The sequence below is a fragment of the Pinus tabuliformis genome, chromosome 7 (genome assembly GCF_031772625.1).
Source record: "Pinus tabuliformis cultivar Carrire ecotype Pingquan chromosome 7, CPIR1, whole genome shotgun sequence".
Classification (NCBI taxonomy): domain Eukaryota; kingdom Viridiplantae; phylum Streptophyta; class Pinopsida; order Pinales; family Pinaceae; genus Pinus; species Pinus tabuliformis.
This window is the reverse complement of record NC_142293.1, coordinates 1,268,358,549-1,268,430,637: the sequence shown is the minus strand read 5'-3', so window position 1 is coordinate 1,268,430,637 and position 72,089 is coordinate 1,268,358,549. Positions and strand designations below refer to the sequence as shown.

Genomic DNA, 72,089 nt, shown 5'->3' with positions numbered 1-72,089 from the left:
ATGCAAATTTAATATAAACTGACACTGATTTTAAAATTTTCCAGAGCCATACGTTGACCCACTGTTCTGGAATAGCAATAATGAAATGGTAATAATCTGCATTAACGGAAAATACATATCGTATAATAGAGTGCATCTATCATAGTGGATAAGTAATCCCCGCTGTTTCTTTGTAGCACAAACCTATGGAGATGGGATTGTAGTAACCGCAAGTGTTGCTATTGAGACGCCCTCAATATTTGGCCATATTTTGTCTTTGCCTTGAGGCCTAGCCTATTCCCCTGTTGTATTCTGTCATTTCTAAGATTACATGGGGTCGGTTGGATTCCTTTCCGAATGACCTACGGATAAGTGTGAGCTATTTGTGCTAAAAGTTTGCTATTTGTGCTAAAAGTTTGCTGTTAATTAGCTTTTTAGAGAAGTTGAGGCATTGGGCTCCTCACTATGTCACTTTCAATTTCATTTAGCTCACTAAGACATGGTATCAATTAATGCAGCGCTTATATATTAATTGATGCAGCGCTTATAGCCATTATCAATTTAAATGGTACCACTTAGGGCAACTTATAACCTACTAATTTAATTGAAGGCTTTAATAGTTTCTTCTATGTACTACTTTATAATTCTCATATGAGGTATCTCCATGATGTCCTCTTTTAACAATCCCGCAACCTTGATATCTACTCATTGTTAACATCATTATTAATAGGGACATGTATCTCAGTTTCAAGACAAACTCATTTACTCTCTGACTTATGCTAAAATCAAGGGAATTTCACCCTACTCACATCTATTATTAAGTCATACCTTCATTATGCAAAATCCTCTTAATGGTCGGTGGTGGCATTAAAAGATGTCAAGGTGGTTTCTCTAACAAGCTTTTTTGGGGGAGCTTTTATTTTTTCTTCGTCTTTTCTATTTTATTGGCCTTGTCCTTTGTTATTTCTATATGCAATTAGTCTTTTCCTTTTCCATGCAACTATAATTCCTTATTGGGTGAGGCTTCTCCCTTTAGCTTTCCCCTAGTTTTTTCCTTCTTTTGTCAAGCCTTATGAACCTTCTTTTGGTCTTGTCTTCCTTCTCTTCACTTGCAGCCTTCCCTTGTTGTTTCCAAGTGCTTTATGTTCATTATCTGCTCCTTCCTACACCTTAGTTTCCTTTCGCCTAGTTCCTCTTTCCTCCAAGTCATAATTCTAAGGTTTGGATCCTCCTCCTGTCATTGAGGATGATAGGGAAGGAGAGAGCTAGCACACTCTACAACAAAGTCAAATGTGAAAAGGTTTGAAGCATCCTTTTGGGAGAATACCTTCCAAGCCATTTGACATGAAATTCACATTCTTCAATAGGAAGCTTAAGTTGAACATCATTTCATCTTAAAAACAGATGTGAAATGTGAAATTCAACATTAGATTCCAGAGATTGGTAACACTAGCACTATGTGCACTTGGTACCTCCAAACTATTGCCATATATTGGCAAATCAAAATAATAATGGGAAAGGTTTAAGTGGATGGGTGTGAAGAACAATAAAAGATTCTCCCACACTTAAATGAATCACAACTCTAGCTTATGAAAATTTACATTCAATTATCTCTAACAGTGAATAAAATGATTTATTTGGAGTTCTCCAGTTTTGGGGAAGCCACTTTCTACACTAATCCTATCTAGGTGGACTCCCACATTTGAAGGTTCATGATTTTATTTTCCATTTTTTGCTTTTAGATCAATAGTCGACATGGACCACATGACAGTCGTAGGCCTATTAACCTTAGCATTTCATTATTCTCTATCCCAATTTTTAATTAGTATAACTATGTTTTCAAATTTGGACTTATTATCTAGTCCAAAGCCACATTCCTATGATAATTGTTTGGTTTCAAGTGACACACTTGTAGGCATAAGTAAGACTCATCCTATGTCTTTTAAATTTACCCTAACTTACATAAAATTTAACCTAGCTTATAGAAGAAACAAAATAAAATCTCAAATTAGATATCCTTTGTTGGCCCTACAAAGTTAGATATATATATATATATTCTTTTCTATAGCATTTTAAATAATTTTATAAAAACCACTCAAACAAAGTCTTTTGGGTGGCTATAAAGTTTTATGTAATTTTGTTGCATCTTAAGGATGCAAATTTTGTTCATATAATATCTCTAGCTTCCATAAAAATAAATAGATGTTCCAAAAATATATATTATATAAAAGAAATGGTAGAATATTTCTAGTTATATGTAATTATTTAATAAATTGGGCTAAACCATTAAGAAATAAAGGAGAAGATCATTATGCAAATTAAATGTGATATTAAAAATAATATTATTTTGCCAATGGTTCTTAGCTAAAGTGGTTGGGATTGTGGCTTGTCATCCCATCCACCTAGGTTGAACTCTGAGGCATGCTTTAGCCTATATTGATTAGGCTCAAGTAAGATTCATAGTGAAGTTGGGATTTAGTCAATTCATAAAATATAATGGAATAAAAGAGTGTGACTTTTGCTACACTAAAAGGATGGAAGATGAAAAAATCTTTCTGTCAAATTGTTTGTCTTATATATTATATAACATGGCCATAGAAATCCAATATTAAATAATTAAGTGTAATTTCATTCCTTTTTAAAATCAAATAAACCATATAATTCTTAATGGATACTAATCATCATCAACATATTTCTTAGTGCTTAGATATATTAAATGTCTACTTCCATGTTATTTATTTTTCAACATCATATCAAAATAGCATCATTTAAATATAAATTTTAAAAAGTATATTAATATTAATTTTATTTTAAACTAAATAAATAGTTAAATAAACATATTTTTTTATTTTTTACCAAGCTTAACATATTAACAATCATCCCACAAGGGAGGAGGCCACAAAACCTTAGGGTAGGGGGATTAGGGTGTGGAATGACTTGGAATCATAATAGGTTGAGTAGGATTCTAGTCGGAACGGTTGAGTAAGATATTAGCACTGAATGACAACAATTAATTACGAAAATATTAAAAAAATAGATTTAATAAAATTGGATTAGAATAGAATGTAGTTATTTAATGTGGTCATAGTTAATATATATAATAAAAATTCTATAAAGTATTGGTGGATAATTTTATATTTAGAAATTTAATTAATTTACATTTATAAATAGTAATCGATAATAATAATCTCATTGTTAATTTAACAATTAAATTATAATAAATTTTCTTTCTTTGGACGTCTGATCATCCACTCGATCAACACGGCGAGAAAATATACGAAATATCCAATCTACCAGCTGCCAAGCAAGTATTATACCTTAGTTAATGTATGAGGTCATGAGTGGAAGCGACTAACAATGTGTTTATGATCTGGGATATAACCATGGTATAATATCTGGGATATAACCATGGTATAATATCTCCTTTTTAATTTAGATAACGCATTGTTTAAATTCTACGTGGTGAATTAAAAATGGTATATGGTATTTAATAGGTAAATTTTTTGCGTGGAATTTTATGTAAAGTTAATTAAATCAATTAACTAATATTAAAAATAAATAATCACTCGGAAAAATTCAGACTATTTAAAAGTGAAAAAGTTATAGACCATTTAGAATTGCTTCAATGTAATATTCTATTTTGAAAGATTATAAAATTATATATATATATATTTTTCTTAGTTTAGATAATTAATTCATCCAAATTATAATGTAGTATTATTGAAACTTTTTAATATAGAGAATAATTTTGTACTTTATGCTTTAAATATTTTAAAGCATTATATCTATTAGAATATATCAACTAAGATTGGCATATTCTAATAAACATAGTGCAATAAAATATTGAAATCATAAAGTACAAAATTACTCTCTATATTAAAAAGTTTCAATAGTGCTACATTATAATTTGGATGAGTTAATTATTTATGCTAAAAGTGATTCTAGCAATTTTATAATTTCATAATTTTCAAAATGGAATATTACATTGAAACAATTTTAAATTGTCTCGAACTTTTTTTGCTTTTAAATAAAAGAATATTTCAATTATCGTCTCAAACACTTCAACTTAATTTTTCTCTCTTTATACATAAAGCATTTGAATATTATTATAAAAAAAGTTGATACAATTAACACACAACATTTAACAAGTGTAATATGCAGCTTTGTTGCTTAGTACCTACCTATTCAACATAATTGATAGAAAAACTTATTGTAACTATGATAATAATAATACTACTACTATGCAAAAAAATGTCTATATTTATAGTGATATTTTAACCTACTTTTTAAAAGTATCTAACATAACGTACTAACTGACATTTTTAAATGACACTGACTGCCATGGTTGATCATGGTTTGTGATATACTTGAGACACAAATTTAAGATATCTTTTTTGGTGATCACAACGACACAGTCTAAATCCTATGTTATAGGACAACTAACATACTATAGTAATTAGGAGTTGTAATGTCACTAACTTCCATGAGGAAGCATGTTTTATGATATGTTTGAGATACAAATCGAAGTTAGTGTAAGAAAATAGTAATATAATTAAAAAGAAGTAGGTTAAAAAATCACTATAAATATAGACATTATTTTGCATAGTAGTAGTATTATTTTTTTCCTAGTTACAATAAGCTTTTCTATCAATTACACATAATAGGAAAGTACTAAGAAACAACGCTACATATTACACTTGTTAAATGTTGTGTGTTAATTGTATCAAATTTTTTCACAATAATATTCAAATTCTTTACATAGAAAGAGAGAAAAATTAAGTTGAAGTATTTGGGATGTGTTGACGATGTTGGACCCACCAACATTCAGGGGATCTTCCTAGTATGAAGTCCCAAATAGACCTCACACTGTTTGGTGTAGAAGTCTCTTCTAGTATGATGGCTCGATTGCCATTATCTTAAAGATATCCCTTAGCTTCTTCTTGTCATCACGTGAGAGTGGTCTGCTTCGTCTTCAAATGCCGAGGTTCGCGTGCTTGTTGAGTGCTTAGTGTTACTTGTGTCAAGGTTCTTTCGCCACAAAGGGAGGGGGTGGATGTGAGTCTCCAGTTGGAAGGGAAGAGTCCCAACTCTGTCACAGACACACAACACAACAGGAGATGCACAGCTTCCGGAGGAGTAGTCCACACTGATGCAACAATCACAACATATAAGAGGAGATAACATGTACAACACTCAACAAAGTAGTTTGTGTGAGTGCGATGGTCGTTATAACAATTTTATGGGAAAGGTTTTGTCTAATGTTTGGTGAGGCATCCCACGCGGGCAAGACAATGTTAACAACTTATACAACACATTTTCATAAACATATGTATTAAAACAACCGAAATAATTCAATCGTTTTAACATAGGTTAAAGCAACATGCATTACAAGTGTTCTAAGATCAGTTTTACAAACAATTACAATACATGTGTGAAAACGTGCTGGCATGTTATCAGGCTTCTGAATTAAGCGAAAGTTCTAGGACACATTGATACACCATACATCACTAACCCCATGAGAGGGGCGTTGAAGCCACTACTCACTCCTCAAAGAAAAGATTACAGACTCTTAGGGCTATGGGGGAGGATCCAAGGTGAAAAATTCCATTGCATGTACAAATGAGGGGGTATTTATAAACAAGGGTATAACTAGCCCTTGTGACTATTTGACTTCCCCCATGACTGTTTGACTTATTTGACTCTTTCGCTTTACATGACTCTTCATATGATATGTGGTTCTCTTGGACTTCCATGTTACATTACATTGATTTACAACAATATGGCCCACAGTAGTGATGTGGTCAAGATTACTTATGACACGACTCGACATGACAGTGCTGGTATGTTCATGTTTTTGGTGGTGTCCATGTTGAGCTGCAATGCTGCTAAGTGATGAATGTGCTCTTGGTGTATCATAGATTTACCTCTATATGGCAAGGTGTGCGGAGTCTTTGACGGTCTTGGTGTTTACTTGATGTTGCATGTGCAAGTCGCTCCTTCACTTGTACTTTCACATGCTTCATGTGTTTGTTTGTTTGCGAAAATATCTCCTTGCATGCATTGTCAGTTCACAAAAAAATATCCTCGCATGCATCGTCCATTCACAAGAAAATATCCTTGCATGCATCGTTCATTCAGCTGTTCGCGAAAAAATCTCCTTGCATGTGCTCTCCTTGTTCATCCCATCCGTCTTGTCCATGTACCTGTATCTGCAATCACTCCTGACGAGACAACATCAAATCCATAAACCTCCTAGTCTACCATGATGCATTGTCATTTTATTACATATACGAGGGACTAAAAGAAAAGAAAAGGCCAAGAAATTGTGCAAGGCAGATTTCAAGCTGGGATGTGGTCTCTAGGTACTGCCGTTGAAAATTATGCAGAAGTCATTGGGAGATTGAGATGGACAATTCCGATCAGCAGTGACTGTCCGCAGGATCTGGCTCAGTTGGTGGGAAAATATAAGCAATTTTTTTGTGGGAAGCAATGTAGGAAGTAGAGGGGCTTGGCAAAAAATTATGTGCAATTCCTCTGGGGTGGTGGCAGCGGGTTGCAGGACGCTTGCCGGGAAAAAACCGCATTTTTCTTAGGGAGCTGGCAGCGGGCTACAAGGGTGCTGCTAGTGGCAAATGCACAATTTCTAGGAGGCTGGCCTGTTGGACATCCCATCATAGTTTTTGAGCTGAGTGGGATGCTCGACATATTGGTGACTGCTCATGAAAACTGTGCAATTTTTTGGGTGAGAAGCGTGCCAACTGTCTGGGTGTTCGGCTGGAAAAACTATGCAATTTTTTGAGGGAGACATGGATGGACACAAAGTGTATATCTGGCATGTCAACGCAATTTCTTCAGTTAGTAGAGCAGGCAAGGTCTGCAGCTTTTGCGCAATTTTTTGGGCGAGTGAGTCCCGAGGTCACTACCCGATCAAACTCTTTGGTTAACCAGCTAGAGGGATGGTTGACTCACTTGTGAGAAACATAGATTGAGATGGCTTACTAAGAATTTTTTGTGCTATTCTGGGTCACAGTCAGTTCGGTCAATTCCAGGATTGCACAGTGTAGGCTGCCTGCAAGACAACCTCAATATATGCACAATTCTAGGGAGAAATACATGTTCACTGAGGGCTAAAATTGTGCAATGCATCTCAGTGAGGGTCCAGTTGTCGGAGGGTGATCCATATGCATTAATCTTTGTACAAATGTGCCGCCATGTCCCACACTTCTTCAATCAAGTGGGACAATAGGAATATGCACCCCCTCCCGAATGAGTGCAAATGCACCACAACCAAATCAAAATCAGATTTCTATGCTCTGTAGGCAGGTAATTTCCAAGTCAAACGAAAGAATGTTGTGCATGGAAGACACCATGAAGGAGGCCTTGTTAACACACTCTACCACAGGAATTTCAAGATTGAGAAATGTGTGATAGATCCACCACCTTCGTGGTTCTTTATTCTACTTAACCATATGATATCCCATTAATGATATGGTCATGTAGACCATCAATATGCATTAAACTTTATGAGTACGTGTTGCCCCATCTTAGTTCTTCAAACAAGTAGAAGAGTAAAAATTTGTACTACCCATATCTATCTCAAAAGTCAAGCTTTCTAAAACATCATTATATTTATTTAATTTAGTTATATATATATATATATATATATATATATATATATATATATAATAATAATAATAAAATATTATTAAAAAAAATTTGGGACCTACGAGATTAACTTATACTCTAAGAAGAAGTCACTAAGTGATATTTAAACTATCCATCATAAGAAATGAAACCCTCAATTTTTTTTATACGTAAGCTATAAAATGATTTCATATAATCTCTTTAAATATAATAATGCTTTCATACCATCTCTTTAAATATAAGCATATAGTTCATCACTACTTTAAGGTGTCTTTACCTAAGTATTAAAAAGTCAAATCTTTCCACCATTATAGATTTAATGTTATCACATTTTTAACCATGGGCACTGCTAGGGCGATGCCATTATCTACACTAATTGTTGATTATTAATTGAATGAATGCATAAATTTTTAAAAGTCGATTTCACTGTGAAAAACATCATTGTGATTTTGATTTTGATTGGATTCGAAAATTTATAAACCAAAAATTGACAATATGGAAAGTAATTAGAATCTTTAGAAATCAAAAGATAGATCTTAACACTAAAAAATTTCTTAAATTCGTCTTCTTCTTAACAGATAAACTATATGATAGTTACATACAGTCAACATTCAACGGAATGTATATGATCTTCGCAAATCACATGATAAGGAGGATGAGGTGTGATCTAAATCACCACTAAAATCCCAAGAAAGATGATCAATTCAACTAAGAGATGTTATATTCAACATATCTTATACACCTGAAAGAAACTGTATTATCAAAACATAAACAGTCATGTCTATATGCCACATTCCCTCAATGTGCAGCAGAAAAACAAGATAATATACATATACAACAAAATTTACAAAAAAGAGTGTGAACAGGAAAGCTAGTGATTTAACCCAGAAATGGGAAGTCACCCATATCAAGAATGTATTCTTCCCAAGTGATCTCCAAGTACCATTTGCCAATCGACCCCAGTAAGCCTTTCTTGGATAATTTATCTGCTTCTTTGTTTAGGTTCCTTCCAATATGCTGGATTGTGGAGCAGCCATGGAGTTGCCATAGAATTTCAATCCTTTCCAGCCATCCTTGTAGCATGGGGTTATTGATGGAGGCCCTCACCATGACTTGATCAATAATAATCTTCAAATCTCCATAAATATGAAAAATGGGGTTTCTAAGGAAACTATTGAACCATAGGACCCCCCAGAGAGCTAATGCTTTTTCTTTCTTATTGGTACCACAATCACCATTCCAGTAGATCTCGTATGACAAATCAACAGTCATAGCTATCCAAAAGCCACATGCACAGGAGTTCCTTTGAGTTGCCCCATTGAAAAACCCCAATGGGTACATGAATTGTGTATTTATATGCTTATGTGGACCGATATTAGTGCATGGGGATTGAGCAAAATATATTGAAAGATTAGTGGTGATTCTCTCAATAATAATAAAAAAAAATCTTCCAAAGAGTTCTGGAAGATGTACCTGTTTCTTCAATTCTAGATGGCCAAGAAGAGGAAAAGGGGAATGGCTCTCTAGGAAGATTTTTGTGCACACCACCATTTTAATATGAGTCCCTGATGCAGTTATGGTGAATGTACGGGAAGCCAATGAGGGAAGCTATCTTTTTCCATACCTGAATAGTATATTGGCAATGCAAAAAGATGTGGTCGTTATCCTCAACATCATTTTTGGAAATAGTGCATATCCCAGGACCATGCCAATTCCTTTTTTGTAAATTGTCCCATACAAGATTTCTATTATGATAGACAAGCCATGTGAAGAGTATAACTTTAATTGGATCTTTAGTTTCCCAAAAGGCATATAAAATTTGGTGCTCCCCTTGTCTGGCGACCATGCTAGAAAGAGTAGAGTATGTGTCAACAACTATGATGTTATTAGTTCCCATCTTTCCTGACCATATGCTTTTGTCCTGTGATCATGTGTGGCAAATGCCAAGATGCATCATTGTAGATATAGTCTGATTCCACTCTCGTTCCTTTTAACCAAAAAACCCCAATTCTTAGGCTTTTTTCCAAATAGGGAGTGGTCCTTGCCAACCATTTATGACTTGACCCCAGAGGAATATGACACGTCCATTAAGATGTTGGATAATCCTCTTAGATATGGTGAAATATGTTCCAACACTGAAGATTGGGTCAATTCCGATGAGAATACGGTTACCCGATTGAAACTTCCAAGCAAAATGGTGGATAAATATCTTTTCAACTTTTAGGAAGCTTAGCCAGATAGCTAATCCCTATTTGATGCCAATGGTGCCATTCCTGTACCAAAAACTGAAATATTTATCCTTAAGATACTTATGTTGAATGATCTTGCTCCCTGTTCCAACTCCAAATAAGCCTCTCCAAAGGGATTTTATCAGTAGTGCTCCACCGAAACGACGAAAGTCCATGATTCCCCATCCACCCATACACTTAGGAAAAGTGATGTTGGATAATTTGGTCAAATGGTATTTTTTCCCATATCGACTTCTCCCCCCAGATGAAGTTTGCCATTAGGCGGTTTAGATTGTTAATGATGGATGAAAGAATATGGAAGAGTTGAGCCCAATAGACCCCCATTTATGACAAAATGACTTGGGTGAGGATAATCCGCCCTCCTAAATACATGCATCTAAACTCCCACCCATAGATCTTTTTGAAGAATCAATCACCAAGCCATTGCCAATCAGCAATTCTGTAGCAAGAGAGTTTGATACAATAACCAAGATATTTCAAACAATTTTGAATTAGCATTGCCTCAATACCAAATAAACCTTTGATATATGAAACAATATCCAAGTCAGACTGTCCATGATATAGAACAAATTTATTAGCATTCATGTGTAAACCAGATGCATTAGAAAATCTACTGAAAATGTGAAAGAGACATAACCAAGAAAAATGATAGAGCATACCCATGACAAGAATTTCGTCAACAAAGAGGTTATGTGACATGTACCAAGGCAATGGCTTGTACCAGAAAAAGCTTAGCGGATTGTGCAGGGAAAATATTAAGAACCACCCTAAATTTATATGTATAATAAATGGGTTAATCCCCATGATACATAGGAAAAATGGGAGGCGATTTTATCAATAATATAATATGTATATATAATTTTTTTGGTGAATGTCTCACCAGATTATATTATCTTGTACAGTGATGGAAAATCTTTCACTAAATTATAAAATCTTGTAAGATCTTGACAAATCTTTGATTGAATAATAAAACATTGTGAAGTCTTGGTGAATGTTTTGTTAAGGTATGAAACCATATATGATAATAAGAAAACATATTCATTAAACTGTAATATACTAACATACATGTTTGGAAAAAAGAAACATAATTTTCTCTTCCTACAAACTATGTTCCAAGTTTCAGTGGCCGTGTTTGTCAAGGTTCTTACAATACACTCTTTCATATGCTTCTATTAGTTTTGATAATATTCCACAACAAAGTTGTTGTAGGTGTTGACATTGACAACATACATGTTGGGAAAAAAGAAACATAATTTTCTCCTCCTACAAACAATGTTCCAAGTTTCAGTGGTCGTGTTTGTCAAGGTTCTTACAATACACTCTTTCATATGCTTCTATTAGTTTTGATAATATTCTACAATAAAGTTCTTGTAGGTGTTGATATTGACAACGAGTTCTATCAAGGTAGGAGAGATTAATCTTTTCTCTACAACTTTTGTCAAGCTACCACTTTTTTCAAGTTAACAAATTTCTTTCTTATTCCATAGACTCCAATTGTGAGATAAAAAAAAACACATCAAGTTTGTTTAACCCAACATGCCAACAAGTAGCAAGCCCCAAATATATTATATAAGAAAGTATTAGGTATCCCAAAGGCTTGAAGGGTATTTAATTGAAAGAAGTGACCATTGTGAGAAACCTTCCAATCAATATATGAATATATAAATGTAGATTTATTATTATTTTAATTGGAAATCTTCAATTAAATAATAAAATTTAATTATGTCTCTCCCAATCTAACTTGCTTATTAGCATAATTCACTACCCTCATAGGTCTCACATACCCTCATAGCTCTTGCATTTTTTAACAGCGTTGTGAACAATCTCCACCTTTTAGGAAAATATGGTGCAGTGGCTCCAACCTCGACCCCTACAGATCATTAGGACAAACTAAGAATAGCATAGAAGATGAAAGGTTGTACAAACCAGCTTATTTTTCAAACAAATAATCCAACATCAGTACCTAAACTTTTTCATGAAGATATCATATTGAGAATGTTTGAAAAATGGTGAGAAATCTTCCGCGAGGGTGATGCGGAAAGAGTGATAAGGTTTCATTGTTTTGAATTCTTTTGTTAAATTAGAAAAAGTTAAAAACCAATATTAATGGAAATATTGGTATTTTTTACTAAATTTTGTGAAGTGACTAAATGTAGCTTTAACCACTCACCTTAAGATGTTTTTACAATATAATTTCCTAAGTCTATTTAATATCTTCATTATCATAAAAACCAACCTATATCCATCTTAACTCCACATCTACCACTCTCAGGGGATGAACTCTATTTATCCCTCTGAGCACTTGGCAGACCCAGAATTAAGATGGATCTAAAATGATAGAATTTCCCCGTTAAATAGTCTATGCTCACATGAATAACATGGTATTACCATGGGTTATCATAAACGTGGAGCTTAAAAATTACTATTAGTAATTTATAAAAATTAATAAAATTAATAATTGATTTTTTTTTTTTTAAACCAAGTTAAAATTTTTAACATACATTAAATTACAACATCCATTTTTACTCTTGATCCACCATGCCCCAAGAGGGATCAAATATTTTTTCACTCTATGCTAGTTTGCATATCAAGATATTTGATCCCTCTCGAGGATTACTAGATCCAGAGTAAAGATGGATCTATGCTGGTTTAATTCCCCCATTTAAATAGGCTACATTCCATGTGAATACCATGTGTCAATATTGTTTGCCATTTTTATTTTTATTAATACTAATATTAAGGTTAATAATGTTTTTTTGCATGGTATTAATAATAATCTAGCCCATGGTATTTGGCCCATAGGTTTCACCTAAATATAACTCATTTTTGAGTGTTTGTAAATATAAGGTGACTTATGGAGTAAATATAAAAAATATTTTATTTGTTTACCATACCTCTCGTTTATTTATATTTTTATTAATTTACCATACCTTTTTTACAAATATGGTATTTGGCCCATAGGATTCACTTAAATAAAACCCATAGGATTCACTTAAATAAAACCTCTTTTTTGAGCCTTCATAAATAGAAAGAGGGTTATGGACTAAATATAAAAAGAGGATTTATTTATTTACCATACGTCTAGTTTATTTTTATTTTTATTTATTTACCATACCTTTTGAGTAAGTATAAAAAGAGGTTTTATTTATTTACCATACCTCCACTTTATTTATATTTTTATTTGTTTACGCCCTTGCATGTATATAAGGTGACTTATGGAGTAAATATAAAAAATGTTTTATTTATTTACCATACCTCTCATTTATTTATATTTTTATTAATTTACCATACCTCTTTTATAAATATGGTATTTGGCCCATAGGATTCACTTAAATAAAACCTATTCTTGAAAATTAGGGCGAATGGAAGGTTGTAACTCCTAATTTCAAGGGCTAAATTTAACTTTTCTACCCTCTCCCTTAAAATAAGGTGGGCTACTTGAGGCGATTTGTAAAAATGTACTATGATACAAAATATTTGCCCACTAAAAATTTAAAACCCCTTAATTTCGCCTAAGGGCGAACATTCGCCCCTAAAATTTTCCATGGGATTGTGGTTGTCAGGGCCCTATCCTAACGATAGTCTTTCAACCACACATAGGTAGGCGCAACACCGCTACCTAGTTTCTTTTCACCAATACTCTCAAGTACGGACTACACCTAACATTCAACACTTAGATTATTTTTCAACTTTGACTAAGCATTCATCTTTTTAACATAGTGGAAATACATTCATTATCATCATCATTTATAAACTTATGCACAGTGGATACAATCTTATTTTAATGGAGAGGGAAACTCCCTGATTAGAGTTTGTCCAAATAATAATAATAATACACTTTTACAAGTATTTTTATACAATCAAAACCTTTGCTAGGAAACCCCAAGTCACCTCTACACCTCTGTTAATTTTTAGTTTCACGCTATCGTTCAAGGTCACCCCACCGTGAGTCACCCTTCGTTTAGCCTTGCCCCTTAGTCCGTTTAGGGTGGCCCTCATTCAGCCTAACCCCTCCATCATTCAGGGTCACCCTCGTTGTTTAGTAGCACCCCTCTATGTAGTGATGCCCTCAGTGGCTCGCTCGCCGGGTAAATGTGCCCCATTGTACAATGACGCTCTCAACAGTTCACCCGTCGGGCAGACATGCCCCTCTGTAACTCGTCAGGGCAAGCGCAACCCTCTGCAGCTCGTCCGCGGGTAGACACAACCCCCTGTAGCGCGTCCAGGTAGGGTTTCCTCACTGTAGCTCATCCGGGCAGGGTCACCCTTCTGCAACTCATCCGGGGAGGGTCACCCCTCTGCAACTCATCGGTTCAGTTTTCTGTTTTTGGTCAATTGCTGCGTTCCTCGGTCCACCTACACTTTCAGCCCTCTTATTTGTTCATCCTTCTTGCTTGTCCATGTCTAGAGCACGCCTTGAACTTGCTTTTGAAGCTTTGACTTATACATTATCTCTTTCACACATTCACCATTATATATGAACTCTCCAAGTGATAAGGTGGGTCAGCTTGCCCAGGCTGACCACTCAATTTAACCATCATACCAAATCTTTACGTCGGCTCACCCCCATACGCTGGCTCATTGAGTCCACATACCCAACCATGCACCTTATAACCTTGTCATCGCAATTTTAAATACTTAGCCATTTTTTCGACTCTTCAGTTTTTCAACTCTTGAGTTGGTTTGTCACAACATACCTCGACCTTGGTAACTTGGCACAACATATCTTCGGCCGTGGTAACTTGGCACAACATACCTCACCGAGGGTTTAGTGGCAAAGGTCCTCAGGGTCATCTGCATGCCCAAGACTAAGTTCAAGATACGACAACCATTTTTCACTCTTCCACCCCTCGAGAAATCCAAGAGAAAATTCAACAACGTGAAACTGTGATCACTAATGACCACCATGCTACTATTTAGACTCTGAGATTCAAGTTGAAACAATCAATTAGGTTCCTAACCCTAAACATACCAAGGAAAGACTGACCAAATATTTGAACTCCATTACCTTCCACAAGTAGATGAAAAGCACATGAAGACGAAAATGATATAATACCTTTTCTAAATGAAATCCAACACATTCAACATCATTGATGCTCTTGCCTTGCTAGTTTGGATGCTCAACTTTCTCACATAAAAGACCACTCCAATGTGTTCTTCTTTCTCACATCAAAGACCATCTCCATTGTGTTCTCAAACCTCCAACACCAACAAAAACCAATATTGAAGATCCGACATCTTACTTCATCTGATCCTTGATGTTGTGTTGGCCACCCATGTTTTTTACTCTAAGTAGCTTAATGTATTTAAATGGCCATGGACTTAACAATACTAAATGTTAACATTTTGATAAATCTAAACGTTCTATTATCAACAATTTTGGTCTCCTTTGAACCAAAGTGTGACTAAACTTAGCATAAACAATATTACAAATTTTTATATAAAACCATTTTAAAGCCCTACACTTTCAAATTAAAAAAAAAACAGGTGGAAAAAATTATCTTCTACTTGCAAACTTATTTATATAACATTTTCTTAAAATTTAAATTTAAATAATTCATTTTTAAATTTAATTAAATCGGTACAAGAAACAAATTAATGAAATATGCAATTTTGTATTATTTAATTTGTATTATATATTAATTCATTCTTATTAAACGATTAAACGTCTACATCATTGGACAAGAATGCCCTCTGTTTTTTCGCAGCACAAACCTAACAATAATGTACAAGAGTCTGCTCATTTTGTTCGCAGGTTAAAGTTATTACGTTGTGGAGACTGATGACTTCATTTTTTACGTATCAACATCTGAACAAAATCTGGAATTGTGCCCGATCGACAATTACTCTGGAATTCGTTGTCAATCTTTCGTGAACCCACCACGATGCGTGATGGCATCCATTTTCTAAAATGTACTCTCCGATTTAATTTTTCAAAATCTTGTATACGTTAGCGTACAAAATTTTTACAATTATATATATATATATATGTGAATATATAGGATAATTATTTAATTATATATATTTATTTAATATATTTTTATTAAAATGATACTAATAAAATTATATACAAATAAATATGTTTAATAATTTTCATAAAATTTTATTATTAAATTATTTTATGTATTCGAATTTAATATTTTGTAATCCATATCTTGAAAAAACAGAAAATTTTTAGTGGAAATCACTTCAAAATATCAAGATCTTATAATCTGTATCTTGAATAATGAGAAATCTTTCGGTAAAAATCACATCAAAATATCAAGATCTGATACTCTGGATGTTCAAACAAGTCGACAGAATATTTTTGATGTGATTTCTACAGATTTTTTTTTCATTATTTTATTTATATTTAATACAGTTCATTAGTTTGCAGTTCCAAATAAATAAATAAATAAATAATTTCTATGTAATGTTGTTGTTATTTTATTTTGTACATTTTCAAATTAAAGTTTAAAATAATTTATGAGCAATTTCTATGTAATTTTGTTTTTAGTTTATTTTGTATGTTTTTCAACTATGAGATATTATGAATATTGTGGGTAGAAAATAATTTTCATTTGTATAGAAAATTAAATTTAATATAATATATATAAATGATTAGGAAATAAGTTATAATTTATGGGTGCAATTTAATTGGCAATCATTGTGTTATGAATTATTGTGTAAATCATGAGATTAAATGTTGAAATTCCTCATGGGTGAAGGCAACAAAAATAATTAAATTAGGAAATAAGTTATATAATTGAATTCCCATATGCAATGACAATCAAGGCAAGGGGACGTCTTGACATCTTCCCACTTGGCCAAAAGATTAGGGGACCTTAATTAATTTATCCTTATACAAAGTCTATGCCAAATTAAAGTATATTATTTTTACATGCCATATATCATTTGGTATGCAAGGATGAAGAATTAGATAGATATACATATATATTTCTTAATTTTCAATTATTCAATGACATATGAAGTGGTGACTAAGGAAATATATATTTCTTTATTCTCAATTATTTTACAAGTACTTTATCTTTATACAAAGTCTATGCCAAATTAAAGTATACTATTTTTACATGAATAAGTCTGCTTATAATGACTTCATCTTGTGCATCTCTTTCTCAACATCATTGAGATTTACCTCATCCTTTTGCAGGGCATTCTCCTATTTCATGTGCCTCTTGAGTCCTACTAGGCATTTTCAAAATGGTCTACTATGAAAGATTGTAGGAAGGCAATGCCTTTGAATCCCGAAAGTAAGTGGATCCCATTGAGTGCATCTTGAATAACATGTCTAAAGGAAAAATAGAAGCCCAACTTCTTGAATTTAGTTTCTTGACACTTGTGAAAACCCACTACCTCATATTTCATAATGTAGACACCTAATCTTAGAAACAATTGGCAAGAGAATATAATCATTACATCAATATTTGGTAGCACAGTCACCCACTCTAGGTCTAAAACATCGAAATGAAGCTTGATTTCTCCTTGAGGGACACCCTTAATCTCTGCCTCTATGTTTCTTTACTAGATATGGTGTCCAAAGTACCATCAATGTAAGTTATATGATGCAAATTATCAGTGCACATTTACATTAGCTTCATCTTTATATATGGTTTTAGGATGTTCTACATGCACAAATTGAATACATGTTCAATTGGACATCAAAGTGAAGAAAACCATATCAATATAAAGACAATAATCTTCCTGTTTTGTAATGGGTTGTTTTGATGTTCAAACATACATGAGAAAGCATACACAATAGTGATTATATTTGATTATGATTTTCCTCTTCTTAGTTTATGCAAGAATTATGATGGAGTCCCTAAAAATCAAAAGAAACATAGACAAAAATTGTGAGATATTTAATAATCACTTCCACAACCATAGATGTGATCAACTCTATTACTGGATTCACCACACTAGGGTGGAAAAACCATTTCTGATACAAACCAACAACATGGAATTACCAAATGGCACAAGAAACCACACTAGAAATGCATCATTTCCCCCAAAACTACAATTCATAAAATAAGTAGAAATATACTTCACAATTGAAAGCCAAACAATAAGTAGAATAGACCCCATAGACGACAAGCCTTCAAACTAAGGGTTCAGGGAGAACTTGTAAACTTTCACTATTATGTTTATTTCAAGAAAATTGTAAGTATCAACTTTTGGACTTTTCTTAGCCTCGAAATCTTTACTTAAAGATTTTAAAATTCATGGCATATCTCATGTAAATTGAATGATACTAGTCACATGGAAAATTGAAGACAAATTTGAATTGACTAAGATGATGACAGGGTAGTGACACTCTCTAAAGGGAACATTTAAGGGGAATCACCACATTGAGCCATGTCATGATTAAGAGACATATTCATGTCCTCACAATCACATGGTTGTTCTAGTCAATTTCTAATAGTTACATGATTAGCATGGATTTCAACCTTTTTCTTTGGTGTTCATATTGCATTAACAAGATTATCTGTAGGCCCTACATGGTCATGGTTAAAACGCATAATAGAAGATTTTTGGGGTACTGCACTCCCAATCCTTAAATTTGGGACAATTGCTACACTTTCATGCATAATTGACATATTTTTTTGATAATTCATTCATGATATTGTATGCATAACCACAAGACAAACTTGCTACTTCAAGCACAATGACAAAAGACAAATCTTCCCAAATCTGGGCCATATGATCAATAAACCTAGAGATGTAGTGAGAGAGAGGTCATATTGATGAGAAAACAGAGATAGAGTTAATGTTTTGAAGTTTAGTGAAAGAGTTAGCATGTGATGATAGCCGTAGTGGTGTGATAACACCAGTGGTGTGTGAACACCCTAAGGTTTTTGATCAAAGGTAGGTGTATTTTTCTAGGAAGTTGTAAGACCTATTGTTGAGTCATACATGTTATGTATGAGCACGAATTGTTGTAAGGCCTTAATAATTTGATCAAGCATACATTCACTGTAATGGTGCATGGTCATAAAGTTGTGGAATGGACCACTTGTATAGGTAATAGGGTGGTAGGTGTACTGGTATCCTAGCTTGAGGAGGCTAATGTAAGATCTCATGTGAGGTGGTTAATGAATGATTGAGACCAAGTTAATCTCCTTGAGTCAATTTTAAGGTGGATATTCCAAGGTAGTTTAGGTAAACTTGACTCAGTCAAGTTACCAAAGGCTTTCAAGCTCTAGGTTTATGAGAACCCATGGTTTTCCCCATGGTATTCATCTCTAATGTAACCTATTTCATCCTTGATTTATAATTATTGAGAGGGATCGAATCTCTTGAGTTGTAAAATCTTTTTTCAAGCTTCTCGCTCTAAAAATAGTTAATGGGTCAAGAGGACTAGAAAAAATAAATATTAATTGGATGATAATGTTAAGAACCTCATACCTTGCACTAACCAAAAATTGTAAGAGACTATTAATATGGGCATGTGTCAACTTGATATTTTAGAGTTTTTAATTAAAACTAATGAAATATGTATATTATTTTTTTTAATTATAAGAGACATTATTTCATTATTTAGAGAATATGTTATTTTTATCTTAATATGAACAATAACTACAAGTTGAGCACAATATGACTTTCACACCTCTCTCTAGAATATGCATCTCTACATAATAACAAAAAAAGTTCTATTTCTAGATTTTTGCAAAAGAATCAAGATAAATTCTATTGCTTTATTCAAAATGTTTGATATTGATGTCGATTAATTTGGTTGTTAAATTTTCTTTTTAGTCTAATTTCTTATCTATCTATCTATGTGACAAGTTTTATACATATCTTTCTCATAGTGAGTTTAGAAAATGTCTTTAAAACATGTTTAATAATTAGATTGTGTCTTATTAAGCCAGTTTCAAACTCTCATGCTACAAGGGCCACATCCCCACCATGACACCTATGACACGCAACCAAAGTAGCCACAAGTAAACAACTTGGATTTGATCATTAAACCTTCACTAAACTTCATAAAAACTAATATATTTTTAATAAATAAATATATTCTTAATAATTAATATCTAATTTAATTTAATAATTAATCATTTTATTTGAAAATCTATTAATTTGATACTTTTGACTTGACTCTTTTATTGACAAATTTGCTGTTAAATCTCTTAACTATTAATAGTGTATTAATAATCAATATAATTACATAATTATAAGTTATTAATAAAAAATTATTTGAAAATAAGTTACTTTCCTACTTTTTGGCTTACTCTTTTCCAAACATATTTTATAAGTATAATTATAAACTATTAATAAAAAATATTTAAAATTTTGTTACATTTAGCTTATTCTTTTCCACACATATTTTCTGTTCAGCCTTGAAAATTTAAATCCCTTAATAGAAATAGATCTTTAATTCTTAAAACGAGTAATTCTATATAAATCAGTGAAAGCAAGCAAGTATTCATAACTTTGAGAGTTGAAAATTTTGTCTAGCACAATAGTAAATTATATTATAAAAAGCATTCACATATAGCTTTTCGAAGGAAAGAGCTTTCAACATTGAATGCAAATATTACATCGAAACAAAATAACAGAATAACTATGAGGCCAGTTTCTTGACCAGCCTACATGCCGTAGCAGCGACAATTTCTTGACAAGGATCCTTCTTCGTTGCATGCTTCCCATGATGCATATGAATAACAACAACAATTTATCAAATTTGATTACTCTATTAACACCATAATCACCTGACATATTATTGAAAATAAAAAGAGAGATGATGTAAAGATAGTACCAATGCAAAGGCTCCGATAGCTATGGTTGTCAGTCCACCCAATTCCTCCCTATGTTTATGATGCTTCTCCTCTCTTTTTTTGCCTTCTCATACTCATCAACATTGCCAACAACATAGACATATGCGCTCTAAATCACCTATTCACCCCCATCTTCTTTGTGGTGGAAGAGATGGTGGTGTTTTTCCTAAGACATCTTCTTTAGTGACTCTCACAATTCTTAGAAAAAAACAGAAATGGAAATGGCTTCAGAGAATAGAAACCAGACAAGATGTGAGAAACGAGAAACAAAGTGGGTGTTTATGTAGCCAGTGTTAAGGATATGGATGATGATATTTTGCCTCCACCTAAGGCTTGATTCTAGGAGATTAGCTGACCCTTGATTCTAGGAATATTTTTATACAGTTTCCTTCTAATTCTCCTCTAATTGATTTGTAATTATTCTATCATTATTTTGTAATTAACTCTTTGGTATTATAAATAATATACACTCACCACGATTGAATGCGTGGTGGTTTGATACAACCTTCTCATGGTATCAGAGCTTCCCATTGGATTAAACATCCTCTCCTCGATCCTGTGAGACACCCATGGCCACCGAAACCTCCTCCAATCTTCTTCCTTTCAATACCTTAATCCACATGATCACAATCAAGCTTTCCTCCACCAACTATCTCCTCTGGAAGAGTCAATTGCTTCCCCTTCTTGAGAGTCAAAATATTCTTGGTCATGTCGATGGAACCATCATTCCTCTCCCTTAATTTGATTCTGCCACTCCTCAGACACCCAGTGACAAACACTTGGCATGGAAAGCCGCTGATTAGAAAATCCTCTGCCTCCTTCATTCCTCTCTCACCGAAGAAGCCATGGTAGAGGTTGTCGGGCTTACCATAGCACGAGAGGTCTAGCTTACCTTGGAGAATACCAGACCTGTTGCTGAATATGCCTGCTCTTTCAAGGCTCTTTGTGACCAACTCCATGCGATTGGTTAGCCTGTGGATGACACCGACAAAATCCACTAGTTTCTCCGCGGTCTTGGCCCTAATTTCTTGGGTTTCTGCATTGCGCAGATGGTGCTCACCCCTCTTCCTTGCTTTTTCGATCTGGTTTCCAAGGTTGAGAGTTTTGAACTCTTTCATAAATCACTTGAACCCACTGCCCCTCCCGCTATAGCCTTCATTGCCGCAAACTGAGGTTTTGGCCGATTCTTTGCAATTCGTGGCCGCAACTCTGAGGGTCATAGCATTGGCCATGGCCACACCTCCTCTGCAACTCGTGCTCGCCCCTCCTCTGGTTTAGGTCTTCATCCTCCTCACTGCCATATATGTCGTCTAGATGGGCACTATGTCGATCAGTGCAACTAGAGGTACCCGAACTGAGAATAGCGCCCATCTTGCTGAAGCTTTTGTGAGCTCCTGTTCTCTCAACTACTCAGCAGGACCTGATTGGTTCTTGGACACTGGAGCTTCGGCCAACATGTCTACAGAACCATCTATTTTAGATCAGCCCACTCAGTACACTGGTAAGGATTTTGTAATTGTGGGCAATGGTGCCTCTTTACCAATTACTCATACCGGTACAGTCTCTCCTACCCCAAATATTCATTTATTGGATGTTTTAGTTGTTCCCCATCTCACCAAAAATCTCCTTTCAATTAGTAAATTAACATCTAATTTTCCTTTATCTGTTACATTTACTAATAACCTTTTCTCTATTCAGAACCATCAAACGGGAAGGGTGGTGGGAACCGATAAGCATGATGGTGGCTTATATGTGCTGGAGCATGGCAACTCTGCTCTTATTTATGTCCTTAAAAATAAGAATTTACATGCTTCCTATGATTTATGGCATGCTCACCTTGGACATGTAAATCACTCTGTTATTTCTTATTTAAATAAAACAGGACATCTTTATCTTACATCTTTATTGCCCTCTCCCACACTGTCTAGTACATGTCAACTTGCGAAAAATCATCATTTACCCTATTCACGTAATGAACATAGATCATCACATGTATTATATCTTATTCATTATGATCTATGGGGTTCTTCCCTGGTCAAATCAAATTCGGGATTTACCTACTATGTTATCTTCATTGATGATTACTCATGATTCACTTGGTTTTATCCTTTGAAATTCAAATCTGATTTTTATGGTGTTTTCACTAATTTTCAAAAATTTGTGGAAAATCAATATTCTGCTCGTATAAAGATTTTTCAAAGTGATGGAAGAGGTGAATTCACTAGCACTTGCTTTCAAGCTCATCTTCGTACTTCCGGCATTCACCATCAGCTTTCCTGCCCCTATACACCTACCCAGAATGGTCGCGCTGAACGGAAACACCATCATGTGACTAAAACTGGCCTTGCTCTTCTTTTTCATTATCACCTTCCTCCTCGTTTTTGGGTTGATGCTTTCAGCACTGCAGCTTACATCATCAACCGTTTGCCCACACCACTTCTTAGAGGTAAGTCACCTTTTGAGCTTTTATATGGTTCTTCTCCAAATTATGAAACTTTTCATCCATTTTGATATCGTGTTTATCCTTGTTTGTGTGATTATATGCCTAACAAATTTTCTCCATGCAGTATTCCCTACATTTTTTTGGGTTACAGTCCCTCTTATAAAGGGTTCCCTTGCTTTGACCCCATCACCTCTCTCCTCTACATCACCAGACATGCTCAGTTTGATGAAAACCATTTCCCTTTTCTCGATTCCTCTCAGGCTCAGCCCCTTTCTTCTCTAACCTTTTCCAATTTTTTGGAATCTGATCTATTATATATCGGCCCTCCTTCCTCGTCCCCTGCACCATCTTCTCCACATATTACTCAATCCGATCCATGTGATATCTGTATTGATCCAGTGGATGAGTCCTTGCAGGCTACTGACGCTTTTGTAGGTCCTTTTTCATTGCCTTCGAGCTCGCCTCTCATTAAGGCACGGACCTCTCCTCCTGTTCCTTCTCCTGCAATTTCGCTCGGCTCTCACCCTATGGTCACGTGAGCTAAAGCTAGTATTTTCAAGACCCACCATCCAGCGAATCTTGGTGTCTTGGGCTCCTCTGGACTTCTTTCTACTCTTCTTCTCTCCACTGAGCCTAAAGGATTCAAATCGGCTACTAAGAATCTTGCCTGGCTTGCTGCCATGGATGAAGAAGTTCAGGCTCTGCAAAAAAATCGCACCTAGATTTTGGTCCCTCAACCAGCAAACACCAACATTGTGGGCTCAAAATGGGTGTTTCAGACCAAATATCTTCCTGATGGATCCGTTGAGCAACTCAAAGCTTGACCTGTTGCCAAAGGATATACCCAGGTTCTCGGTCTTGATTACACTGACACCTTCAGTCCTGTTATCAAGGCCACTACCATCCGTGTTGTTCTTTCTCTTGCTGTTACCAACAAATGGCCTCTTTGTCAACTTGACATCAGGAATGCGTTCCTCAATGGTACTCTCACTGAAAATGTTTATATGGAATAGCCGCCTGGATACATTGATCCTCGCTTCCCTAATCATGTATGCATGTTAAAGAAAGCTCTCTATGGTCTCAAGCAAGCTCCTTGTGCCTGGTTCCAGTGCTTTAGCTCTTTTATCCTTCGACTTGGTTTCTCTTGCAGCCGCGCTAACACTTCTCTATTTGTCTTTCATAAGAACTCTAATGTTATCTATTTGCTTCTTTATGTTGATGACATTATTGTTACTGGAAACAACTCATCTCTTCTTGATAGCTTTACACTTACACTCAATTCTGAGTTTGCCACTAAAGATTTGGGCTCTCTCAGCTACTTTCTTGGTCTTGAAGCATCGCCAACTGCAGATGGTCTTTTTCTCAGTTAGCTGAAATATGCACGGGATATTCTTACTCATGCTCCGTTACTTGACAGAAAACCTATCCATACTCCCATGATTGTCTCTCAACACTTGTCTGCTGATGGCCTTTTGTTTTCGGATCCTACTCTTTATCGGTCTCTTGTTGGTGCACTTCAATACTTGACCATCACACGCCTAGACATTGCTCATGCTGTCAACTCTGTTAGTCAATTTTTGCGTGCTCCAACTGAGGATCATTTTATTGTTGTTGAGCGTATTCTTCGCTATGTCAAAGGCACCCTCCATTTTGGTCTTTCCTTTCATCCCTCTGCTACTCTTGATGCTCTGGTTGCTTACTCTAATGCTGACTAGGCCGGTTGTCCAGACACTCGTCACTCTACTTCTGCTTACTCTATTTATCTTGGTGACAATTTGGTCTCTTGGAGTGCCAAAAAGCAACCTACTGTCTCTCGTTCCAGTTGTGAATCTGAGTATCGTGGTCTTGCAAACACTGCTATTGAACTTCTTTGGCTTACGCATCTCCTTCATGACCTCCATGTCCCCATTCCCCAGAAGCCTCTTCTCTTATGTGACAACAAAAGTGCAATTTTTTTGAGCTCCAATCTGGTTTCTCACAAGCAAGTCAAGCATGTTGAATTAGAATATCATTTTCTTTGCGAACTTGTTGTCACTGGAAAACTTCACATGCAATATGTGCCATCTCATGTACAAGTTGCTGACATCTTTACCAAAAGTCTTCCTTGACCCCTTTTTGAGTTTTTTTCGGACCAAGCTTCACGTTCAATCCAATCCGACGCTCAGCTTGCGGGGGGGGTGTTAAGGATACAGTTGAGGATATTTTGCCTACATCTAAGGCTTGATTCTAGGAGATTAGCTGACCCTTGATTCTAGGAATATTTGTATATAGTTTCCTTCTAATTCTCCTCTAATTGATTTGTAATTATTCTGCCATTTCTTTTTAATTAACTCTTTGATATTATAAATAATATACACTCACCACGATTGAATGCGTGGTGGTTTGATACAACCTTCTCAGCCAGCGTTGGATGTGAAGCACAACATTAACAATGTGGAAACCCCGTCCCCGTGGGAAGTTGACAATGACAAGAGCAGGCGGTGCCTCCCATCCATCTATTTTCCAAAACCATTTGTAGTGTGTAGGTTGCTCAAGAAATTGGCCCCATCGTTATTTTGTTACTATGGAATATTTACATTCAATATGAAAAGTTATTTCCTATGGGGCTAGTTTCTTGACCAGGCGGTGCTTCCCATCCATCTCTTTTCCAAAACCATCTCTCAAGGATTGTGGGAAAGACATAAGAGGAAATGCATAAAGTTGATATACAAACAAATGATAATAGGAAAGGTTGTTTTTCTGGTAATCATACAAATTTGATTATTACAATAAATTTGATGAGGGGTATTTAAATTTATTGAATTTTTTGGATTAGTCATTGGCATTAAATAATTCAGTAAGTAAACACACACTAAATTTGACTTTACCCAAAATATGATTTAACTTGATTTGACTCGACTTAGTTAACTGCCTCTCTAATTTTACTCAATTCTTTATACATAAATAATTATAATTTCCAACAAAGAATAACTCAATATGCAAACACACACTAAACCAGACTTTACCCAAAATGTGACTTAACTCGACTTGACTCAACTTGACTTAGTTAACTTCCTATCTAATTTTAACCAACTCTTTATACAAAAATAATTACAATTTCCAACAAAGATGAAGCTAGAAGAAATAAAAAACCAGCAAAACTAATATTTAGAATTTGATGCTGAAACAATATCTTGGCATAGTTATCAAAGCAGAAAGACTCATCCCCATACTGTATAACACTTTTGAGACTCAGCCCCATATTGGAAAACTTTCTCAGTATTGCAATCCACCACAGATGGTTTTACTCGAAAGTTCACCCCTTGCTAAGGGACAGTGGGGGTGCCCACTTACAATGCCTTCAGATTCACTGTGGTTCCCATTCATGTTTGTGACCGAGAAGGCTTCTAGGGTGCTTATGATGCCTCGACCCAAATCCCCTCTGTAAGGACCTGCGGTCCTTATGCGCACACTCCGGATTGAAGTGCGAGCTCAACATGAAACATGCGAAGATGTTATGGTATAGTGAAGTGTGTGGAAGTTATGGGCAAGCATTTATATATGTGTGGGAGCGTAATGGAACACCCATGGGCCAACCAAGTGAACAAAGGAAGGCCGACATGAAGTTAAGTGTATTTTTGATGGAACTGTGGGCGTGGGCAAGTCAGCTAGGCAGCCAAGACCTCGCCCTGCCACATGTATATATTGGAAAGGCGTGGGAGTCATTTCCACAATCACACATTCACTCAACATCTTCGCTCATGTAAGGAGAAGGCGCAAAACTACAAGGTGGTGCCCATTCTTGGGCAAGGCCGCACGGAGTTAGGTGTCATTCTCAGTTTTGGGTGAAGGTGTGGGTAGGAGCACCCAGTGGTTGGGTGAGGGTGTGCACGAGTGTGTCATGCCCAGTTTATGCGATGGAGTACCCGACGGTGAAATGTTGGTGGGTGCCCGATTTGTGCGACAACTTGGCACGGGTTCTTGGGTGACTCGGGTGAGCGCCTGCCCATCGTGCAAGTGTGCATGGAGACTTGGTGGAGTGTTGAGATTGTGAACGGAGGTGTGTCTCAGGCAGAGGCGCCCATGTGTGGCAACTTGGAGGTGAGCCCGAGTTGGGCGAACAACACGATCGTGCGACAAGGTGAACGAAGGGTTGGAGAGTCGTGCGGAGGTGCCGGCGAGTTGGACAACTGAGTTTGTTGAAGTTGTGAAAATTGGCTAAGTGTAAATTTGGGGTTTCCCAAGATTTAACTTGTACTTTGTAAAAGTGAAGATTGTATAATATATTGATTCGGGTAGACTCATCTTGCAGGGAGTTGCCCATCCCTTTATACTATTGTGCATTTCTCTTGTATAATGTTGTTATGCGAATGTTATGGGCTTTCACTTGTATAAAGGAACACATAATAATACTTGGTAACGAAAATAAGACTAAGTATGGAATGTTAGGCGTAGTCTACAATCGTAAGTATTGGTGAAAAGAAAACAATTGGTAGTGCCACACCTCTCTATAAGCGGTTGAAAGACTACCGCAGGTGTAGGGGCATGACAGGTGGTATCAGAGCTGGTGAACTGAATCAAGGAGCTGATTCTATGAAGACCAAAGACTTGAAAGGGAGCTCAAGTTTTGCAGGTGATAGGTGGAATATTAGGGTGATTCAGGTGAATGGTGAAGCAGGTTTAGCAGAGGTGAAGCTTAATGCTTGGGCCAATCTGAATAACAAAGCATGGAAGGTTTGGAATAATGCAAAGGGAAGCTCTTGCTTACCTTATATAGGTTGAAGCAAATGAAAGAAGAGAATCCCTGGATTCGAAAGGAACTTGAAATCTTGGAAAAGAATGTTGAAGATGAACTTCTTCAACTTGGTTGGACAATGGAGCAAGATGAAGTTGTAGATTGTGCTAACAAGGAAGAGGAAGCCGTGATGATCGAGGATGTTGCAGATGTGACAATGATGGAGGATGAACTTGAGATTGATCAAGTTGGACCAGGATCGTGCCGTTTGCAGACATGGATGAATGAGGATACTCACATGGAGGAGCCTCATGATGATGATGATGAAGTAAGTATTGATACTTGTGTTTCACTTGAGCATTTGGTAGATGGGTCGTATGTAGGAAAGGGCAAAGTCAGTTTGCTGATGCAGGGGAGGATCTTACCATGGATGACTATGATGAGACCTTGTAGGGAGAAGCAAGGATTGTTGACTGTTGCAGGACTTGCTGGGGTTGTTTGTAACCTTATGGTAGAAGGTACAAAGGCCCGTGACAAGGGTGGAACATGATGATCGTTGCGGAGGGTTGGGTCATGCTTTAGCCACATGGAGAATTGGCTAAGTGTTCGGCATAACTCATGGATAGATTGAGGAGGGCATACACTTGAGATACTTGGGTGGACTTCTCATGGCCAAGACCAAGAGCAAGTCTTGGTGGAACCTTTAGTGGGGGAGCTATGATGGAAGGGACTCGTGATGATGATGATATGGTTGGGTGACTGAGTTCACTAGACCAAAGATTGCAGACTTGGATGAGGATGACCGATTGTTGTGATGGGTCTACTTGGTTGGACTACATGGGAAACTTAGTCATGGACATTAGGTTGGAGGCATGGAGCATGGCAATCTTATGCAGGGACATGATGCAGGAGCACTTGTAGAGGTGTCACTTATGGGCATCTAATGGGGAGTGCCAAGGTGGGGATGTTGTGTAGGTGGATTTGCTAGTGTGACATGGAGATGTTTCACTTATGAGCCGATGGAGAGGTTGTGCACTCTTGTACAACAAGACCATGGACTTGGATGGAATTGTGAGCAGACTATGGAGCATTCCTACTACATGGAGAGCTGAGGCATATTGCAGAGACCTTTGGGCTGAGACTTGTATGCTTGCTGAGATGTTGGTTGGGGATGGCTTATGGAGCTCATGATGACATGAGGTTGTGACTTTTGGGGACTTCATATATGGTGGACTTAGAGGATCTGATGCATTGAGGAGCTGAGGTCAGAGACTTTCATGCAGGATGGGGTGCATACATTCAAGTACATGTATGGGTGTGTCTTGGAAGAGTGACTTGATGTGGAGGATCGATATGAGACACTTTGGAGTGATGGAGTTACAACGATGATGATGCCTTGGTGGCAACACTTGGGCATGGGTTGAGCCGAGACTTAACCACTTTTGACACATGGGAGCTGATTGATCTATGATCATGGGTAGCACATGGATAGATGAGACAATTATATACTTGTTTCTATGGTAGACTTGAGGGATGGCACATTGCAGATTTGATGAAGGTTGCTTCATGGACCTAGATGTGGCACATCAAAAGTCGGAGTTTGATGAGATGGTCTCTTCATATTGAGGAGGCACGCATATGGATGATGATGTTGGGATAGATGTGGTTGATTTCATGCAGCACATTGGTACCAAACATCATGGACAACATGTTGTAGACAAGATGAGGACTACTTCATGGACCTGAGCATGGCTTACACTTGTATGGAGATGGATTCTTGATCGAGTTGAGGATGTGACAGGATGTTTTGAAAAACAACTAATGGTGGCATGAGGATGTGCATTCTCATGGTTTGAGCGTGATAATTGGACTGATCACCTGACTAGTTCAGACATGGGGGAGCTTAATGTGCAGAGATGTGTTAGCATTATTGTTGTAGGGAAAAGTATCCGACTCGGATGACCCTATCCCACTCTAAGGGTGATAGTTCCTTAGCAACAACTGTAAAACAAACTACTTAAGGTTTACTTCTTTATGAAAGCAAAAGAGAATGGAGAAAAGCACTAACCGTTGCCTTGCACTTAATGTCGAATCCAAACTCTTCTCTTTGGCCGCTTGCTCCTAGCTCCCTGTTCTTTTGCTTGCCCAGCTACAATGAGATCCTGCAAAATAACAAAGAAGGAAACTACAAGAGGCATGCAATCATAACTCGTTCATGGATTAGTGTAAACCAAACATGCAATCATCACAATATATTATTGAAACAAGAGCACATAGAAGAACCTCAATAGCTTTTATTAATGAAGAAGTAAAGGTTCTGAGAGTATTACAACCATTGAAGGCTCCAACCCAGCAACACCTCCCAGCAGAAAGAATTTCTCCTCTTCACCTCTCTCAAACAATCACCCAATAGTTCTATAGTGAAACCAACAGCATATCATTACTTTGCACAAAATTCCAGCCTCCTCAGCTCATAGGAGAGAGCTCAATATATAGATGAATTGAGAAAGGATGAGTCAGCTTGCAACTGATACGTAGCTGCCTTGTGTCCTCTCTCTCTTCAGTTAATCTTTAGTTGATCTTCAGTTCTTGAGTCCACTTGGAGAACCTTGCTTCCACTTGGAGAAACAGAGCCTCTGACTCATCACAAGGCGAAATACCTGATCCAAGTGTCATTTTTGGAAGATTCCGGAGCAATGACTCAGTGTGCCACTTGTCCCATCTCGCTCAGCGCAGGTGGCCTTTGTTCCACTTGCTTTGCAACGCAGGTACACCATGATGCAACTGAGTTTCAGCGCAGAAACCTAGTGGAGCACCTGCTTTGATTTCAGGATTGCTTGTTTTTGAGTGTTTTCAGGTGGAGAACTGATCTGAGAGCTGTTGGTTTGCTGACCTTGTTCCTCTAGGGGTAGGAACATCATGTTTAGGGAACTTTGGATCCCTTGGATTATTGACAATTCATGCTTGTTGCTGTAAAGCACAAATTTGTCTATAACAGATGCCCCCTAAAGTATGAGGTCGTTTATCGGGTGAAATGCTTTATTGAGAGGATCCGAAGTTCATTCAATCTGCTGAGAAGTGTCCTGTAATAAGATACAATACGATACATTATTTTTCATACATTTTCATGATCTAGCTGAGGCAGGCATTCCCATGCTCAGCTTTATAGATACATTTTGGTACATAGAACAGACGATCGTCTGATTGTAGACTGATAATTCTCTGCTGTAATTATCATCCTTTGAGAAGGATGATCATCCGCTGCAATGATGTACATATCAAATGTCTTTATATCCTGAATATATATCGCAGCCCGGATGGATGAAACTAGATCCAGGGTCTTCAATCTCTTCCGATCTTCACTCAATGTACAAGTCGATCCATGTGAGAATTTCTTGAAGTCGAACATGGAAAGACATCGCTTGATTACCGACCAATAATGTAAACCGTTAACAAGCGTGAGAGGAATCACCGATAAGGATGATGACCCTCAAGGTACAGTAGTACAATTCACATGGTGGGAATAAAGGACTTGGCGTCGACCACCATGCAAAATCCTCTGGTCGAAGGTCATTGATGTATACCTGTCGCCGGAAGTGAGAAACTTGCCATTGAGGCATGCAAGCTTCAAAGTACTGAAGGGGTTGTTCCTAGATCAACTCCTTGGATAATGAGCTGATGTCGACAAGGAGTGATCCGTCAAAGGAGGGCCTTAATGAATCCCACATCAGTGACACGGAATGGAGCTAGTGATTGTGATGAGGTGAAAACAAACTGTGATGTATGATTCAGGGTGGCGGTCATGAAGCGGATGAAGGATAATGTATGGCAGTGGATGGGACACAGTTGACTCTTTGCAGAACCACATCTCTTGAACATATAACGACAGTGATGTGATGGATCGGTAGCATTACCCCAATTGTGGATGGTGTGGCAAGGACCATGGTTATGAGACCGGTGAATGAAACAACCCAACCCGATGTGATACGGAGGACAAAGTGTCATGTTCAAGAGTGACTTGCTACCATTAATGCTATGAGGTTCTCCCAATTTTTCCCCAGTCATTGCTGACCAGTACCTCTTTATTTTTGTCAAGCTTGAGGAGGATAACATATGCTTGTTCTATGACCTGCCCTTCGTGCAAGCCCATCGCTATGTTTTAACGAGCCTAGCGATAGGGAAACTCGTTCTCGTCTAAAGACAAGTTTGTCGCTATTTAATCATTTTAACGAGTCTAACGACAAGGAAAACTTGGTCCTTTTCATTTTTAGAGAGTCTGAAAAGGTACGGAAAGTTAACTCCAAAATTCCTTTTTCGTCTTCTAATCCCTTAAGTCCGAAAAAGTATAAAACAATACAGAAGGGATGAATTTTCGATTGCTTTAACGAGCCGAACAAAACAAGCGCTCGATCTTTTTGTGCAATAATCCCTCAGGTCCAAAAAGATTAAAATCTAGAGGAGGGATAGCTTCACGGTCGCTTTAACGAGCTGGAAGGCCAAAACTCGGCAATCTTTTCATATTTTACGAGTCAGTGAAAAGAGCTTAAAGACGACTCGTCTTTCGAGGAACGAGTGATTAACAGGGCAACAGTAGATTCCAGGTACAGGTTGGAATATTCCAATCACGGCAGTGTCACAAGGATGGCTTAGTGAAATCACTCTTCGCAGCTGTTCCTCAAAATGGGTAAACAAACATATGGAGATGAACGATTGGCCAAATGAACGGATGGAGGTGAGACTGCAAGAACACGACCAAGGGATTTAATATGGCTGTCAAAGGTTACATTTACCAAGGTTATTTACCGGTTCATTTTTTCTGGGTGAGCTTGAACTCTAGGGGAAGATTGCTCACAACTTATGTTTATTTTTTAACGAGCATGAACTATGTGCTAAAACTGCTCGGATCTTGCGTTTATTTCTTAACGAGCATGAACTATGTGCTAAAACTGCTCGAACATACCAGTCATAATACAAGAAACGCCTCAGGTGAGGTAGTCATATTTAAGGAGCTATACCTCACTAGTTACTCCAATTTGGCAAGTTTTAACTTTTGCCCCACATCCTTTCTTTATGCAAGCTGGAAACGGCTAATCCTACGAGTTTAACGGGTTAGACCTACAGGTTTAAAGGGAGGACCTAAAAATTTAAAAAATAAATAGTCGTCCCATGCTTGCACTCCAAAAGGTTTGCATGCCCCCAGGTATAAAGTATAATTTCGAGGCGCTGCCTCTTACTTATTATCCGAAAAATGGTTTTGCTTGCTGCCGCAAACTAAACTCTCTTTTCGGCGGTGTCTATCATTAGGTTGCTAAGGATGGTGACTACTTGTTGCAGCAATTTCATCTCTTTCTTTGAAGACTGCCCCTACTTATCCTTCAAAACATATTGTTTTAATGGGTGAGGCTTGACATTCAAAGATGGTGGCTACTTGCTGCCACAAATGGATCTCCTCCTTAGGAGAGCCTACTTTTTTAGACAAAGGGAGACGATCTTTTCGCTCACATAACTTTGACAAAAGAATTTTATCCTAGAACAACCCTCTCTTCCTTTTTCGGACGGGGTACAGACTAGTCTATTCTTCTGCGGAAATTAACTTTATACCCAAGGTTTTCTCTGCCCAAGGCAGGCCAGGGCACATGCCCCCTGGGTCCCAGTTCTTCCTTTCCGAATTACTCGCATTCATCGGGAAGTAGAACCGGGGGTGGAGGCATTTCTTGAGTGAATAAGCCGTTTAGGGTTGGTATTTGACTATTTGCGATGCGAGATCCCGGAAATGAAAGTTGGTCTATGAGCTTGACCATCTTTCCTTCGTGTGGAAAACACATTACTCTAAAGAGTGAGGAGACTATAGCTCCCATGCAATATATATAGTCCCGTCCAAGGAGTAGGTTATAATCCAAGGGTCCTTGGACGACCATGACATTCATATGAACTGTCTTCTTCCTCAATGTAATGGGAACATTGGGGGGAATCCCTAATGGGCGACTGGTTCCTTTATCAAAACCCGATAGATTTCTCATCTCAGGTAAAAGCGCCGGGGAACCCAGTGCTTTCCAAGCAATAGAGGAAAGGATACTCACAGATGCCCCTTCATCAATGATGGTTCCAGCCATTACCATTCTATAGATTTGGACAATGATTCTGAATGGTATACTGGCTGGTAACCGGGGTCTGCCTAGTTGGTTCCAATCAAAGGATACAACCAGGTTGCTTGGTGGTGGGACCGAATACACGGCCAGATACGACCCTGACGATGTTCCTTCCTGTGATAAAGGAATGGGCGCATTGCCCTGATGCTCATCAGAGTCTGTGTTGATGAAAAGAATCTGGACGGTGTCATCCTTATTCTCTTCAGTGAGGGTGTCATTTGAAGATGAATCTTCAACGACGGTGTCATTTGAGGATGAAACCTCCGAAGGAAGAACCGGGTCAACTGCCGTTTCGACCTTTAGACTTTCGTCTGGTCTGGATTCAGTTGGTTCATTGTCAATGACCGAGACTTCAGCTGACCACTTGAGCGGGCCAGCTGGATTTTCAACTATCGAGGGATTAGGCACGAGTTTTTGGTATCCAGGAGGAAGTCGTAACGGTGATACCGGACGATCTTCCAAAACTCTCTTCGCCTCATCTAAGAATGGACATCGGTGGATGGCGTGATCGCCTTCACACAACATACAGGGTGATCTTGGTCTCCCTTTTCATCCTTCACTCTCGCTAGTTGACGGATTGCAATCAACATGACTACCAGAGGTTGATGCTACCGAATTGTGCAACCTGGGGGACCAGTCCCTTAGTATCCGGGGAATACAAGGACAATCATGATGGAAGTGGGTCCCTTTGCAAATGACACATGGCGATTTAGGCCCGGTCGGTGCAGTGTGTGGATTTTTGTCAGATGTCTTTTGCTTGCCCCTAGTCGCCTTCGCCATAGGCCCCTTCTGCTTCTTTTCTTTCTTCTTCTTTTCCTTCTTCTCCATGGGAGGCTGACTTTTGCCGGCTCTACCTTGTGAAGATGAAGGATCAGAGGAAGAAATGTAAGAAGTGGAAGGCTGGTGGGCAGCTCTAGACTGGTCTGACTGTTGATTCGACTGCTCAGGATTTGTGGCTATTTGAACTACATTAGTTGAAAAGAGCCATACAGGTAGGCCAATTGTCAATCCTGGAAGTGACAATGTGGCCATATGAGGCGCACCAACATCTCCCCAAGAGGAGAAGGGATTGGGACTTCCACCAAGGTTACTTCCTTGGTTGGTGGGCTCCATACTTTTCAACTGAAAGATCAACGTTGGAATAACAGGTGATTATGTTCCGTTTAAAATAAATTTTATTAACGACGCTTTTAGACACAAACTTGCTTTTTCATGTTTTAAGAGTCGAGAAAAAGCTAAAGATGACTCTAGTCTCCTTTGATGTATTAACGAGCCCGAAGTGACAAATGCTCGGATGGACTTTTTCAGTTATAGAGTTTGAAAAAGGCCAAAAGAAACTTCTCTGGAGTTCTAGGCAGAGGGTGTGCCAAACTTTTCGCGAAACCACAGAATACGTTTTACGGTACGGGTGGTCGATCTTCGTGAATGCTGTGTTCACTGCATCGCGATCAGTAGGGCGGCCGACACGGCTTCCTATGGATAAAGGATAATTGCCTATAGGGGTCTCCCAATATATACGCAATGGTACGTGGGAGCACAAGTCCGTATTAGTGCCACCGACTCTCAGGAGGAATCACCCACCTTCGTAGAGATCGACAGTCACTATGTTTAACGATGCCGGAACACGTCTCTACCTAGACCTCTATTTGTTTGCATTATGTTACAAAGCGTTGTTATGTAAATTGGATTTATTTTAATGTTGATCTTGCTTAGCAGTTTTCCTTTAAGGATCACCACGAGATGTATGTAACAAATTCCTGAATGCAGTCTAAGATGAGAAGCAAACTTTTCAATCTTTCAACTTTGAAAACCTTAACTACTGAGGGAAAAGAAAGGCAAATCCTTTCACACAGATCATAGAGCACACACTAAATGCACTTTCTCCTAAATCATCATGCAAACTTTTTCAAATGCAAAATGCACAATGCATGTATTTTCTTTTCCCTTTCTTAATGTGGATGGGTTACAAAAAGAAAGTTGTTATATAACTTTGATTTCGATTTAAAGTGAAAACAAACAAGCTTGTCCAAAATCAAAAGACACCTTAAGATTTATTTGTTTAATCACTGGAAATACATGAAATCAAACCATAATGACGAAAGTAAAATGACTAATCAGCTATGGACAGCAAACAAGCTAACTCTTTAGACCAGCAAAATGCCTAACACAGGTTCAGATCTAAGAGGCCAAAAGCAAGACTAGTTTACTCTTCGTTATGGGAAATTGTAAATGAATAAGAAATACAAAAGAACAAGTACAATTTCGTTATATAACAGAGGCGGAATGATGGCAAGTAATATTGGTTTCAGAACAGGTGCAAGACTGGTAACTGGCAGCCAAATCAATAGTGAAAACAGGCAAGAAAATGGGAGGAAACCCCAAATGCACTAGGCAAATTTGGGCCAACGCAGGTGCTGCACAGCCAGTCTGGCTCTCAGCGCAGGTAGCCCCTTCGGGACCTGCGTTGCAAAGCAGGTAGCCTGTGTACTACCTGCTTTGGAAAACGAGAGTTGCGTTTTCTCAGTTTCCGGGTCACAATTTTCTCAAAAATGCACAGTTTTTGCTCAAATCAGAAGCAATCAGTCAAGCACACTCAAAGGGATGATTAGGAAGGTGAAAAAGCTATCACTAAGAGCTTACAAGGATCCTTGTAGATCAGCTCTTCAAATCATGAACTTGCTCAGAAATGAGCCAGAGTAGCTGCCCTCTACTTCGCTTTTGATATAGTCAAAAGCTTTTCGATTTGGTACTCTCTTGTTCAGGAAATGAATAGCAAAATACTACAAACACAATCAAACGGATACGATCCCTAGCAGAGTCACCAGTTTGTTGTAGGGAAAAGTATCCGACTCGGATGACCCTATCCCACTCTAAGGGTGATAGTTCCTTAGCAACAACTGTAAAACAAACTACTTAAGGTTTACTTCTTTATGAAAGCAAAAGAGAATGGAGAAAAGCACTAACCGTTGCCTTGCGCTTAATGTTGAATCCAAACTCTTCTCTTTGGCCGCTTGCTCCTAGCTCCCTGTTCTTTTGCTTGCCCAGCTACAATGAGATCCTGCAAAATAACAAAGAAGGAAACTACAAGAGGCATGCAATCATAACTCGTTCATGGATTAGTGTAAACCAAACATGCAAACATCACAATATATTATTGAAACAAGAGCACATAGAAGAACCTCAATAGCTTTTATTAATGAAGAAGTAAAGGTTCTGAGAGTATTACAACCATTGAAGGCTCCAACCCAGCAACACCTCCCAGCAGAAAGAATTTCTCCTCTTCACCTCTCTCAAACAATCACCCAATAGTTCTATATTGAAACCAACAGCATATCATTACTTTGCACAAAATTCCAGCCTCCTCAGCTCATAGGAGAGAGCTCAATATATAGATGAATTGAGAAAGGATGAGTTAGCTTGCAACTGATGTGTAGCTGCCTTGTGTCCTCTCTCTCTTCAGTTAATCTTTAGTTGATCTTCAGTTCTTGAGTCCACTTGGAGAACCTTGCTTCCACTTGGAGAAACAGAGCCTCTGACTCATCACAAGGCGAAATACCTGATCCAAGTGTCATTTTTGGAAGATTCCAGAGCAATGACTCAGTGTGCCACTTGTCCCATCTCGCTCAGCGCAGGTGGCCTTTGTTCCACTTGCTTTGAAACGCAGGTACACCATGGAGCAACTGAGTTTCAGCGCAGAAACCTAGTGGAGCACCTGCTTTGATTTCAGGATTGCTTGTTTTTGAGTGTTTTCAGGTGGAGAACTGATCTGAGAGCTGTTGGTTTGCTGACCTTGTTCCTCTAGGGGTAGGAACATCATGTTTAGGGAACTTTGGATCCCTTGGATTATTGACAATTCATGCTTGTTGCTATAAAGCACAAATTTGTCTATAACAATTATGTTGGAGTATCATGGCAATAGTTCACATGAGGATGAAACATGATGAGGTCGACCCGAGATGTTGTAGTGAGCATGTAGCTTGAGATGGAGGGACCAGCCTTCCACGATGGAGAGCAGCATGTGGAGATTGTGACAGGGTGGTCGATGGTCATGGATTGAGATGATTTCTAATGTATGACATACCGGTGGGGTGTATACCTTGGTATGGTGATCTTGGTGACAGATGGTTGCTGGGACGAGACATGATGGAGACGGTGGTTCTACATATGTTGCAGGGATGTTTGTAGTATGTGGAGGAGTTGACATCATAGATGATACAGTTGCTGATGATCTTGGTGGATGGCTACCAAGATGGTATGTTGTCGAGGACGACAACAACTTCAGGTGGAGGAGGATGTAAGGACTTGCGGTCCTTATGCACACGCTTCGGCTTGAAGTGCGAGCTCAACATGAAACATGCGAAGATGTTATGGTATAATGAAGTGCGTGGAAAGTTTGGGTGAGCATTTATATATGTGTGGGAGTGTAATGGAACACCCACGGGCTGACCAAGCGAACAAAGGAAGGCCGACATGAAGTTAAGTGTATTTGTGATGGAAATGTGGGCGTGGGCAGGTCGGCTGGGCAACCAAGACCTTGCCCTGCCACACGTATATATTGGAAAGGCATTGGAGTCATTTCCACAATCACACATTTGCTCAACATCTTCGCTCATGTAAGGAGAAGGCACAGAACTACAAGGTCGATGCACAAGAGGTAGAGGCATAGATTTGGAGGATGTGCCCATTCTTGGGCAAGGCCGCACGGAGTTAGGTGTCATTCTTGGTTTTGGGTGAAGGCGCAGGCAGGAGAGCCCGGTGGTTGGGTGAGGGCGTGCACGGGTGTGTGGCGCCCGGTTTATGCGACGGACTGCCCGACGGTGAAACGTTGGTGGGCGCCTGGTTTGTGCGACAACTTGGCACAGGTTCTTGGGTGACTCGAGTGAGTGCCCGCCCGTCGTGCAAGTATGCACAGAGACTTGGTGGAGTGTTGAGATTGTGAACGGAGGTGTGTCTCGGGCAGAGGTGAACCATGTGTGGCGACTTGGAGGCGCGCCCGTGTTGGGCAAACAACGCGATCGTGTGACAAGGTGAACGAAGGGTTGGAGAGTCGTGTGGCGACCGTGCAGAGGTGCCAACGAGCTGGACAACCGAGTTTGCCGAAGTTGTGAAAATTGGCTAAGTGTAAATTTGGGGTTTCCCAAGATTTAACTTGTACTTTGTAAAAGTGAAGATTGTATAATATATTGATTCAGGCAGACTCATATTACAGGGAGTTGCCGCTCCCTTTATACTGTTGTGCATTTCTCTTGTATAATGTTGTTATGTGAATGTTATGGGCTTTCACTTGTATAAAGGAACGCATAATAATACTTGGTAACGAAGATAAGACTAAGTATGGAATGTTAGGCGTAGTCTAAAATCGTAAGTATTGGTGAAAAGAAAACGATTGGTAGTGCTGCACCTCGCTATAAGCGGTTGAAAGACTACCACAGGTGTAGGGGCGTGACACCCTCTGCCCTATCGTTGTTTGTAGTAAGGGGTGGTATATTATTTGTGAACAATTATTCACACTATGTGAACGAAATAACCCCTTTGAGAGTCCTATGGATGGATCAGAAGTGAAACCTTCGTGTTCTTAAACTGATTCACACCTACGGCTGTCAGCACATTCTGCTGATGACGGGACACTGTGTAATGGAAACATTTACCAGTCCTGCATAGCACACACAAGCCAAGCGAGAAATTCACGAATACGGAGCATGGTCAACGAGCATGGTCAATGCGCAGTGTGCAGCAGTTGACAGATCTAACCATAGAAAACAAAAGTAATAGTGACAGCTGTTTGTTCCAATCAATGGTAGAAAACAAGAAAGTAGACGATTAAAAAAAAATACTTTTAGTGTAATTATTTCAATTATTTTATTTATAGCCCACAATGTCTATAATAATTTTTTTTGTTATTATTAATACACATTTTAAATACATGTATGTTTAATTTATGATTGAGTCATCATTGCATATTAACATATTTAATTTTATGTTCCTCCAGATAAATAAATAATATTGAAATATTTTACTTAAGTGTGAGTTTACACTAAAATGTTTTGTTATTATTAATAAATATTTTAAATACATGTATGTTTAATTCATATTTTAAATACATGTATGTTTAATTTATGATTGAGACATCGTTGCATAATAACATGTTCAATTTTAGGTTCCTCAAGAAAAATAAATAATCTGGAAATATTTTACTTAAGTGTACATTAAAAGTTGAACAAATCATACATGTTCTTTTTTATACATGTTCTTTTTAATACAAAGTAATTCAAAATTTGTTACTTTCAATTTTTTTTATATGTATCAAGCTAATATTTAAAATTTTGTTTATAATTAACATTCTCTTAAAACCTACGTTGAAATATTTAAAAAAAAATAAAAAATTACACATATTCTCACAAATTAGAAAATACGAAGTGTATATATATATATATATATATTCCTTCAATTAATTTATATTTCTTTATATAAAATTATAAAAAAATTCTATTATATAATATAGACATCATAATATTTGGTTTGGTTTATCCATGAGAATGGAATATTTATTTGTTATGTATATTTAAATAAATAAATAAAGTCACATGTTGTCACGTACCTCACCCTCATATTAAAATGTATAATAAAAATTTTTTTATGAGGCTACAACCTCAGCAGCTTTATAGTGCTCAGATTAACTTACCATCGGATTAACTTACCTTTGCTTTGGATATGTTTATTATTTATGATGTTTAAACCCTATGTCACCCCTCTACCCTTGTGAATTATACCACACTTAATCCAGCGCTGTGGCTTCGGGCGTATCGAGGCAACTCTGCTTGATACCTTTGTTGGCACCACCTGCAACGGACATGTGGCTATGATATTAAATTCCGCCGGCCCGTTCACGTGAATGGCACGGCTCAAGGTGGAAAGTTCCCGCTTCCTGTTTGGGAGTTACCGCCTTAATCAACGGCGTGGATACTCTGGGTAAATCGGAGGGTGGAGGCACCTCCACGACTCCACTTCTGGCATCGGCTATATACTTCAGCTTATCCCGAAACTTCGAGGGTTTTTCGGCATTCAACTCCATTTCGCCACAGTGGGTGAGACTGTTTCGCGCCGAGGAAATGTCTGCCATCTCCGCCCGCGCGCGTCCTCACCGCCGAGCTTCTGTTTCTGAGCTTATATTCTTCAAGCTAGCTTCTGGTAAGTGTTGCAGCCAGTTTATCATTTTCTCGTTTTACCTTGGTTTATCTTCTAAGGAGTCGGACTAATGATTTCTTCAATCTCCTTTTTGCTTGTTGCAGACATCCACTTCTGGTGTTAATACGACAGGGTGGTCTTCCTCCAGGCGATATATTGCTGGGGTTACCACAGGTACCGCATCTTCAGCTCTTTGATATACTGTGTTTCTAATTTCTGGGTGGATGTACTACTCATTTATCCTACCGTCCGTCGGCAGAGGGTTACCCCCTGCGCCTAAACGATGCCCCAACCTTATTTTTCATGGTTGGACGCAGATGGCGACGGAGGGTTCTACACTGTCCAGTGCAGTTCGTCTTGGTTGTGTGCTACGGATTTCGGGGTAGCCCCCTCACTTCCAGCGGTTCTGAGTTGGAAGCTTCTAGTTATGAAACTGTAGTTCTGTCTCTAGTTTACTGTAGCAACTACGTACTGTATATATTTTGGTTTAACCTTATTTATGACTCTGCTGAAGGCATATATTGGATATCCAGCTCATTTGGTATTGTTTGGACCGATATAGCCTTGCGGCTGTTAAAATCAATTCAACTCTTTGTTTATTACTATTGTTATTTACATGTATCCATTTTAACTTAAAGATTTCAATGAATAGGGAAGTGCGTGCACTACCCAGATTTTGTAATTGTAATCTTTTATTCTGTAAATATGCTTTACTATCTTCCGGCGTTATGTAAAGCTTTGTTTACAATCGGAGTTATTTAAAATCAGAATTATTTCCTAGCAAGTCTTTGTGAGATACCTGCGAATGTTGCGCCTGCATCTCATTACCATAGATGTTTGGCCGTTCGATCTTGGGTTCTCTATATGTAAGGGATTAATTAGTTCTGAATGTTATATCCTCAAGTCGAGTTGCTATTTAGTCTTTAACGTGGCAATGTTTGGAATTTACTCCGCGGCTCGCTGTGTATATATACGTTTTCCTGTGAATCGTTTGACATGTATATGTTTCACTGAACATCATTTAATGTTTACTACAGCGCTTGTTGCATGTCTCACTATTTCCTTCAAAAGCTGGTATTTTTTGTATATGCATTTACGCTGTTACAGGAATCAGTCCATGGAATCCGATCTAGGACTATTCGTTTTTCTTCTTATCTAGCTTATCTAAAGATATCTCGTAAGCTTGTTTTCTGCTTAAGTACTGTTTGTTTTCAAAGTGCAAACGATTCTCAGGTAACCACCCCTCAATCAGGTAGTTGTCTTGCGCAATGAAAACCTCCGGACTCATCCACACCGCAGGGTCAACCCGGGTTCGAAGGTTACGTTTTAATTAATCCTCTTCTTGACTTCTTTATACTCTGAACTCCGTGTAATACCTGAAGAGGTTCCATTCGAGTTTTAAAGATTATGGGTAAGGTTTGTAACGTTACTCCTCTCCATTATCCTAGTGATGATAGTTTCTGGGGATAATGACAAAACCCTAATAACTTAGGGTAAACTACCCACGAGACAGGGCTTTCAACCCCCTGATTCACAATTGGGGTTTAACCATGTCTCCGTTCTTCTGCATGCGCTAGCAGTTAAAGTAATACCCCTACAACCAGGTTCTGTTCCGTTCTTCCATTTCCTGCTCTGGGTCAAGTACCCCAGTTTATTTATTCTAAATCATAGCCATTACAATTCTATTTATGCAACAGTAATAACGTTTGCTTCTTCCAAGAAAACTCTGTTTATATTTACAACACAGTTACTACAGATGCATTAAGGTTCAGTTTACTTACCTGGTCACTGTCGATATTGTAACTCCTTAGCAAGTCACCTGCAGATTTCTGTGCATAGCTTGTTTTCCACCCAACCGTGAGACTTGTCCTCTGGGACCAGAGTCTCCCCCCAAGCTCTCCTTGCTGGATCACAATCCTCAGCAAGACAGCACTTTGTGCTCGACTATCTGGTCCTTACCAGACTTAGTCCCTTCGAGTTTTTTTTTCTCTTTTTTCTTCTTTTTCTCTGCCTGTCTCTACAGCCCAGAGTTTTGTCAAAACCTCCCCTTTTCCCTGGAGGCCCTTCCAGTTAGGGAAGGTAGTTATTTCCAGTTTTACTAACTAACTTTCTTTTCCAGTTCCCTTCCGGGAGCTGCCAATACTTTCATGAGTATTTTCTTTTAAACATTTTAGTGCACATAAAAAATTAAAAGAATACTCTTAACGAAAAAGAAGTCTTTCAATGTCATTCTAATTTAGTCTTTTACCGAAGTAAACTTAAATAATTACATTTTCCCGGGGTCATCACATCTCCCCCTCCTGAGATTGGACATCGTCCCGATGTCTAGTGTTCCCAAACAGCTCCGGATAAGCTTTCCTAAAAAGCTCTTCATCTTCCCAAGTGGCCTCATCAGGCCCATAGTGCTGCCACTGCACTTTAATTTGGGTAATAACCCGTTTCCGTAGCTGCACTTCTCTCCGGTCGAGAATGCTCAGCGGCTCGACCAGGACCTCTCCTTCCGGTTCGACCTGCAACCATCAACAGTATCAGTCATTTGTCTCTGGATACATTTCAATTAGTTCAATTGAAATCAACTCTTACCCGTATATCTTGCCACTTGATCACATGCTTAGGGTCATAAATATACTTTTTGAGCATGGAAACATGAAAGACATTGTGAATTCCAATGTGGTTTGGTAGAGCAAGCTGGTAGGCTACTGGCCCAACTCTTGCCAAGACCTGAAAAGGTCCAAAATAACGAGGTGCAAGTTTAGCACAGCTGCTCCATTGCAGGGTGCTCTTCCTGGCTTGTATTCTTACATAGACATGGTCGCTCTCCTGATACTCCTTGAACCTTCTTTTCCGATCTGCAAAATTCTTTTGCCGATCTTGAGTGGCCTTTAAATTAGCCCGCACCCTTTTGACCATGTCTTCCATCTCCTTGAGCATTTCTGGACCCAACCTTAGTTTGTCCTCCGGGCCACTCCAGCTTGAGGGCGTACGACATTTTCGTCCGTACAAGACTTCAAATGGAGACATTTGGATCGATGTGTGATATCCATTGTTGTAGGCGAATTCCACCAAGTGTAAGTAGTCTTCCCAGTGTGTTGGTTTTTGCATTACACATGCTCTCAGCATGTCCTCCACAATCTGATTTACTTGCTCCGTCTGTCGATCAGTCTGGGGATGGTAAGCTGTGCTAAAATTCAGCCATGTTCCCAGTTCTGCAAATAGTGCTTTCCAGAAGGCGGATGTAAACTTTACATCCCGGTCTGATATTATAGTCTTCGGAAGCCCATGCAGTTTGAACATGTTCTGCATAAAAATGTGTGCAATCTACACTGCCCTGTAGGTAGATTGCACTGGTATAAAGTGTGTTGCCTTACTCAGCTTGTCTACTACTACCATAATAGAATCATTGTTCCTCTTTGTTCTAGGCAGCCCAGTTATGAAATCCATAGATATAATTTCCCACTTCCATTCTGGAATTGGCAGGGGTTGCAATAATCCTGTCGGATGCTGGTGCTCTGCCTTGATCTGCTGACACTCCAAACATCGCGCTAAATATTCAGCCACATGCTTTTTCATTCCCGGCCAGTAGTATTCCCCACGAAGTGCAGTAAGCATCTTCTGGTATCCGGGATGTCCTGCGTAGTGACTGGTATGGAATTCATTCAAAATTAGATTTTTAAGGCTATTGTCGTTTGGTACAAACAATCTCTTTTTATAAAACAACATTCCATCCTTGCTTACTTCATACCCCTGCTGACTTTCCTTGCTGGAAAGTGGCATTTGCTGCTTCATTTGCTGATATTCGGCATCTTGGTTTGCTGTTGCTTTTATCATTTCCTGCAAGGAATTATTCCACTTACTGAGTGTAACTTCATATAAACATTGTACCTTTCGACTCAGGGCATCAGCTACTCGGTTCTCCCTTCCTTTCAGATGTTTAATGTCAAAATCAAATCCACTTAAGAAATCTGCCCAACGGGCTTGCCTTGCATTCAGGGTGGGCTGACTGAAGTAGTTTGTCAAGCTGTGATGGTCTGTTAACAACAGAAATTTTCTACCCAGAAGATAGTGCCACCACATTTTAAGTGCATGTATGACGGCTGCCAACTCCAAGTCGTAGGCAGAATACTTCTGCTCATGTTCCTTCAGCTTTCTCGACTCGTAGGCGATCACTTTCCCTTCTTGCATTAACACTCCTCCCACGCCTTCTCGGCTAGCGTCGGTACATACCACATAATCCTTATTAGGATTAGCTATACTCAAGACGGGAGCACAAGTGAGCAAATGCTTAAGTCGTTCAAAACTTTGCTGACATTCCGAATTCCATTTGAATGTCCTCCCTTTCTTTTGCAAGGATGTGATAGGATATGCCACCCTTGAGAAGCCTTCCACGAATCTTCTATAATACCCAGCCAATCCCATGAAAGACCTGATATTCGCCACATCTTTAGGCACGGGCCAATCCATTATGGTTTTTATTTTGTCAGGATCCACTACAATCCCTTCCTTTGTAATCACATGGCCTAAATACTGAATCTCCTCTTTATAGAAATCGCACTTGCTGAGTTTAGCATACAACTGATGCTCTCGAAGAGTTTGCAGCACCATCCGGAGGTGCTCCTCGTGCTCCTCCTTGGAACGAGAATAAATCAAAATATCATCAATGAATATTAGTACAAATTTGTCCAAAAATTGATGGAACACACTGTTCATTAAGCACATGAAAGTGGCGGGTGCATTTGTCAATCCGAAAGGTAGCACTACAAATTCGTAGTGTCCATACCGGGTTCTGAAAGCTGTTTTAGCAATATCCTCTTCTTTAATTCTAATTTGATGGTAACTAGATCGCAGATCAATCTTAGAAAACATTGTCGCCCCCTTGACTTGATCAAAAATCTCATCGATCCGACGCAAGGGGTATTTGTTTTTAATTGTGAGCTTGTTCAGCTGTCGGTAATCGATACACATTCGGAGGGTTTCGTCTTTCTTCCTGACAAATAGCACCGGAGCTCCCCATGGAGATACACTGGGACAGATATAATTTTTATCGAGCAATTCTTGTAACTGCATTTTCATCTCAGTCAACTCAAGTACACTCATTCTATAAGGTGTCTGCGAAACTGGGGCAGCTCCTGGTATTAGTTCAATGGTGAAGTCAATATCCCTTTTTGGGGGTAATCCAGGGATTTCCTCCGGAAACATGTCCACAAATTCTTTTATTACCGGAAGGTGGTCCAGTGCGGTCGTTTTATCCTTGTTTTTTGCATAACCCACCTGAATGGCATACACCTGGCATCTTTTCCGGATGCATTTCGCTAGCTGGGATGCAGTGATTGGTCGGACCTGCACCGGTCGTTTAATTCCCTGCATTTCCTGTTCCTTTCTAGAACCATCCTTGTATCGAATGATCTTCGTTTTTCAGTTCACTAATGCCCAATGCTTTTCTAGCCAATCCATCTCGATTAGGACGTCATAGGATCCAAGTGGAAGCATATTCAGATCTGCTACCACTGGCTGACCTGCTATTACTATAGGGCAGTTTTTGATTTTCGCCATTACTCGTCTTTTAGTCCCTGTAGCTAGCTGTACCAGCCAAGGGTTTCTGAATTTTTCAGGTTGTAATTTACACTGTTCAACTATCTTTGGACTAATATAACTTAGAGTAGCTCCTGGATCAATTAGAACAGTGATACAAAAGTCTAGAATTTTACCTTCAAATTCTACCATGGTGGGCTGGTATTCTACCTGGCGATCGTCCAAGGCTGCATTAATCCATGGCACACTTCGTCCCACATCGCCAACGGTTGATGCCTCATGGATCTGGGATATCTGATCAGTTCCCTTCCGTTGCCGACAGTTCTTGACGTAGTGCGGTCCGCCACAACCCCAACACTGCACGGGGGGTCTGGTTATTCCCTCGCTGTCCAACTTGATGGACTGTTCGCCCGTTCTAGTTTCACTGATGGTCTTGGGTCTGAACGAACCTATCGGTGCTACTCTACTGTTCTACCCTTTACCACTTCCTTTAACTCCACTGCCCCGGCCTCCTTTACTGTTTCCAGCAACTTTACTATTCTTTTTCTCACTCCATTTTCTGTTGGAACTATCCCCTTTCTGTTTGCTTTGCTGATAGCAGATTCTGGCCTTGCAAATAGCTTCATCCATGGTTCTAGGATTGTCAAATTCAATCCTTTCTCTCATATACATGGGTAAACTGCTAACAAACCTTTGCACCTTGGCTTTTTCTTCTTTAAGGTAGGGTACATAACGGAGCAGGGACGTAAAACGATTAATAAACTCATCCATAGTCTGTTGTCCCAATCGCAGGTCGTGGAATTCTTTCGCCTTTTCATCATAAAAGCGTTCTGTCAAGTATCTCTCTTTGAAGTATTTCTGGAATTTTTCCCACGTTATGGTTCGTTCGCTTACCCCTTTGACAATTTTAACCTCCTCCCACCACAGGGTTGCTTTTCCTTGCAACTGAAAGATAGCCAATCGTGCCTTCAAGTTATGGTCATACTCATACAGCTGGAAATATTTGTTCATATTGATTAGCCATGCTTCAGCCGCTTCCTCTTGTTCCCCATCATAGTGTGGGGGTTTAATTTTTCGGAATTCTCCCTGTAATTCCACCCTTTGACGCTTTGAGGTTTGCTGTTCCGATGCATTATCGTATTGATCCTCTCCTTCTTCCGAATTTCCGGGTTCTGCTTGGTAATGTTGCTCCTCCGTCATTCTCTGTTGTTCTGCACTGGGGTTGACTAGTGGCGGGTTCTGTTTGTCAGACAAACTCTTTAAAATCCTTTCTTGCTCCATCGTCAATCGTGCATTATCTTCCCGCAACTGAGCCATTTCATTCTTCAGTTCCTGGACTGTTTCTAGTATGGTCAAATTCGTGCTGCGTGTCTCCTCACCCAGCTGTACACACAATTCTGGGTTGTCTCTAGGATTTGTTGCAGGCCCCTGATCTGCTGCGGGTCTGTGTGGTGTGCTACTAGTTCTCTGCATGCTGACTATTACTATTTAGTGCCTTCTGTTGCCCTCTTTTCTCCTTTGTCTAGTCTGGTCTAGTCTGGTCTAAAATCAGGAAACATTTACACTGTGAGTTTCCGGGCACAATTTTGTTACTCAAAGAAAGGAAAGAAAAAAAAATATTAATACTATGATGACCGTCTCAATTTTCACATGTTAATCACATCCCAGAGGCCACAGTATGGGCATCCTGGGCTCTGATACCAATTTGTCACGTACCTCACCCTCATATTAAAATGTATAATAAAATTTTTTTTATGAGGCTACAACCTCAGCAGCTTTATAGTGCTCAGATTAACTTACCATCGGATTAACATACCTTTGCTTTGGATATGTTTATTATTTATGATGTTTAAACCCTATGCCACCCCTCTACCCTTATGAATTATACCACACTTAATCCAGCGCTGTGGCTTCGGGCGTATCGAGGCAACTCTGCTTGATACCTTTGTTGGCACCACCTGCAACAGACATGTGGCTATGATATTAAATTCCGCCGGCCCGTTCACGTGAATGGCACGGCTCAGGGTCGAAAGTTCCCGCTTCCTGTTTGGGAGTTACTGCCTTAATCAACGGCGTGGATACTCTGGGTAAATCGGAGGGTGGAGGCACCTCCACGACTTCACTTCTGGCATCGGCTATATACTTCAGCTTATCCCAAAACTTCGAGCGTTTTTTGGCATTCAACTCCATTTCGCCACAGTGGGTGAGACTGTTCCGCGCCGAGGAAATGTCTGCCATCTCCGCCCACGCGCGTCCTCACCGCCGAGCTTCTGTTTCTGAGCTTATATTCTTCAAGCTAGCTTCTGGTAAGTGTTGCAGCCGGTTTATCATTTTCTCGTTTTACCTTGGTTTATCTTCTAAGGAGTCAGACTAATGATTTCTTCAATCTCCTTGTTGCTTGTTGCAGACATCCGCTTCTGGTGTTAATACGACAGGGTGGTCTTCCTCCAGGCGATAGATTGCTGGGGTTACCACAGGTACCGCATCTTCATCTCTTTGATATATTATGTTTCTAATTTCTGGGTGGATGTACTGCTCATTTATCCTACCGTCCGTCGGCAGAGGGTTACCCCCTGCGCCTAAACGATGCCCCAACCTTATTTTTCATGGTTGGACGCAGATGGCGACGGAGGGTTCTACACTGTCCGGTCCAGTTCGTCTTGGTTGTGTGCTACGGATTCTGGGGTAGCCCCCTCACTTCCAGCGGTTCTGAGTTGGAAGCTTCTAGTTATGAAACTGTAGTTCCGTCTCTAGTTTACTGTAGCAACTACGTACTGTATATATTTTGGTTTAACCTTATTTATGACTCTGCTGAAGGCATATGTTGGATATCCGGCTCATTTGGTATTGTTTGGACCGATATAGCCTTGCGGCTGTTAAAATCAATTCAACTCTTTGTTTATTACTATTGTTATTCACATGTATCCATTTTAACTTAAAGATTTGAATGAATAGGGAAGTGCGTGCACTACCCAGATTTTGTAATTGTAATCTTTTATTCTGTAAATATGCTTTACTGTCTTCTGGCATTATGTAAAGCTTTGTTTACAATCAGAGTTATTTACAATCGGAATTATTTCCTAGCAAGTCTTTGTGAGATACCTGCGAATGTTGCGCCTGAATCTCATTACCATAGATGTTTGGCCGTTCGATCTTGGGTTCTCTATATGTAAGAGATTAATTAGTTCTGAATGTTATATCCTCAAGTCGAGTTGCTATTTAGTCTTTAAAGTGGCAATGTTTGGAATTTACTCCGTGGCTCGCTGTGTATATATACGTTTTCCTGTGAATCGTTTGACATGTATATGTTTCACTGAACATCATTTAATGTTTACTACAACGCTTGTTGCATGTCTCACTATTTCCTTCAAAAGCTGGTATTTTTTGTATATGCATTTACGCTGTTACAGGAATCAGTCCATGGAATCTGATCTAGGACTATTCGTTTTTCTTCTTATCTAGCTTATCTAAAGATATCTTGTAAGCTTGTTTTCTGCTTAAGTACTGTTTGTTTTCAAAGTGCAAACGATTCTCAGGTAACCACCCCTCAATCAGGTAGGTGTCTTGCGCAATGAAAACCTTGACGGACTCATCCACACCACAGGGTCAACCCGGGTTCGAAGGTTACGTTTTAATTAATCCTCTTCTTGACTTCTTTATACTCTGAACTCCGTGTCATACCTGAAGAGGTTCCATTCGATTTTTAAAGATTATGGGTAAGGTTTGTAACGTTACTCCTCTCCATTATCCTAGTGATGATAGTTTCTGGGGATAATGACAAAACCCTTATAACTTAGGGTAAACTACCCACGAGACAGGGCTTTCAACCCCCTGATTCACAATCGGGGTTTAACAATGTCTCCGTTCTTCTGCATGCGCTAGCAGTGAAAGTAATACCCCTACAACCGGGTTCTGTTCCGTTCTTCCATTCCCTGCTCTGGGTCAAGTACCCCAGTTTATTGATTCTAAATCATAGCCATTACAATTCTATTTATGCAACAGTAATAACGTTTGTTTCTTCCAAGAAAACTCTGTTTATATTTACAACACAGTTACTACAGATGCATTAAGGTTCAGTTTACTTACCTGGTCACTGTCGATATTGTAACTCCTTAGCAAGTCACGTGCAGATTTCTGTGCATAGCTTGTTTTTCACCCAACTATGAGACTTGTCCTCCGGGACCAGAGTCTCCCCCCAAGCTCTCCTTGCCGGATCACAATCCTCAGCAAGACAGCACTTTGTGCTCGACTATCTGGTCCTTACCAAACTTAGTCCCTTCGAGTTTTTTTTTCTCTTTTTTCTTCTTTTTCTCTGTCTGTCTCTACAGCCCAGAGTTTTGTCAAAACCTCCCCTTTTCCCTGGAGGCCCTTCCAGTTAGGGAAGGCAGTTATTTCCAGTTTTACTAACTAACTTTCTTTTCCAATTCCCTTCCAGGAGCTGCTAATACTTTCATGAGTATTTTCTTTTAAACATTTTAGTGCACATAAAAAATTAAAAGAATACTCTTAACGAAAAAGAAGTCTTTCAATGTCATTCTAATTCAGTCTTTTACCGAAGTAAACTTAAATAATTACATTTTCTCGGGGTCATCACACATGTCCAACTAAGTGAAACATATAATAGAATTATACATCATAATATTACATTACTTTCCTACTAAATTGTATTGTTAAAAATAATCTAACAAGTAATAATTATAAATGTTTGATGATATTTTTTTTCAAAATTGATCAAATATATATATATATATTTACTTTTATTTTTATTTAAATGATATTGATTTTTTATTTAGTAAATATTTTATTTTTGTTTTAAAATAGATATGTATTAAATTTAAGTGTTAAAAGAATTACACATCTCCGTGAGTTGTTGAATATTTTTTTAATTTTTAATTTTTAATGTTTTAATTATATTTTAACAAATAATATTTATTATTATTATATATTTTATTATTTATTTTATATATATATATATATATATATATATATTTCTTAATTATATTTTTAACCAATAACTTATTATTATTATTATTTTAATTTATTATTTATTAAATATTAAATATTTTTTTAGAATAACTATATTACCTCGCTTTTAAACACATTAAAAAAATTAAAAAAATGTGATAAAGAATAATTCCTTACGTGACTGACAGGTAGAGTGATTTTAGCAAATAAAACCACAATAGAGCATTCAATAATTGTAATACGGCAGAAAATAGTCTTTAGAATTAAAAAATACAACGCTAATCATATGTCGACATGATATCTATCACAGAACATCCAACAGGTAATGCAATGAAAGGGAACGGAACTAGCATAAACTAGATTGAAATAGCGAGTAGACAAGCATTTCTGGAGAAACTAGAATAGCATGTGGCGGTGCCTTGGCTCATCCTACGCTTTATCATCCCTGGTCTGTAGTGGAACTGGAAAGCTTACCCTCAACCTTGGATATGCATACAGCGGCACTTTCCTTGGAATCGTCAGCCCGCACACTTCCGTCATATCCAGCTGCGACGGATCACCTTCAACGCTCCAATCGAAAGTGTGCATCAGCTGAGCCAATGCGAATTCAATGGTAGGAATAGCCATGGGAGCCCCCGGGCATCCTCTCCTTCCTGCCCCAAACGGAATCATACGGAAGTCTGATTGATCTGCTAAATTCACATGTTCCTCCTCCATGAATCTCTCCGGCTTGAATTCGGAAGCATCTGCTCCCCACACATTGGGATCCCTTCCTATAGCCCACACATTCACCATTACCATTGTTTTCTTAGGAATATGGTATCCTCCTACTGTCACAGCCTCTACAGATTCACGCGGAATCGCTAGCACCACAGGTGGGTATAATCTTAGCGTTTCTTTCACCACGCAATGGAGGTATTTCATGCTCGCTACATCAGATTCATTCACTTGGCGATTCTTGCCGACTACCCATTCGATTTCTTCTTGCAATCTCTTCATTGCATGGGGATGTCTGAGCAACTCACTCATTGCCCATTCTAACGTGGTTGAGGTGGTCTCCAGCCCACCCGCGACCATGTCCTGCACAAATACAAAACCAACGAATCCAAAATATTGAAGGATTTAAGCATAAGAATGAGGATCATAAATGATAATATATAGAATGGGCGAGGGCGGAGAGACATACAAGAACAACAACCTTGATAGTTTCCCGTGTGATTTTGGAATCAGTCTCAGCTTTCTCGAGCAGCACATCCACGAAATCTTTAACTTGAGGCTCTTCTCCTTCTTGGTGATTTGAGGTGGTGGCCATGCGATGAGCAACATGGTCGTCTATCATTTTCTCTGCGAATTCATTGAATGTTTTATGGATCTTCTTCATGCGCCGCTTGATACCTTGCAAATCAAGCCAATCCAAAAAGGGAAGAAAGTCTCCGATGGTAAAAGCTCCCGCCGTAGATACCACCTCTAATATTAAATCCTTGAAACCTTTGAAGCGGCCACCCAACTCATCGTCACTAAATTTCCTCACCTATTGTGATTAACCCCACGTAAGGTAATTTTAAGTTACCAATCAGTTAATCAAACCTGCGTAAAAGTAATTTTAATTACATATCAGTTACAACTAATTCTTGGCATTGGTTAAATGGATCAGCGAGCACCCTAACAGGGGGGGAGAAGGTGGATGGAGAATGGTGTGCTGTAGTGACAGACCATAGTGACAGACAGAAAGGGAGAAAAGAAAATAAAAAGAACATACCTGGTTTTGGACTAAGTCTGGTAAAGACCAGATAGTCAAGACCCTAGGTGTTGTCTTACTGAGGATTGGGATCCGGTAAGCATAAGCTCGGGGGGAGACTCAGGTCCCGAAGGACAAGTCTCAAGGTTGGGAGGATAGCGAGCTTAACACAGGGATTTTGCAGAAGGAGTACTGAAGAACGTTCTCGACAAGCGGTAACCAGGTAAGTAACAAAACCTTAAGACTCTACAACTGTTGTGATACTTATAAGTACTGCATATTATCAGTAGGGGTTAGAAACCCTACAGTGTCATAAGCAAATAGAATAACTGCGAATGAGAAGATGACACAGTAATGCATGTCATTGTGTCAATTAGAATTACTTAACTTTGCATACGTGGCAAGAAAGGCTACTTAATAGAACAGAGTGAGATAAACGAAGGGGCTAGGGTTTGTAATTGCAGGGCCGAGTACCCTGTGAAGGAGAACTTGAGACATTATAATAGAAATTTATGCATTAAACTTATTGATTCGAAAAGCCTCGGTAGCCTTACTGTCACGTGATATAGTAAGTGTAAATCTGGAGAAGGGCCATCGAAACTTTAGTTTATAAGACTGGAAGTATATCAGGGTACGGCAGGCAGAAGTTTAAGTAGCAAGCAGAACGAGTTCACGACTGAAGAAGACCTTAAGACCGGCAGAAGCCTGAGGCCACTGTCGCTGTTCTCATGACCACTGTGAGATACGGAAATAGAACTTAGGTTCACGTTCAAACCCTATCGTAAGAAGGGAAAAACAAACAGAGGAACCACTGTAAATTTAAATGGACTGCTCTAATAATACTGTCGAGTACAAAACATCTATACATTTAACAATAGATGAATAATATCTAGCGTATAAGTCGCATGCAATAGCATCTGTACCTAAAAATAATAACTTCATATTCACAGTAAATGAATAATGCTGTTATGACAGAGGAATAAACGCATGGTCGTTACTATATTCATATCAGAACTCTACACTGTTAACTCCCCTAATTCATAATAAAGATTTAAGAGCAAACTGTATATAACAGTCGGAGTCCATGTCCCGGCGGTAATAGAACGATACCAGGGAATAACCTTAAATCTGTATGACTGAAAGTCTCATTTTTCTTAACCCTCGCCGAGTCGGCCAGACATCTATTGGATTAGATGCAGGCGCGAGTCCCGGCTGGGCTATCGAGGTGATTGGGGAAGCGGCGTATGCCGACTTACCAAACCCTCTTAAAAATCATAATCACCATGAATAGACTACAAAAGATACATATAAACAAATAATGAGAGATGCTGAAACTCGAAACCCTTACGGGAGCTTTTTATAAAGGAAACGATAAGAAATAGCTAGAAATATAATAATGTTCGACGATAGACAACAGGCCGAGATAACATTAATTTACACAGGTATTCACACTCTGTAGTAGTTAAAAGAACTTAAAGAAAATCATATGGGTTCGGTCCCAAATTCATTAGCCAGCAGAAGCTACAAAGTAAATACAGATACAGATTATATAAATGCGTCAATGTCCCTAAATCATAATACCAAGGCAGCCACTGAGCAGCTAAACTTATGACCGAGAGTTTCGACCCAAAATCTGCTGTAAGCAATGGAGGAAAAGTATCGGGCTGCACATACTCAAACCCCAATGGGTATGGCCCCAGATTTGAGCAGGCAGTGAAACTCCATCTGCGCCAACCGAAGAAGAAAGGTGGCGGAAATTATAAACTGAAACAGCAGAATACCCTCCGACAATCTTATACCAAAACCTTAACTAGTAGTTCATAATATGAGAGGGGGATTCGTGGCTATAGAATTACCTGTGTATATCCAGCTTAGTAGCAGCAAAGGGCAGCTTATGCCGCTGAAGGAGCCACGACTGCGGGCTCGTCATTATCTGTCAATCAGCAATGAGGCCGTCACTGTGCGATTAATATGAGAACTCTGAACATTAATGCAAACAAACCAACAGGTGGAGACCTTACCTAGCTTTGGAGCGGTGACTCTACGATGAGGATGCATGTGTTGTCGAGGGCAACCGAAGAAGGCCGAAGCAGGAATCGTGGAGCAAATGCCCAGTGGTAACAGAGTGTTACCCCGAGCTCTGGAGCGCCAAATGGAAACAGCAAAAACCCCGATGAACGCGGGCCATAAACCTTATAAGCACAAATACATAACCCTGCGATGTGGAGTAATCTCCAGCGTTGATTATCATCCAAACCTCCCTGCCGTGGATCTTGGCGGTAATGCCAAAGTGCTGAAGGCGGGAAGGATCCAGCCTGCAAAGCCATGGCCGATCACGTGATCAGGCCGGCGGCATTAAAGGCAGGTCCAGGTGTAATGAGGAGGGGTTTCAGGATTAAATGGTATAGTCATATGTAGAACCATTAAACCATAACAAACCTTGACTCCGTAAGTTGGATGCATCAAACATGTTATATATATATCCGTTAGTGTGTGCACATGGTCATAGGGGGAGTAGTATGGTAACACATCGGACCTACTTTATACCCGCATGTGTAAGCTTTTATATATGGTTGAGGTTGATATATTCACCTTATAAATTTTTTTTTTAGTTATATTTAAATTCAAGTACGAGGTATGTGACAATATGGTATCAGAGCTAAAGGTTGCAATACTGGCGCCTTTGGGAATTGGTAAGCGGAAAGGATATTGAAGTACGCCATCAGTAGGCATTAACTCAGGTATGAGTTTAATCATTCGCATATTCATTTATGTCGTACACTACTTTTGGCATGACAGGTGTGATTCATGTTTATAACTTCTTTGAGAAGTAGGTGATAAGTTGTTGCATAACTACGTTCATAACATTGGATTCCTGATGAGGATAAAAGACAATGAAACTTTTGTCGCACTTAAGAACAATATTGAACACTCATTGAGGAAGTGATGATCAACTACCAACTTTTGATTTGCACATATGGCAATAACAACAATGCATATATTGAACTAGATTGGAATTACAATGAACGAAACTTAATAGGCCAATGCATGAATATAAATCAGGGGGAACATCCTTGAATAGGATGAAAAATTGTTTTACAAAAAAAGGACATTAGAAGAACCCCTTTAGATATTGGAAAAAAAACATGCAATGGGTCAAGCAGCGAGACTTGAGTGTCATAACTAACTTTTGATTTAGCCTTGTCATGGATACATGAAGATGATTGGTAGTTGAGATTGGTTAGTGTTGTATGACTAACCCATAGAACTTATATGCATTAATTGAATTGGACTAAGATTGCTACAATTCGTAAACAAGTAAAGTTGATTGATGTCACATGCATGGAATGTGTGTGTGAAGATTCTTACTCTCTCTGTGCTATAGTTCTAGTTGTTTATGAGAAGAGTCTTAATTTTATTCACCATGAGAATGCATGACGAATAGTATATGCTTATGTCCTAATAGTTTTAATGATGATTACCTTCTAATTAACTGAAATCCATTAGCATGGTATGTGCTGATGTTGATCATTACTTGTTGGGAGACAAAAACCATTGGAGCCTCGATTAAATGATGGTTGAATTTATCTCTACTATGGGAATGATGGATTTCTTATGCATGTTGCATTCCAGTGTGAAGTTAAGGATAGAGGCATGTTCAGTGGGTAACATTTCTAGGACCCATTCATGGTATAATTACATGTGATAAGTATTCATAAATAGACTACCTGTGTTAATACAGTTGTCAGTAAACTCTAATTACCTTCCCCAACCATAGATGCTTCCAAAGGAAAAGGAAGCAAGGAGAAGGAAGAAGACCGTGCTGTAGGGACAAACGGAGATGGGAAAAAGAAATCGCTAAGTCTGGTGATGACCAGATAAAGCAAGCTTTGAGTGTTAGAATCCTGCGGAAGACTCTAAGTCTTGGGATGACTAGATAAGCACTCGATGTGCATGTGAGTATTCCTTTGACCATGCTTAAGGAGTTGGAAAATGATAACTATAGAGTGTTGATGTTAATGATTTTCATAATGTCTCCTTGAACTCATTATTCTGAAATGGTCACATAGTAGTGTTATGATAGTTGTTGCATATAGCACCAAATGGTAGCTCTAGTGCATGTGTGACACTTAGGAGATTATGCTTCTAATTGCATAAGTAGAGCAATTGCTTCCGGTAGGGGTGGTTTAACTTGTTAGTTATGCATGTTGATCCAAGGATAAGATAAGTGTCTTGTTCACTTACTTGAAGAACACGTATGAATGTTTTATATGATTTCTTAGTAGAGAAAGTATTTGAATGCATGCAATAAAAGAATGGTTCTTTTATAGATTTTCTTGGTAAAGAAAATGTGTTAAGGCATGCAGCTAAAGATTGATTATCTTGTATGTTTTCTTGGTAAAGAAAATAGGTAGTTCCTATTAGAAAGACTCCACGTGAGTCTTGTGTGTGAAATGCTTGTCTCTGGTCTATAAAATCCTTGTTAAATATAGCCAAGTATCTTCTTGAGAAAGAGGATGAGGTATATAAATGTCCTGAGAACATAGCGTGGAAGGTGGCCAAGTTTGCCTGAATTAAAATATGTATCTTTATTTGATAAAAGCTTCTTGAAATATATATATATATATATATATATATATATATATATGCTAATTGCATTATGATTCTAGTTAGTCTCTAAGTTCTAGTGAAATGATTATGCGTTACATGCACGATAAAAGATAACTAAGGATGTGCTTCTAGGCACATAGATATTTATCCCTAATTTCTTGAGGAAAGAGTATATTACATATATACATAAATATAGTCTCATCCTAAGAGTATGCGTACTTCATGTATGAAGATAAAGGATTTTATGAGAGTTCTTGAAAATGGAAATAGAGGTTCTTTCCTTTAAAGACACATTAGAATAGTGTTCATACAAGAACCAAAATCCTTACTTGTTTCATGAAAAGAACTATGTGCATTAAAGTAAAGTAATTGTGTTAGGAGAACACATGTTGCATATTGGTAGCTATTTTGACTTTGGAATTATGAGACTGTGCGTACTTAGAGAAAGTGGTCATGATAGCTTCCTTGAAAATAATAATCTCTTGGAGAGATTGTCTTGTTGGAAGAGCTGTGTTGATTGCTTGATTTGATGCATAAAGGATAAGTAAACCTTGTTTTTGTATCTTGGTTTTTATGCCGAAAGATAGACATCTTTAATAATTTCTTGAAAGGGAATCTTGAGAAATCCTCACATCGGAAGATAGAGAAATGAGGATTAAAATGACTTCCTTAAGAAAGAGGTATGTAGTTTGTTGTATGAGATGATGGTAGTATGCTAGTGAAAGGCTTATATGATAAGCAATGGTATGCACAAAGATTAGTCATTATGACATAGAGTTATGATCTTTGTATGTTAGAGATTATGTTTAATTACATTACCAATGCATGACCCAAGCTAGCCATAGTAAACGTAAGATAATACTCCATTAATGACGAATTGAATTAGGACCTCAGATTATGGCAAAATTGGAAATGCTTAGATTGTTAACTCAACTGTTGTTGACATTTATACATTAATGAGTATTTGCATATGCTTTTATACATGACAATATTGTATGCATGAACATTCTTGGAAATGGAATACGTGTTAACTGATGCATATTTATAACTATGATGCTGATGGGATTAAGTAGTGGTAGCTTAATGGCAACAAGAAAACTCATCACATAAATTGCTGCAATGTGAAATGCAATTATAAATGAGAAAGAATGATGTTATATGATATGCATGAATTATGTTATTTGGAAAATTTGCATGCATATAACGTGTATGATAGATATGTTTCCATCAATCTTGATGTTGTGGACCCATGTTGGGGGTTAAGTGTAAATGCATGGTATACATGCATGTTTGTTGTGCTAATGATAATATTCATGCTATGTCTGGTTAGGATCAGATGGCATAAGAGAAAGAATTTTCCTGTGTACGCTATGTCTGGTTAGGATCAGATAGCGTTTACTGGCGAGACCAGTGTAATTGCGGTCGAGTAGGACCTGCAAGTGCTTGGGTTGATGACAGTTACCTGCCCGGAGGGGTTGATGGTACTTGTCTGCCCGGATTGTGAAAGGCTTGAATGCCTTGGGTTGATGACAGTTACCTGCCCGGAGGGGTTGATGGTACTTGTCTGCCCGGATTGTGAAAGGTTGGAATGCCTTGGGTTGGTGACAGTTACCTGCCCGGAGGGGTTGATGGTACTTGTCTGCCCAGATTTCTTCTCCCTAGAATTCTTGAGCTGGTTGGCCAGTGGAATTCTATGTTAGACCTGGTAAGGTCTCTATCAAAGCAACTATCTGGATGTGAAAATGACTCGATTTGGTTGTGAGAACCAGTTTCCATGGGTTGGGAATTCTTTAGTCCATTGTGGACTCATGGCTAAAGGAATTAACTAATCAGCTATATGTTATGTTAAAAATGAATTTTACATATAGTTGTGTAAAATATGTTATGCACATTTAATAAGAAATGAGCTTAGTGCTCAATAAAGAATAAATGGAAATGTTAATTTCTTTATTGTGATATTAATGTTGTGAACATCTTAGTGGGAGCTAAGACAATTCTTGCTTGATGCAGTGATTGACTGTGTTGATGATTAGAGAGCTAGGTGCTCTTTTGGTACTTCTTGAAGTACTTTACAGATGTCTTTAGTGAGAATTCGTTCAGTGTGCATGTGAGCAGTGATTTATCATTTGATGATTAGTGTTAGTGCTCTTTAAGTACTTGTAAAAGTATTGTGATTTAGAAAGCATCTAACATTGCACAATTGATTGCTAGTCAAAAGTGTCTCATTTGACTCAAAATATAGTGACTAATGTGGTTGAATTTGTTAGTCATATATTGCAGAAACTACTTACCATGGAAGGTTGAAGAATTGTCCAACCTCTATTAACAGGCTTACATGAAAGTATTCATGATTTTCAAGCATAAGATGGTAAGTTATGGTAAGTTGACACAGAGAATTGTTTATTATGAATGAATAAGGGCCAGGTGGTGGCGATTAGAAGTTGCATATTTTTGCAATTACGAATGATTATGACTATTGATGCTTATAACTAATGATATTTCTTCAATCTATATCATTACTATTTTGTTTGTCGTCTTTTCTTGGAATGAAATCGTTGATTTCAAAGTGAAAGGATCACGTTTTGTGTGGATTAGATGGTAATACCACGAGTAAAATATCAAGTTCCGACGAAAGATGAACACCGAGGACGGTGTTCCTGTTAAGGGGGGGAGTATGTAATATACCTATTGTGATTAACCCCACGTAAGGTAATTTTAAGTTACCAATCAGTTAATCAAACCTGCGTAAAAGTAATTTTAAATTACATATCAGTTACAACTAATTCTTGGCATTGGTTAAATGGATCAGCGAGCACCCTAACAGGGGGGGGAGAAGGTGGATGGAGAATGGTGTGCTGTAGTGACAGACAGAAAGGGAGAAAAGAAAAGAAAAAGAACATACCTGGTTTTGGACTAAGTCTGGTAAAGACCAGATAGTCAAGACCCTAGGTGCTGTCTTACTGAGGATTGGGATCCGGTAAGCATAAGCTCGGGGGGAGACTCAGGTCCCGAAGGACAAGTCTCAAGGTTGGGAGGATAGCGAGCTTAACAGAGGGATTTTGCAGAAGGAGTACTGAAGAACGTTCTCAACAAGCGGTAACCAGGTAAGTAACAAAACCTTAAGACTCTACAACTGTTATGATACTTATAAGTACTGCATATTATCAGTAGGGGTTAGAAACCCTACAGTGTCATAAGCAAATAGAATAACTGCGAATGAGAAGATGACACAGTAATGCATGTCATTGTGTCAATTAGAATTACTTAACTCTGCATACGTGGCAAGAAAGGCTACTTAATAGAACAGAGTGAGATAAACGAAGGGGCTAGGGTTTGTAATTGTAGGGCCGAGTACCCGGTGAAGGAGAACTTGAGACATTATAATAGAAATTTATGCATTAAACTTATTGATTTGAAAAGCCTCGGTAGCCTTACTGTCACGTGATATAGTAAGTGTAAATCTGGAGAAGGGCCATCAAAACTTTAGTTTATAAGACTGGAAGTATATCAGGGTACGGCAGGCAGAAGTTTAAGTAGCAAGCAGAACGAGTTCGCGACTGAAGAAGACCTTAAGACTGGCAGAAGCCTAAGGCCACTGTCGCTGTTCTCATGACCACTGTGAGATACGGAAATAGAACTTAGGTTCACGTTCAAACCCTATCGTAAGAAGGGAAAAACAAACAGAGGAACCACTGTAAATTTAAATGGACTGCTCTAATAATACTGTCGAGTACAAAACATCTATACATTTAACAATAGATGAATAATATCTAGCGTATAAGTCGCATGCAATAGCATCTGTACCTAAAAATAATAACTTCATATTCACAGTAAATGAATAATGCTGTTATGACAGAGGAATAAACGCATGGTCGTTACTATATTCATATCAGAACTCTACACTGTTAACTCCCCTAATTCATAATAAAGATTTAAGAGCAAACTGTATATAACAGTCGGAGTCCATGTCCCGGCGGTAATAGAACGATACCAGGGAATAACCTTAAATCTGTATGACTGAAAGTCTCATTTTTCTTAACCCTCGTCGAGTCAGCGAGACATCTATTGGATTAGATGCAGGCGCGAGTCCCGGCTGGGCTATCGAGGTGATTGGGGAAGCGGCGTATGCCGACTTACCAAACCCTCTTAAAAATCATAATCACCATGAATAGACTACAAAAGATACATATAAACAAATAATGAGAGATGCTGAAACTCGAAACCCTTACAGGAGCTTTTTATAAAGGAAACGATAAGAAATAGCTGGAAATATAATAATGTTCGGCGATAGACAACAGGCCGAGATAACATTAATTTACACAGGTATTCACACTCTGTAGTAGTTAAAAGAACTTAAAGAAAATCATATGGGTTCGGTCCCAAATTCATTAACCAGCAGAAGCTACAAAGTAAATACAGATACAGATTATATAAATGCGTCAATGTCCCTAAATCATAATACCAAGGCAGCCACTGAGCAGCTAAACTTATGACCGAGAGTTTCGACCCAGAATCTGCTGTAAGCAATGGAGGAAAAGTATCGGGCTGCACATACTCAAACCCCAATGGGTATGGCCCTGGATTTGAGCAGGCAGTGAAACTCCATCTGCGCCAACCGAAGAAGAAAGGTGGCGGAAATTATAAACTGAAACAGCAGAATACCCTCCGACAATCTTATACCAAAACCTTAACTAGTAGTTCATAATATGAGAGGGGGATTCGTGGCTATAGAAGTACCTGTGTATATCCAGCTTAGTAGCAGCAAAGGGCAGCTTATGCCGCTGAAGGAGCCACGACTGCGGGCTCGTCATTATCTGTCAATCAGCAATGAGGCCGTCACTGTGCGATTAATATGAGAACTCTGAACATTAATGCAAACAAACCAACAGGTGGAGACCTTACCTAGCTTTGGAGCGGTGACTCTACGATGAGGATGCATGTGCTGTCGAGGGCAACCGAAGAAGGCCGAAGCAGGAATCGTGGAGCAAACGCCCAGTGGTAACAGAGTGTTACCCCGAGCTCTGGAGCGCCAAATGGAAACAGCAAAAACCCCGATGAACGCGGGCCATAAACCTTATAAGCACAAATACATAACCCTGCGACGTGGAGTAATCTCCAGCGTTGATTATCATCCAAACCTCCCTGCCGTGGATCTTGGCGGTAATGCCAAAGTGCTGAAGGCGGGAAGGATCCAGCCTGCAAAGCCATGGCCGATCACGTGATCAGGCCGGCGGCATTAAAGGCAGGTCCAGGTGTAATGAGGAGGGGTTGCCAGCAAACAGAAGACAGTTGGGTTTCAGTACTGTGACGATAAACTTAAGAACCATCCGCTGCATAAAGTTGAAATGGTATAGTCATATGTAGAACCATTAAACCATAACAAACCTTGACTCCGTAAGTTGGATGCATCAAACATGTTATATATATATCCGTTAGTGTGTGCACATGGTCATAGGGGGAGTAGTATGGTAACACATCGGACCTACTTTATACCCGCATGTGTAAGCTTTTATATATGGTTGAGGTTGATATATTCACCTTATAAAATTTTTTTTTAGTTATATTTAAATTCAAGTACGAGGTATGTGACATCTACAGTGATTTCGAAAGTTCCAAAACCGTACATAAACTCAATCGAAGAGTAGTAATCGAGCAAATAATAATCTACATTAAGGGAGAATACATATCCTATAATAGAGTGCATTTATCCATTTACTTTTGTGTAGTTAAGTGCACAAGCATGCCCTCTATTTTCATCCAACACAAACGTATCAAAGCAACAGTTCTCATTTTGTCACCAGGTAAAAGTTCTTATGTTGTGGAGATGGCCGACTTTAATTTTTAAAGTATCAACATCAGCATTTACCATGTGTGCTTTCATAAAATATAGTTAATTGGAAACAAATCTCGGAAAATCTAAAAAACTTTTGGTTTGTGGAGACTGCCGACTTTAATTTTTGAAGTGTCAACATCAGCATTTACCCTGTGCGCTTCCATAAAATATAGTTAATTGGGAACAAAGCTCGGAAAATCTAACAAGTAAAAATGTTTTTGGTTGTCCATAAATAAATTATGGCGATCCACGTAGTATTGGCTCATTCATATATATATATTCTCCCATCACCAATAGAACGTTAGAGGCTGTTACCATTAATATTAAATATAAACATTAACAACACATGACCGAACCCACGGCAAAATGTAATGCCACGTTTCTTTAAAGATGTGGACCAAAGGAAAAAAATATATGCCCCGGATTCTTGTACATACAACCTATTTCCGTAACCAGTTTCATGGTGCGTAAAAGTTAGTTATAAATATATAATATTATAAAAAATAATAATTAGTAATTGTACCAAATGTTGCAATATAAAAAAAGAGTATAGATGGAGTCATTTCTCGTTATAAAAGTAGATTTTTCTAGGAACACTTATTTTCGTTTTAGAGTGAATATTTGTGTATCCTTCTGAAGTGGCAATTCAGAATAGACATTCCCCATTGGTTTAGCTTCCAAAAGCATATCAATGTAGTACTTGGTTCCCCAAAATAATGCATTGTCATTTGTAAAAGGTTCATAAAAAACGTAAACAAGACTGGGGATATCTTAACTTATCAGCATTTAAATGAGAAATTGATAAGGTGTTGTCAGAAACATTGAAGTGTGAAAACATAGGGGAAAATGATTGAGTTACTCACTTAGAGATGCATATGTGGCTTGTAGTTGAAGCTAAAAATTTGGGTCAAGTTGTTGAAGTTTGGATGTTGAGGAACAATATTCCAAACACTGTAATTAATCATGTAATTGAAGTTTGTGATAGGATTTTCACTCTCCAATACTCTTTGTAGTGTGAAAACATACGGGAAAGTGATTGAGTTACTTACTCAGAGATGCATATGTGGCTTGTAGTTGAAGCTAAAATTTTGGGTCAAGTTGTTGAAGTTTGGATGTTGAGGAACAATATTCCAAACACTTTAATTCATCATATAATTGAAGTTTGTGATAGGATTTTCACTCTCCAATACTCTTTGTAGTTGAGCACATGTGAAAAGTGCACTTTACGAGAGGAGATGTATTGCTATTAGTGGGTGTTTGTACACCCGGACTCAATACAAACTCTAGAGGAAGTGAAATTGTTGTGGAAACCACAATACAAACCCTAGAGGAAGTGAAATTGTTGTGGAAACCACAAGAACATGTAGGGAAAGAGACAATAATGTCATCTTTGTGACACAACAATTGGGAGTCCTCTCACCCAAAAAATGAATATATACAAATCACATTCCAAGTAAATGCAACAAAACACAACTCATGTGAAACTTGCCCAATAAAAAAATTTCTTTTGTGCATGCAACTATCTTGAAATCTCTAATCATCTTGTGAAATCTCTAATATGTCCAAACTCATGATTTTCTGGAAAATGAGGCTTTTGTAGAAACTGACTCCAAGCAATAAGATGGATTGTACCATTTTCAAGTTCAAGTTAGTGGTATATGTATACCATTGATCAATGAATTGTACCATTTTCAACTTCAAGTTAGTGGTATATATATATATCATTGATCCATTGTCCATAAGGACTGATTTTCCATAATTATATGAGAATAACTAAAAATATGTTCTGAATCTTTAAACAACCTCCTCCATTGGTCACTTAGAATTCATAAAGCAACCTACGTTTTCCTCTACGAGTTTTGTTTAGGCTATTAGGTTGTGCTATAACCATATGACAATGAGAAAAAGTGCTTCCATTAATTGAAAAAAATAGTGGATAAAGAGAGAGAGAAAAAGAGGTTTTGTGTTTTATAGAAGCTCACATGCCACATGTATCACTTCTTCGTATTTACAACCACTTCCATTTTCATTTAGATGAAGGGAGAGCTTATGTCTCCTTATAGCGATCTCTAGTCACATTGATAAATGATGAGATTATGATCAAATATTAAACATTCACTATACCATGGTGGTTGAAATTATTCCTCAACTATTAATAATTATTTAAATTATAAAACAATATTTTAAATTTTTTATATAATATAAATATCATAATCTATAAAATATAATTTTGAAATAATAATGTTATATTTTTCCTATATAAATATTAATTATATTTATAAATTTAATAATCACAATAATTATAATAAATAAATTACTGATTAATATTTTAAAACACTAGTGAAACTCTTGCCAATCGATTCCACACACCAAAGTATTAATAATATTTTTATTTGAAACATACTAAACTTAATATTCATAATTTAAAATTAATGGTAAATACAATATATCTTTCTTTACACTTGACAATATTGATATTCATAATTTAAAATTAATAGTAAATACAATATTCAATCCTAAAATTTCATATATTTTAGTATATTGTAATTTCTATTTATGATTACAAAACCATGCGCCTGCCGAGATTATCTTCGAGTTCGGTTCCGTACTATCGGCCTTTATCATCACGACATATCAACATTGATCCCGTTACACTAGCATGAACGAGAACGCAATATTCTTTATATGTAACTCTCTTGCGATCGTAATGATGACGATGAATGCCATCACAGAATCCCCGTCGTTTTGATGGTGATGTAAGCGGAAGGATGGCCGGATAAAGAAGTGTTTCGAGGTTGATCCGAACGGCTAGGAAATAAATTAAATTGGCATTATAATTTTTTATTTTTTTCAATTTTAGTTAAAAAAAGCCCACACACTCTTTCAAAGTGCGGTTAAAAAAGCCACTCTCAAACTTTTGACCCAGGTTTCTGCATCTTCACTATGCATGTCTAATTTGTGTGGGGATATGTGTTACAATGGTGTGTTGGCTAATGTTTTGTTCTAGTGTATTGTCATGTGATTTATGTGTCTGTAATGTATTACGTCATTGTGTGTAGACATGGATAGACCTGTGTATTTGCTAGTTAATGTTATGTTCTCATATTTGTATGTGGCGGACAAGACTTGAAAAGAAGAAAATCCATTAATGAATTGGAAGTTGAATTGGAAGTTTATAGTAGGCTGATCAACTAATTTTGATTGTATATGGATATCAACATTTTTATGGCCATAGTTAATTTGTTACTGAAATTGTTTTTCCCATTAGAAATTGGAAGTTACTACACAAAAATACTATCAGTTAATTTGTAAAATGTACTTGTGATATGGTTTGCAGAGCAACTGTGAAAAGATTGTCAGAAGAACGAGGTCATGACCACTTTTGCACTGGTTAAATTTTGTTTTCAAGTTAAGATTGTTGTTCGGAGTTGATTAATAATCAAACTTTCTTACTTATTATAATGATATATCTGGTTATTAAAAAAAAAAATTATAGGTCAACGATTCATTTCAGTTCTCATCATTATAATTCTCTCAAATTGTATTAAAATCTTTATTATAACTCTCTGCAATCTTATTAGTCGGTGGGGACTATAGTAATCAAAATGGTGGGGGTTAGCATTAATTTCATGTGCTTATTGTCATGCATTGTCAAAATAACCCAAATTTTTCAAGCTCTTGTTGTATATTTGTTTTTCGCCATCTTATTTCGTCTTTTCCCTAGGCAAACTTAGGTTATGTTTCAATTCACTTACAAAAATTTGTAAAATTTGCGTTGGGTTTCAATGGATTAATGTTAACATTAATAAGTAAACATTGTATGTTAAAGCTTCTTTTGTTGCAGGGGGCATTCTTTTCTTACAGGAGGCATTGTCTTCGCGGCTTCTTGGCGAGGAGGTAGCCATACCGACTCCGTACTGACTCCATGGCCCACTAGAACTGGGACAACAATGATAATCCACAGCCCACATTGACAATACATGGCCCACTTGAACAACAATGAGAACATTTTGTCTATTTTCTATTTTCCTTTTGTTGTAGGAGTCATTAGCTTAGCTTTTTTAGAAATCTGAACATGAACAAAGATGCAAGCACACCTGCACTATGTGTTTTGCTTTTGCTGCCTTTATTTTTTCTTTCAATATTGAAATTAACTATTGAAGTCAACTATTCTCTTTCTGCATAGGTAAAGGAAAAACATGTTATAACTTCTAGCTATAGGAAGCATTAGCTTAGCTTTTTCGGAAGTCTGAACAAAGATGCAAGTACACCTGCATTGTGTATTTTCTTTTGCTGCCTTTATTTTTCCTTTCTATATTGAAATTAACTATTGAAGTTAACTATTCTCTTTCTCCACAGCTGCAAGAAGCATTAGCTTGGTTTTTTCGGAAGTCTGAACAAAGATGCAAGTACACCTACACTGTGTATTTTGCTTTTGTTGCCTTTATTTTTCCTTTCAATATTGAAATTAACTATTGAAGTTAACTATTCTCTTTCTGCACAGGTAAAGGGAAAAACAGGGTATAACTTCTCACATACTGAAATCTAAAAAGAAGCTAATCAAGCTAATCACATAAAGAAGCTATCATACTGAAAGCTAAAAAGAAACTAAACATAGAAAGAAGAAGCACTCTATCATACTGAAAGCTAAAAGCTAAAAAGAAGCTAATCACATAAAAAAGAAGCACGTTATTACACTGAAAGCTCAAAAAAGGCTAATCATAGAAAGAAGAAGCAGGCTATAACCTCTCACTGGAAATAGTAAAAGTGAAAGGGAAGCTAATCACAGAATGAAGACGATCCTCTCTTTCATGCAAGCTTCTTCCTTCACCCAGTAATCTTAGTAACAGGAAAGGTAGAGACAAAAGCAAGGCGGTGGAAGCTAGCCTCACCTCTTTGAAGAAGTTAATGCCAATGGTGGATCTGGCTTCGAATTTCGTTGGATTTTCTCTTTTTGGTATCGAACTCCACTGCAACCAATCTGTTATTTGAATCCCCATCCATGGTAGAGTTGACACCAATCTGTTATTCGAATCCCCATTCGTGGTAGAGTTGAACAATCCCAAGTACTGCCCATAAATATTATGAGGGAAATCATTTTTCTCATTTGTTACAATGAAAGCTAGGCCATCACCACCATTTCCACTCTTGTTTCATTTATATTGACATGCTTCTGCTCCAACTTTAGCTAAATCTGAAGACAATATTCCAACAAGAGGTTTTCAAATGACAAACCCTCTTCCTTCTTATTGGAGTTCACTTTTTCTCCTTTAATTGTGAAGTTGCCATCGATATGTGGCATTGCATTCTTAAATGAAAATTCATTTGCCAATAACTGGAAGGATGGTTGAGAACATGTTTTCGATATGTGGCATTGCATTCTTAAAAGAAAATTCATTTTCCAATAACTGGAAGGATGATTGCAAACATGTTTTTTCGGCAAATTCAACATCCCTGTCTCTTTCTTCCATCAGATTGCAACCAACACTAGTTGTATCACAAGTATGCACTCCAAAGCACTTCTTTATAGATCTAAAATGGTTTGGAATGGCTGCAAGAAATTTCCCAAAAGAAGAGTTTGTGTTACAATATTGAGAAAACAATTCATGTAGGGCCTCTTTTCATTAACCAAAGGGCTCTGAGCTTGGGAAATGTCAATATCTGTTTGGGAAAAATCATTTTGAGTCGATTCTGTTTTCAAAGACTTACCAACATTGTAGAAGATGTTACCCCAAACAATCTGGAGTGGAAATTTCGGAAATGAAGCTTTCTTTGATTCTTCCATGGAGCACAGGATATCCTTAGACAGATCAAGTATTTTCCTCTTGACCTTGAAACCATCCATTTTCTTCTCCATCTAATGGCCTTTCCGTTTTGGCATCAAAAAGTTTAATACTATATCTTTCGCTACCCCTCGAATCATGGATTCAAGCGCCCTTAGCGACAAAGTGCCTTTTACAGCATACACAGAAGAGAGAAAATGCTCTACACGGGAGCTCGAATTTCCAATGTTAGGGTGGGAGTCACAGATCGCCATGTCTAAAAGTAAAACTGACCTCAAACCCATTCCAAAAACCAACTCTAAAAGCTTGTTAATGAAAATAGATATGCCATTGAAAATTCAGGCACACTCTTAGCTTAACACAACCTACTTAACCAACCATTCGATCGTGAAGACAACTTAATTTACCTTACGATCAAAGGAATGATCGTTTGAGCCCCTTCTTCCTCCCTACTTATATAGATGATCTGGAAGCCCAAAGAATATCTCCTTTCGAGGCGAACTAGTTAGAGAGGTGAACCGCCCTCCTTGCCCTGAGTCTCATATACAAGAATGGCATTATCTTTAATGCAGATTGAGTATGAAACTAGGTACTTACCCATGACATGTATGTTAGTGTAGGACAAAAATGAAATAAGAGGCTATAGGATAGGAAGAGGAGCATAGGATAGAGCAGTAGGAGAAAGGATTGGAAGAGGTAGGAGGGACGAGCAGCACTCAGGTGGAGGAAGGAGTTGGATGAAAGATTCCATATGCCAGAGCCAGTCTTCTGTGAAGGGATTTATTTAGTCTTATAAGAGGGGAGGGGGTAGAGCTAGTAGGGCACTCTGAAGAGATAATAAAGTCAGCTCTAAAGATAAGGCTTCAAGTCAAGGTTGTTTACTCATCATTTGAACAACATCTTTTACTGCTGGTTCATTTCACCTATGTTTGGTTCAAGAGAACCCTTAGTTAGTGGGATTGAATTTGATCCTAGGTCAATATGTAACAACCAGGCTATCTGAAAAACCAGGCTATATAACTAGGTCTCTACGACTCGCTCCTATTTTTTTACCATGCCACCTTTTCTCTCACGAATTGACCAATCCAAGGCCCATATTCACTGAGATCAAGACTAACTGAGGGGAAATAAGGCTCTGACTCCTCCAAGGAAGGACAAAAGGACATGGGTATCGAGGATCCAGTAGCTCACACCGTGTTTTGGAACCTGCTTCAATGGCTGGAATCAAAAGCCGAGTTTGAACTTCTTAGGTGTGTTATGTCCTGAAACGTGTTTACTCGAGTGAAAATACCCTGCATTTGAAAACGTTCTCTGCAAATTTCTTTGTTCACTTAATACCTTTCCTGGACAAGCGACTACGTTCCTCTCAAAATTAACATCACCTTGATTCAGGAAAACTCTCCCACTCACATTGTCGTGTGCTTCTGCATGTGTGAATGTGTCAATGTGGACATGTGGCTTTGATACAAGTCACTTGGTTAAGGAAATACTGATACCGATACTAAGGCTATCTCTATTCCTATACAGAGCAGATGTATCAGCACAACCATAGAACTCTCGACCATGGTTTTTGGACATGGTAATGTCTGGTTTAAGGTCCCATTGATAAGTAGCTTACCTGAAAACTCCAGCCATGGAAGACCTTATTGATGGATTCTCATGTGCTTCTGCTTCTGGCATGGGGATGAGAGCATTGTTCCACGTGTTCAAAGAGTTGTGAGTAGTGTGGGCAAGGAAATAAGCCGTGTCGTGTGGTTGTGCTTCTGGCCTGGGCTGAAACCAACTTGGAATAACCCTATTTTAGATGTAGTTTGAAGATACAGGCTTCCAACAAACAAGGATAGATATGAGCTGGTGTTGAACTCATCTACTAGATTGAGAGATGAATGGGATTGGAAAAAATGCATGCTCAAAAGAGAGATGAATGGGATTGGAAACAATCCAAGCTCAAAAAGATGTAGGTTCTAAGTACCCTTTCTAGAACACAAGTTCAGGTATTCCTTTCTAGAACACAAGTTCAAGTATTAGCTTATGTTCGATTTAAGCACATTCTGACTAGTCATATGCTTGAGTGAGGGATCAAACCATGCGAACAAGCTCGTCGTGCACCCCTCTCCCTTCCACCCAACAAGTAAGTCATTTTTGGTTCTAGAACAATGGATATGTCCTCCAATGATGTATATGCTTTTGTGCCCCGAACCCGTTTTAAATACACAGTTTGTATTAAAGCCACCACTTTGATCTTTTAACAACACTGCAAGCACTATCAACTTGGAATTCTTCCTAAGTTTTCTAACAAAATCCCCACGCAAGGCAGGGACTAGCTTCAATGTAGCCTCCCTTGTTAAAATTGACAACAGTCAAATTCTATTAAAATATTTATTATAACTCTAGAATCTCATTAAGATTGAGATCAATGCAAGCTTATTAAAATTGACGTCAATGATGCAGCAAGTGATTAGAATTTACATCAAGTGGATTTATGTACCTGG

General features: G+C 38.1%; 1 protein-coding gene across 1 annotated transcript; it reads right to left on the bottom strand.

Annotated features, from left to right (window-relative positions):
- Nucleotides 1-52,061: 52,061 nt before the first annotated feature.
- Nucleotides 52,062-55,300, bottom strand: LOC149252056 (cytochrome P450 750A1-like). The gene is made up of 5 exons (XM_089454061.1): nucleotides 55,227-55,300; nucleotides 54,952-55,095; nucleotides 54,006-54,105; nucleotides 52,819-53,163; nucleotides 52,062-52,712 (listed from the first exon to the last, which is right to left on the bottom strand). The coding sequence occupies exons 1-5, from the start codon at nucleotides 55,298-55,300 to the stop codon at nucleotides 52,062-52,064; spliced, it is 1,314 nt and encodes a 437-aa protein (XP_089310187.1).
- Nucleotides 55,301-72,089: the final 16,789 nt, after the last annotated feature.

Excerpts from the sequence above, each read along its gene's own strand:
- LOC149252056 (XM_089454061.1), bottom strand. The coding sequence starts at position 55,300 with ATGACGAGCCCGCAGTCGTGGCTCCTTCAGCGGCATAAGCTGCCCTTT. Across the intron at positions 55,096-55,226 it reads ACTAAGCTGGATATACACAG|ATGGAGTTTCACTGCCTGCT; the intron begins GTAATTCTATAG and ends CGGTTGGCGCAG. Across the intron at positions 54,106-54,951 it reads GCTGCTCAGTGGCTGCCTTG|TGGTCATGAGAACAGCGACA; the intron begins GTATTATGATTT and ends CGTATCTCACAG.